This window comes from Musca vetustissima, unplaced genomic scaffold, assembly GCF_032173495.1.
Source record: "Musca vetustissima isolate MV318-11 ecotype Yass unplaced genomic scaffold, APGP_CSIRO_Mvet_v1 utg24502, whole genome shotgun sequence".
Taxonomy (NCBI): Eukaryota; Metazoa; Arthropoda; class Insecta; order Diptera; family Muscidae; genus Musca; species Musca vetustissima.
The window spans coordinates 1-59,670 of record NW_026884898.1 but is presented as its reverse complement, the minus strand read 5'-3'; the positions used below and the strand labels follow the sequence as shown (position 1 = coordinate 59,670).

Here is a 59,670-nt window from a genome sequence, read left to right as displayed (position 1 = left end):
AGATTGTGGGGCCATCGTCGATGGGAGCCAGTTCATGCCCCGCTGGACTGGCTCGATTTAGTTTAACGGTGACTCCTTGGTGGACTGTTGATCCATTCTTCTACCATCTTTCGTTGGAGGTGGTGACAGTGACCTGGATCGTTTGCGCTTAACTCTGCATTCGCGCGCAATATGACCTGCTTTATCGCAGTTGAAGCATCTAATCCTGGGCTTAGTCATCCCTACTAACTTTGTTTCTTCTATTACCTGCCTCATGGCGTCCTTGATCGAGTTAACGAGAGATTTGGGTTCGCAACCTTCGGTCTCCAGTTGGCGAATCTTGTGGGTCTGGGGCTTAACAATTATTCTGGCCGTCTCTTGGGCAAGGGCAAACGACACAGTTTCGGCAAACGACGCTTTTGGTGACGCATATGTTGCACATTTAATCTCAGGGTCACGTATGCCATTCACAAAGGTTTCGATTTTCATACGGTCCAGCAGTGGGTGATTCTCTCCTGGATACGCCATTAGCACCAAACGTTCGACCTCAGCTGCAAAGTCTTGTAACGTCTCGTTTGCCCTCTGTACTTTTCCCCTTAGTTCCATAAGGTAGATGTTTTGTTTATGTTCGCCACCGTACTTACGTTCCAGTGCAGCAATAACATCTTCATAGTTGTTCCTAGAAGCGACAGGAATACTCTGTATAACATCAGCAGCACTGCCCTTCAATGCCAGAAGTAGTGCAACCGCTTTGTCGCTGTCGTTCCACGAATTTCTAGAAGCCACTGTCTCGAACTGTAACTTGAAAACATTGAATGACGTCGAGCCATCGAATACAGGAGGTTTGATTTTTAGTGTGTTATCAGGAACTCGCACCGGACCACCTTTAATTTCCAGTTCCGTCATTTTCTTCTCCAGATTCGTAAACCTGTGGTCGTGGGCCAGAAATTTCTCGTCAACCGACTGCACTTTCTTATCCAACTCTTTAATTTGGACCTCCACGGTTTCCACTCTCCTTCCAATAACTTCTGTAATGTTCTCGAGTTTCTCGTTCATTCTACAGTTCTCTACCTTGAGTTCATCTAACTTTCTGGAATTCTCTTCGAACATTCGTCTCGAGTTTTCTTCTGACTTTCTGGAATTCTCTTCGAACATTCTTCTCGTGTTTTCTGCTAACATTCTGGAATTCTCTTCGAACATTTTAGCCAGCATTTCTCTTAAATCGTCACCCCTGGCAGCTACTGACGAGACTTCCCCACCGTTGGATTCGCCCATTTCCGATAATTCCACTTCATCCTTACTGTCAAACTCATAGGTATCGATGTTCATACCACGGCGCTCGAACTCATCCAACAGACGTTTTTGTAGTTCAGCCTTGTTGCCAGTAGAGGACAATTCCAATTTATTTAGCTCCTTCTTCAAGTCTTCCACTCGTAGATCCTTAAACTTCATCGTAGTATTATCGTAATCTCACTTCCGACACCAATTGTTACGTTCTTGGACTTTACTTATCCCCGTGTAGACGTTGTTTTATTTCCCGATACCGTTCGTACCAAATAAAACGCGGGTTCGTTCTGATTACGATTATTACAATGATTTTATTCACACAACTTTACTTTGCACTTTACTTTACTCGACGGTTTCAATTCGCGATCTGATTCACAACTGACTCACTGCCTTTCCATTCCCTCTATTTATATGAGCCCTGCCTGTCGCTACAGAAGTTTCTAGACGATCTGGTAACACCTAGATCACGAACAATCTACCAATGCAACAAACACATTGAGTAACAATAACAACAACAAACTTACTGAGTGACCATAACAACAACAAACTTGAGTAAACAAACTTACAATAACAACAACACATATACAGGCGAGGGAATAACAAAGAAAGAGGAATAACAACAACACATATACAGGCGAGGGAATAACAAAGAAAGAGGAATAACAACACATATACAGGCGAGGGAATAACAAAGAAAGAGGAATAACGTTTAACAAGAATTGTACGACAATAACAAAATAGAAAATGAAAGAGGAAATGGAAGGATGTAGAAAAATCTATACAGTGGTTGTTGTTGTGAAGTTATTCAAATAGACTGCGTAGTAGAAATTTACGTTACAATTCAAATTCTTAAATTAACGGAATTCATCTAAATTAACTTAAATCACACATTTTATATCGAACCTTTATGGTTTCATCTCTTCGGAGTTATTTTTGGAAATATTTTGGGCGAAAATGGGCAGCAAATATCTTTAAGAAATAGTCAATTATGGAAAATTCTCAAAATATTTTAATTTTCAACAAATAATTGGATTGTCATTGCTTTGAAAACCCTATTGTGTATGAAAATAAATTTATATTTTCATTAGAGTTAAATTTAATAATAAGTAATCGAAAAGAGAGAGTAAGGTTAATTGCTATCATTATTTGCTCACGTTTTCCATAAAATCAAAATTTATTTAGTTTAAAAATATAAGATATGTTATGTGAAGAAATTTGCATGGTATGTATAGATTGTGAACATTTTCTCAAATAAAACACAGTAACACATGGTAAAGTAAAGATATTCGGGAAGAATAAATTTAAATTCGAATCCTAAATTTAGGCAATTCCGCATTACATGCTGTTTGTGTCTAACTTACAGTGAGCAGCAAAAGTCATGGTACCCCATACAAATAAAAAAATATTCAGTAATTACTCAAAAAATAATTTACAAAATTTAAAACTATTTTTTTTATTTTATGTATTCACTCCTATACTACAACAATGGAAAGTAATATTTCATTTATTTGTTCCAACAAACCAGCATAAGTCATGGTACCCCTGGTCAGAGCTGATATTACACATAATTTATGGGATAAAATCGTTTAGTAAAATAGGTGGCAACTATTTAGCGTTTTGTCAAATTCTCTTTTAAAACAATAACGGTACTTTTCACATTTCCAAAAGGATTTGCTTAGTGCAACAAGTGAAAGCAAGTATTTTTTTGAAATGCCTAGAAAAGAATTAACTACTGAAGAGCGAAAAATAATAATTAATAACCATGATAAGGGAAAATCCTATTCCGAAATGATAAACAGAACCAAATCAGCTGTCCAAAAAGTGGTTAATCGATACAAAAAAGAAAATATAATTGAAAATAAGCCGCGACCAGGCCGTCTCAGGAAGATCAAAATCAGAGAAGAACATATTGAACATATTATTAAAAAAGGTCAATTTACCAGCGCTCCTAAAATCGCTGCAGACTTAAAAGAATCATTTGGGAAAGCAGTTTCAGCAGACACGGTACGTAGGTGCATCAAGAAGTGTGGATACAATGCTCGCACTGCCCGCAAAAAACCACTTGTTAACAAAACAAACAGAAAGAAGCTTGTCGATTTTGCAAATTATTATAAAAACAAGACAAATGAGTTCTGGGAAAAAGTTATTTTCTAGGACGAATCGAAATTTAAAATTGTTGGGTCGGATGGATGCTCTTTGGTGTGGCGGAAAAAAGGCGAAGAGCTCAATCCAAAAAATGCTCGGAAAACAGTAAACAGGAATAATGGTAAGGGGAATGTTCGGAAAACAGTAAACAGGAATAATGGTAAGGGGGTGCAGTTTACATGAATATTTTGAAACAAAATTTGAATCAAAGTGCTGAAAAACTCAACATTTGTAATAATTATTACTTCCAATAGAACAATGATCCAAAACACAGTGCTATTAACGTTAAGAATTGGATCGTATACAATACACCACACATGCTGATAACACCTACACAAAACCTATGGGATCATCTAGATAAACGAATCGGAAATCATACAATTTCCAGTAAGGCCCAACTCAAGGAAATACTTCTGACAGAATGGGGTAAAATATCGTCGCACTACATTAAAAAACTTGTATACTCAATGCCCGAACGATTGAATGAAGTTTTAAAACTCAAGGGATATCCTCCCAAATATTAGGTAAGTCAATTTAATTGTAAAAATTAAGTAATATTAAATAACTCATTATTTTTCTTCAGGGTACCAAGACTGTGCAAAAATATGGACTTGGCACTATGTCGATTTTGTTTTATATATTGTTTTAATAACAAAATGAAATATTACATTAATTTGTTGTAGTATAGGATTGAATACATGAAATAAAAATATATATTTGAAATTTTGTAAATTACTTTTTGAGGAATTACTGAATATTTTTTGATTTGCATGGGGTACAATGACTTTTGCTGCTTACTGTATATGTGCCTTTATGGTTCCTCAAATGTATTTTAAAATATGTGAATAATGTTTGCATGGTATATTGACTGTACTGACTGTTGGATATTAAATCTCATTTTCATATTTGTCAAAAAAGTGTGTTATTTTTTGACAATGTTTCTTTTTTGGTCGAAAACCTGAAAATGGATGTGGACCTATGTAACCTTAAAGAACAACTTATTCAAATGTTAAATTAAAATCAAGTTGTTAAAAAATGTGAGGATATAACAAATCCGATTACAACATTTCACGATTTAGAGTTAAGGTATAAAACAGGCATTTACAATTAAATGAAGGCATACGGCGTCAACATTGGCCAAACTCTTCGCCCTACTGTGAAAAACTATTTATTGAATATATAGCAATCATAAACAAATCTCTAACGGCAATCTGAAAACGAATTAACAATTTGTTTAAAAATGAAATATACCTATAACTGAGCGGAAACGACTCAATCTAAAATTTTTCGAGTTATATACTGATTTCAATATAAAAATCAAAAGGACAGTTGGACATGAACAAAATGTTATTGTAATTAACAATCCTTCAAGAAGGGACAAATAAGATAATGTAAAAACGTTGAAGCAATAACAAAACATGATCTTTTATTGAAAAAAAAACATTTAGTGAAATAAGTTCTACCAAATTATAAACCGTTATGTGCTTGGGCTTGCATTGGGGTACCAGTTAATTCTTTTTATTGACAAAAACTTAGTGGCAAATGTTTTTTACCAACCTTATATTGATGCAATATTGATAAGGCAAAACAATGTTTGCCGGGTCAGCTAGTATATATATATTTAATTCGTCCGATTTTAAGTAAATGGTGCACTTAAGATCCATAGCTAGGCCGATTGACAGATAGATAGAACAGACATAGAGATGGAATCGGGTGAAATTAAATGAGCTATCTAGATAGATATTTGAAACAATTAAAAAACTACATACACATACCATTCTGAAATCAATGAAAAATTGCATGTCAAACGGGCAGACTTGGATTTCATACAAATGGTACACCAATGAACCATTTGTATGAAATCGAGTAAAATTATGTATGGGAGCTATATATAAACACAGCCGTTGCATACAACATTTGTTTTTTGTTATCACTCTAAATTCAATTTAATAGCCTCTGCCAAATTTAGTGTAAGGTGCAACATTTACATAAAATCGAACGAAAAAATATATAAGACCTATATCAAAAATGTTGTCCCAATCGGACAACTATTGGGAGTTTGGTGCATCATTTACAAAAAATCGGACGAAACTATATATGGGAGCTATATCTAAATCTGAACCGATTTTATCCAATTTCAATATGGTTCGTCCTTGGGCCAAATAAGTGAACTGTGCCAAATTTTATCCAAATTGGATCACAAATGCGACCTGTACTTTGTTAACAAAAATACATGGACGGACATGCATAAATCGACTCAGAAAGTGATTCTATGCATATTCTCAAAGGGAACCATGGGACTATCTCAATTCATGTATATATTTATAAATTAATTTTTAGGTGGATCCATGTCATGAATACAATGAAAATAATGACTTAATCTACTATATTTTAATTATTTTTCTCATATTTCGCGAAGATGTGCAACTTTTTCGCGATTATTATAATGTATTCATATTCTTATTTCACGATGGGAAATTACAAAAATCTTTTAAATTCCTTAAAACTGAGGTTTGTAAGGTTATAACTCGCGAAATATGAACACATTGCATATAATTTAAATTCATTTCTATAAAATGAAGTGTTCTTTTCAAAATCTTAAAATATTGGCAATAAATAATAAGTTTGGTGGAAGCTGTGATGGTGGTAATAAAAAATGGGTTGAAGCCAACGAGTTTTTTTGTGTTCGTTCCTGATTTGTGGCTAAACTACACAACGCGCGCACATGTGATCAGTGACTAAGTTGCAGAATACCCCATGGACAATATGATTCTAATGTATGATTTTTCGATATAATCACTGCATCCACCCAAAAAGGATGCTGACATTTTGAAGCCGGATTTTCGGTGTTTTTTAAATTTTTCTTATAATTAGGACGCGCATCCTGATAATGGACTAAACTAATTATAGGATTGTAGAACTCGTGATTTTGCTTCGTTTAGTGTATATCTCATGAATGTGCTCATCGTAGCTTCTTTGCAATTCGGTTCCAAAGACGAAAATTTGGTGCGTAAATTTTTATAAAAAAACATATTTTTTGAGTCTAAAATTAAGAAAGTCCATTCAAATTCCGTGGAACCCCGCGTGATTTTAGTTTTTTTTACGTTCCGGATCTAATGAGCCCATCCATGTTCAATTCCGCCCTATAAAACGGCGTATATGGGTACCTTGAATGTGGGAAAAACTGCAAAAACTTATTTTGACAAATTCACGTATATAATCGCGTTTTCTTCGAATTGATTTCACATACATTCATTCTTGTGTTATCATATTCGCGAATCTGTGTGAAAATAGGTCAAAAATATATCGATACGCGAATAATATGCGTATTTTATCCAAAATCGATTGTGGAGGCACATCCGCGGTTCTTAACCGATCCTTTTAAAATAGGTTCCTTTTGTGTATTTTTATAGGAGATTACTGAAATCGGATGCGCATAAAAATCGTATGCACGTTGCGTGATTTTTAGCCGATTTTAGGGTTTTTGCATAGTAAAGTGCATCGAGCGGCACACTTTGACCGCTAAATTAACCATCGAAAAATTCATAATTATTGAATGACATTGATTCGATTTATACGAAAACCGCATGCGCATCAACTGCTTTCAACTAATACGCGAATTGCTTGCTTTTAAATATTGATAATTATATATATATATATATTTAGTCATTTTTACAGTCGAAACTGTTATCAGATGAATATACCGATATTTAACAAATCTAAAAGAATTTGAAGAAAAACGCGTCGCATATTTTAGAAGATTAAGGCAAAACCGTATTCCCTTAACCATACTAAAAAAATCGAAAATTCAAAAAATTTCGATTTAATTAAAAAAATTAATTTATTTTATTTCAGATATCTTCATGTTTCTATTTGTTTTTCGCGACAATATAACCGTAATTCAATGTGATTTGACAAGTATGCAAAGAAAACAAATGTGTTTAACCATTTGTGAGACAATTTGCGAATTACAACAAATAGGAATTAATTTAATTTATATTTGAAATACAAGATTTAAAATCGCTATAACTTTTGTGCGCAGCATCCGAATTTGTGAACGCGAACATATTTCGAATCAGCATATTTTTCTTAACCTATGTACCAAAAATCATGAATGTGCTCGCAAAAAAAAATTTAATTTATTTTAAGGAATTTTAAAATAATTTTGTAATTTCCCATATATACAATTTTTTGAGTCTTGAAAGGCTACATGTAATTTTTATTTATTTATTTTTTTTTTAATTGGCCGATTTCCCCTTTATTTTATCTGTCGGAAATACCGACTGATACTTCCCAACAGTTTATAAGGCTGAACTATGTTTTATTAACAAGAAATAATTTAACTCGCTTCTGGACGCTGTTTTCCCTGTGGAAGGTTAATTTAAACCACTGTGTCATCTATAAATTGTTGTGATTTTAATGATTTCATTAATTTTATTTGTTATTTCAGAATTGCCGAGGCGGTAAATGACGTTTTCAGCGTTTCCATATTGTTGAACTATATGATCTCCATAGTTTTTGTCGTTATGGGTTCAATACAAATTACAAAAGATTATGTCTTTAATTTGGATATGATAAAATTTATTGGATTTTTTACTACATCCTTAACTCAAGTCTTCTATAATTGTATATTTGGACAGTGGTTAATTGACAAGGTATGTACTATATGTACAACGAGCTAGCTGGACGAAAATGTGAATGAAAAGTGAATCACTTATCCTCGTCTCCTTGAAGAACATGTTAAATTTTAATACATATGTATGTACATATATATTATTAACAATCGCACGTTCTTCGCCTTTACAGAGCTCCCGAGTTTGCGAATCATTAATTGGTCAAGAATGGTATTCAACTGATGTTCGTTATCAACGTATGTTGATATTGGCCATTGCCCGTTCTCAGAGGCCAGCATATTTGACATCATTTAAGTTCTTTATCATTTCAATGGAAAGTTTTAGCAATGTGAGTTTTTGATAAAATTTCCTTAAACTGATATTCAAACCAGTGTGTGTTTTCAATATAACAACAATTGTTTTGTTTGCATATTCAAAAATATTAATACAAATATGTTTGTTTGGTTTTATTTTTTACAGCTAATGATAACTGCCTATCAATTTTTTACTCTATTAAAAGCTCAGATGGAAGAGTAAAGCTGCACAATTATTTACCACTTAAGAATACGATACGATGATTAGTTTTGATGTTAAATATATGCAAAATATAGAAACAGCACAATGAAAACAACCTTTTTTGTCATGTTTTTTATTCCTAGTGAAATATATATTAGTAGTGAAAAGTCCACAAAAGGCCTTATTTTGACAGTAGACATGGACAATAGTATGAACAGCAAAAAATCCACCAGGCATAAATCTAAAACTTGACCCAGGTCGAATTTGCCATGCCTAAGCTTGTGTGTGGTTGAGGAGCTGAGGAGTGGGACAATTTTTTTGAAAAAATAACTTGACTCCGACCAAAAAATATATTCAAAAATTTTCCCTCGTATATACCAGAGAAACATTAAAATGTCCTATAATGTTCGTTACCATTATATATATTTCAATGAAGGAAACTAGCGGTTCGAAAAAATAAGGTACACAATAAAAACAAGTAAAAAATCGCCTACGATGAGGTGCGCTCTTAAAAATACCTGTAATCGTACAGAACCCATTCGGTTAAAAACGTGTCCACAATACCCAAAATACCGAAAGTGGGTCAGTATTGAACATTTCTGAAGATTCGCTACCTAATTTGATTGTAAATCGTGCTAAAAGTTCCACCGAAAATTTGTGGTTAGCGTTGTATAAAAAAATACAAAATTATAGCTAAATTTATTGAAAAAACGGGGCCAATCTCCCTCCTGGCTCCCTGGTTTTCTTTATAGTTGTAACTTTGGCTTATCCCGAAAGTAAAATAGAACATCAATAGAATAATCTTAGCCCGCCAAAGAAAAAATCCCAAATTTGCTTTTAATTTCTGAAATTTATTAATGAAAATTTTGCGAAATGTTAAAGTTGATGAAAATGTACATAATATAATATGTAGATAGGTGATATTATTATAGTAATAGTAAATGATTTAAGAAATATTCTCGGTTTGAAATTTTAAGTTTTAAAAGAATTAGATTGAGATTAACTACTTGTTAATATTTACAATAAATTGATTTGATGTCCTATTTGGTAAACATTTTTTTAAATACTTTTTAATAGAATTGCAAATGCTGCCTTTCTTGCTGGACAATACTTAAAATATAAAATACATATTTACATAAAAAGTACAATAGTGTGTGTGTGTATTTATGCAAAGGCAAAAATATTCTGGTTTTTTCGTTTTTAAAAACTAAAGATATGGACAAACAGATATCACACATATCAGAATAAATGATTATGGCTGCACAATACAATTAAATAAAATGTATACAGATAGCTATGTATATATGACACAATAGTAGTAATAATGGCATTTTAAGCAAGAGAAAAAAGTGTAGTGCCGTGTAGAAATGACGTTTCATTGCTTATAGTTATTGACAAATAATATATATTGTTTATATCAAAATTGTGCTTGTAAAAAAATGCGTTTTTGATTTGCATAAAAATTTCTATAAAATAACAACAAATTATTAACAAGTTAGTGTTCAAATCATTTGTGTATACGTTCGTTCATTTTGTAAATCTTTATCTACGGTTATTGCTTAATTAACAAAATTAAAAACAATACATATGTTTTGTATATTGCATACCTTTTGGCGTTTGTTTAAACAAAAATTAAATTGCCTTAATTCAAAGTTAAAAATTAATCATTTACAGGCTAAGTTTTTGGTTTATCTCTTTTCGAATAAATTACTAGATTCCGAGTAGGATTTCAAATGAGTTTCATCTTTTTACGTTTGCTAATTTTAACACATCACTCTTAGGATCTGGAGCCAATGTACTCCAAGATGTATCTCGACATAATGGTAAGATTTCTAATGATGCTGTCGACAATTTTGTGGCATCTTCATTAACTGCACATGTTTCTCGAAAATGATGGAATTTTCCTGTCAAATCATCTATCCATTCGTTTAGTTGTTCTCCGGTACGCAGAGCATTTCTCAACGCCAATTTCTTCAATTGTAACGACTCTTCGTGGCCTGGTAAATATTGAATCCATTCCTCAGGTAGAGAGAAATCTTCAGGCAATGTCAAACCATCACCAGCATTTATAAGACGTGCCCTTTCTGCCGTTATCGTCTGATGATTGTAAAATGCCAAAGGACTAACCAGAAATTTTGTTTGAGCATAAATGGCCGACCGGCCAATTAACTTCACCGTCCATATTCCAGGGCATAAGGGTTGTTTTAAAATGGCCTTTGAATAATTTATATTGTCTGTTTGTGAATCTTCAATATGAAGCTCGTTAAAGTCCTGTAACCGTCCCATGGGATCAATCCACAACAATGTCAAGTTATAGGAATGTGAAGTGTCCTTTGGCGAATTGGATGCAGAGCCCACAAATGTAAACGTCAATACCAACTCCGTATATGGACCTAAAAACTTTTGATAATTCCTCGAGACTTGTTCCTTTTGGTCATAATCACTGGAAATTTCAAAATTCTTTAGACGTTTAGCAAATTTAGAATTTTTAGCAAACTTGGCATATTGAACGGGTCGTATACGAGATTCCAATTCGTACGTTTTATTTGACAAGGAATCAATGCATTCGAATCTAAGCAAATATCCTTTATACTGATCACTGTGCATATAGTGTGTGAGCTCCAAAATTCTATGCTGTTTGGTATTCCATTGCCGGGTCAAACGTCGTACCAAGCTGTGGGCTATCGTCAACGTTAAGTCGTCTTGCTTTGTGGGTTTATCCTCGGCATTGTAAAAACTTTGCCAATAACTGTGTAAATTCACAGCATCTGTTGGATATGGGCCATACAACCACTCCTCCAGTTTCAATATAATTGCCTGATTGATGATTGGTTCAAATTTGCGGGCAAAAAATAGCATTTTACTTTCCGTATTCTGTAGTCGTGTCCAATCATCCGGTTTAAAGTCATTTGGACTACAACCACACCAATCTACCACATGTTTGTATTGACATTTACAACCCAATTTACGTTTCCAATTTGTCACGTGCAAGTTATTATCCACATAGGTACCACAAAATTTGGAATTCCTTAGAACGGTGTGGAAAAATGATTCCGCTGGCAACAGTGTATGTCTAAAGATAATCATTAGACCCTTAAGTAAATCGTTGGTATCTTTGTTGTCGATAACATATTGCACAAAAGGCCTCGATAAACCGATCCAGTCGGAACCACCATCTATTTGTATGCCTGTGGGTAGTTTACGGTCTCCAATGCGCCACATATGAGTATCGCACTCGACAAATGTCTTGTCCAGGCCTTGTTTTTGAATAAATCTTTGCGTCTCACGTCCATGACCCTTGACGAAATTTCGATTACGATTGGCCCATAGGAATTCTTCCAACTTCTCCAGCTTCTTTACAGGAAAATCACTTTCACTTAAGTTTATAACGAAATCCCATTGATGTGATGAGTTAAGGAGATCCTGCATGCATTGCATTAACATGGTGAGTAGTGATGCTCCGCCCCATATTGTGGAAAAACGCGTACGTGCCAAACGTATATTTGTAAAATTCTTCTCCAATTCTAAAAGATTCCGATACAAATAATCTTGGCGCTATAATTACAAAGAAAAGTTCGTTTAATATTGGAAATCACCCACCCTCGCGTATGTTATACTTACCTCATCTATGTGTATGTAATAAACATGTCTGGTAGCATATAATGATTTCAATAAACGATGAACCTGCCGCAGAGCACGTCCATTTAATGTTAATAGAAATGCAATTCGTATATTATCCTCGTTAGTTGCATTACGTTGAACACCAGCTTCGGCTATTTGAGCAGAAAACTCTGAAAAGTAAGAGGAAATTAAATTATAAATATAGCACAAGCATATAAGGCGAGGAACACATGAGTTTTTATTTAATTAGTGATGTGTACATACGTTCATTATTTTAATAGATTCATTACTGCTGTATGCAATGAAATGAGAAACAAGAGTGAAATATGAACGGAATCTTTAATACGGATGCGTCCACAGGATGCGGATAGTGGAATGTCCAATATTTTTTCTAGGTAGCTATGAATATAAATAAACAGTCAAACGGAACCTTTTTGATATCTGGGCGCCTCAACAATTTTTTGTCTGGCTTAGTTGTCTTCCCATTGCAAGAGTCTATATCATGGCTGACCTAGAGTCTTCATTTCAAAAAAAAAAAAAAAAACTCTATGGAATAAAAATGTTATGGAATGCTATGCTTCGACTGATGTTGGTGTGGCTGCCTTGACACCCTAAGTCTCCAACTCTACATGGTCAGTTCCAATCAACCTCCATAAAACATGACGACCAATGGCGGCAATGTACCGCACCACTCTTCTGTTTCTTCAATCCGCATCAAACATGGAGAGGCATACGGACCTTCTCCTTGACATTATTGAGGAAACCGGCTCCTTCCGCCGTAGTCAGAAGAGTGTCCTGTCTCATCTCTGGGATGACTCACCCTTGACAGACAGAGGAATGCGCTATGCATAAGAAAGGATGCAATCCCGGGCGTTGATGAAGATCCCACCTCAATCTCTACGGCGTGTAGCGAAACCTCTAGATTTCTAACACAACTGGTGGTTGAAGTAGGGGCTGGTGCTGATGGCCTCATCACCAGCAAAGGAAACGCGTCAATACCAAAAAGGTCTCTGAACGGGACAGGGACTCTTTTACGGACAAGGAATCCCTTCTGACTCAATTCAGAACTTCTCCCGGAACTATCTGAATGACATTGCGGGTGACTTCTTAATTGAAAGAATCCCCACGTCATGTTTGAAGTCAACACTCCACTCACGTTTGAAGTAGCCACTCCAAATGAGAAGAAGACTGTGGGTACTCTGAGCACAACCAAAAAGATGATGGCTGGGACTCTGAGCAAATAAACAAACCTGCCAATCCGACTACTACTGAATTGCCAAAACCCAAATCCAGGGTTATTACAATTTATCAGTTGTTGATGGATAAACAAAAAGTGGGGAATAGGAAGCAAGTGCTCGCGACAGCCCCAACTCTGGGAACCGAATCTCGAACACAACTAATGGCTGTGTAACATTCCGGCTTACTCGAAGTTTATCATCGTCGACTGATATACAAATCGATCCGTCAAGCTATTAAATTTCATATATTCCATGCATTGTAGTACGTACACAATTTCTGGTAAATATTCTACATCATTGCCAAAATTTTCATGTGACTAAGTAAATAAAATTAAGATCACAATACTTTACTCGAACCAAGATATGACACAAAACTCAATTCAATTCCGAACATCCTGATATCCATATCTATGTCAAAGTTCAACGTAATATCTCTGAGACACAGAAATGTTTATATGTAAAGAATTTAAAAGGGTATCCAGATAAACTAGTTATCCGGATATAACAAAAATTGTTGTAACCAACATAATTAAAAAGCTTTAAGCGTGTCATGAAATGCGACATTGAACTTTTTTGTTATACAATATCCAAACAAAAGTATTAAAATTCTGCTTAGTTTTGTAAACTATAAATCTGAATAAACATAATTGCTGCCCGTATCAACGGCAATTAAAATCAGAGCATTCGGTGAGTATGTATATACACATGTGTTTGTATTGTAATGAAATGTGATATGTAACATTGCAAGTTGTTTTTTTTTTTAATTGGTGGAACTTGTAAAAATCGGCAATTGAATATTTTGCTTAGATTTTCTGACAAGGATGTACTGGAATAGTAAATTTAAAGTGTATTTTTACATTATTTTATTTCTTTCAAATACTTACTTGCAATTCCGGTCTCATATATATTCATGGCAAAATAACCACCACAAATTGCCTGTTGATCACCCGAACATTTCATATTGCATGTAGAATCGGGCAATTTGGACGACTCCGGCGGTACATCGTTGCCACAAAAACATTCCGTGCCATATTGGACCCCAGCATAGGGGAATCCTGATTGTAGACAAAGTTGAAGGCATTTCTCTATGCTATTCGATGTCTTGAAGTTTACAAAATAGCCCGAAAGAAGACGAAACTTCTTTTCATCTCGAAAACAACCTAGCAGAGTGTTGGCGGTGTGATTGCTTGGACAATAGCTGGGTAAGGTTTTCGGATAGAATTTTCCCGATTGTATTGCACAGGCAATGCCAGCGATATGTTGGCGACAGTCTTTGGTTTTTGCCCGTTGCAGGGCTGATATGGCATCTTTTGATATAATATCACATGGCGGTATAAAACCCAGTTGTTGGGGTGAGATTAATGTGGCCGTCGCTATAGAATCACCATTCAAGTCGGCATTATTGGAAGAGAAAGAAGATGAGGCAGATTGTTGCCTTTTATTCGCCAACAATGAGGGATTGGCTGAATCTTCATCATCACCAGTACTATCAGCTCCAGCTGCAGGTTTCGCTTTTATTTCCGCCAATGATGATTGACCCAAGTAGGTTGCTCCATCATCATTGGTCGCACTGTTACCTAGACTCAATGATTTGTAGGCCAGAAATATTTGTATTCCAAAAATAATAAAGCCCACTAGGAAAAACACCTTATACCGACACACAAGACGCCAGACAAGATTTTCGGTCATTGTTCTCCTTAGTCGCGACCGTATCACGCGCACACTTCACAACCGTAACAACAGCGAGATGAGACGTACCAGCTCTTTTTATTATTTGTTAATAAAAATGCACAATTAAGAATTATCATGACCGGAGCGGAGGAGTTGATTAAGAAAAATGAATGCTCACACTTAATATTGCACAAACAGAAACGAGAACGAACAGTAGCACAGTCAACAATAAATGGAAAAATGTAAAAGAACGAAAAAACACAGAGAACAATGTGCGGCCGGATAATTTAATGCGGATCGGATTTAGGGAAGTGTGGTTATCTTCTTCTTATCCAATATTTAATATATTATTATTCATTTTATCGCAAATACTTTATTTATTTTCTAAGAAGATAAGTATGTAGGTAACGAACGAATGTACTAGTTCAATTGAACGATTCACTGGAATGAGCGATTGAAACTGGTCACCATAACGAAAATTGTAAGAGAGAAATCGGTGATAGCACGTCTTGTTACGAATAATTGGAAAGGAAATGGGAGCAAAACACATCATGTTTACGAATGGGGTGAAGTGAAAATAGAATAAGATAATTGTGCAGTGAACAGTGATGGGAAATGTGATTACACTTACAACACTTACACTTCGTTTACATGACACCGGACAGTTAAGTGCATGCATGACATTGTATTGAAATACATACTTGAACTCATGGTACAATTGTTCAAGGTAGGCCATAACAACTTGTAAATTACAATTTGTTTCGTACTGTGGCATGTTATGCTAAAGTCATATACAAAATGTGTGACTGTGTATGCAATGTTTTGAACAATTTAACAAAATATATTCGAAAATCGATTTATTTGAAGATGAATTTTACAACAGCGATATGCAATTACATATGTACTTTTTCCGAATAGAACGCGCTCAATTTTCGTATGTGAAACATAAGGAAATCGGCTGTTTGAATGAAACACATTGTTGGAAGAAAAAATTTCAATTGCAAGTCAAAGAAAATGATGAAAAAGTTGTTGGTGTTTAATAAAAAAATGATGTTGATTTAAGAAAAAATAAAGGTGTTTTTTATTTATAGATTATGTCATAAGTAAAATACATATGCCGATTTGAACACAAAATATAAAATTTTGAGTTAGCCGCTAATTTTGACACACAAAAGGAATTGCATATGGATGAAATAAGTGTCAGCTCATATGTAAAATACATATCGTGTAAAAACACCATAAACCCTGATATTATATTATATGTAAATGCGGTTTTGTGTGCGCCTTTAGACTGCTAAACAGATTGACTCCAAACATAAATTTCATAGGCTTGGGGAGAGGAGGGGATGCACCTACGAACACTTTTTGCTTTGAAGCCTCATAAAATTTTTATTTTAAAATTTTTAGATTTTTATAAATTTGAACTGAAATAGTCTCGGTGAAGAAGATACCCCAGAGCAGTGAAGAACTCATCTATATTAAGAGTAATTATGCCATGAGTGATTATGTTCAAATATATTTATATTTTATTCATACATATCACAAATTCATTTATTTATTTAAAACATAAATGCTCGAAAATTACAAAATTCAGATCAAAATTTATTAAAGCATAAAGAGGGATAAAAACAAAAATTAATGTGGTGAAAATTACAGTTTATTCGTAGTATTTGAAATTTAGAAAAATCAAAACCAAAAGTTAACAAATCCGCTTTTTACTCGAGTTTACTGGGCATAAGTCCCTATACATCACCTTAATCCTGTTCACAAATACAGTGGATTATATTTGACGTATACGCTATGGAATTGACATTTGAGGTCGAGTGGATTTCACAAAGCTAAACGTACCGATTAATTTAGTACTACGAAACACCTTTTGTAAATATTCTATGATATCAGCTGATTATTGATAATCGATAATGTGATATCAATGCTAAGTGAATTAACATTTGATAAAAAGAAGAATTGGATATTGTTTGTCCAAAAGCGACCGAGAAAAAAAGCGACCGAAATTGAAAACGTTTAGTTTTCTTTATATTCTATAAATAAAATAAAAAACACACTATTAATAAATAATTAAATTAATATTAGATTCCAAGTCTATTGCTCACGAAACAACATGGTGGATCCTAACCGTAAAATAAATCGTCTAACCGACAGAGATTTGGAATTCCTGGAAGAATGTGAACGTGAATTTGGTTTGCGCTACTCAGAAGAAGATGCTGAATTTATGGAGCATTGTTCAAAGCCATTACCCGATCCACCGGTTGTAGACAATTGGCAATTTGGTGGTGGTGATGGCGGTGGTAATCGCAATCACAATCAACATCGCGGTGGTGGTGGTAATCGCAGTCATAGAGGTTGGAGAGGTTCTGGAGATCGTGGCGGTGGTCATCATCGTAATTTTAGACACAGAAGAGGTGGACGCGGTGGAGGAGGACGTTATCAGAATGGCTATGAGTCGCGGGATCATTCGCAACCAAGTTATCGTCGAGAAAGAGACCAACCATATCCGCCACAACCACCAATGAACGTTAGAAGAGATTATGGGAATTTTGTGGCTGCTTCAAAAGATTAATACGACGTTGTATATGATAATTTTAGATTAGTGAAATTATGTGAATATTCTTTATGAAAATGATTATTTTTGCTTAAATAAAAAAAGACAAAAGATTTGATGTTTTTATAATATGAAAATTAATGTTTTTCCTTAATAATACTCGGTAGTTTTTGGGATAGAAGATGAAAATATGTGTATGGACATAAGTTGTGGAAACGAAACTCAATCCATTATTCAATTTGCTTCGCATTTGAATAAAATATATACTTAATCGTTTCGGTTTATATCAAAGAATATTAGATGGGAAAAAATGTGTATTTTGAATATGTTTTCTTCTTCCGGTATTGAAATCCTAGTTAACTTCTAAGAAATGTGGTTTCGTTGTTCATTTTTTGGCAATAAAACATTTTCTTATAAAAAAATATATAATTTATTACAATCTATATATCTGACTAAAGTTCTAAATAATTACAACTATAAATTTCAATTGCTGAGTGGATTAAATATTTAAATCTTCATCGGGATCTTCATCATCAAAGTCATCGGCAGCATCCGGAGTATATATAATATTACTTTCAGTAGCTTCCAAAGCCCTGTAAAAAATAAAGAATGATAATTAGAAAAATATTAACTTATTCAGAGAAGACCAACTGGAGCACCTAATGAATACCAAGGAATAATAATTATAAGAATATTAAGTCGTTCCGAGATAACCAGCTGGAACACATTTTGAATAGCTAGAAGCAGAACCGCAAAATACGTTTTCCAAAATGCTGAAATCGGAACTATCGCTTTTCTAGTTTTTGGATATATATTAAATTTCTGCACAATGTTCTTATTGAAATACGACAATATGGATGAAAAAATAAAGAAGATAAGGCCTTCAAATTAAGTGAATTGCTTTAAAACAACAGAAATAATAACCTATATAGGAATTTACTGGTGTTAACAATAACTAACACAAATTCTCTAGATGATCACCATGGACTAAAGTTCTTCGAGTGGAATGTTGCTTATTTGTAACCACAAAACCTAACCAATTTCAAATCTTCATCTTTAATGTTTATCGAACATTAAATGAGATTTGAGAAGATCCCAACTAAATTACTTTTAGAGCTCTATTTCTTGGGTAATTTTGAATTTATGAAAATGACTTCTTGTCACAATATATCCTACTTTTCTCTCTGGTAATTATATTATTTGTAAATTTCGAAAAGAAAGCATATACATACTTTTCATAGGGCATTTTCATTGCATTACGCGCCATCATTTCCTCTTCATCCAATTCAATTTTAAATGTTCCAATTTGCTCCTTCTTTTCGCCATCCGTTTCCGTGCCACAGACGTTCTTTGACACCGCTTCCGGTTTTTTCAATTGGACCATAAATTCATTCTTCGTTTTGGTATATGTATAACGGTTATTTGTAACACCGCCACCCGATTTTCTTGTTAGAATCGTCAGTTCTTTATCTGTGTGTAAATTCAAAACAATATCTGCCATATATTCACAGGCAGCGATTAAAAATAATCCATGCTCATCGTTCAAATGTTGTTTCGATATCCACAGTAACGTTCGCTTTGTATTCTCGTTCTTCTTCAATTTATTAAGGCAGCCGAAAACCTCACAGGGTTTTTGATATGCCAACCAATCGGAAAGGTTTGGTAAAATAATATTCCACTTCTTGCATTCTGATAATTTTCCGTTACAACTTTCGGCTAGAAATTTCTGCAGAGAATTGATGGCGTCCGATTGGCCATTCAAGGGAAATGTTTTTATAAAACCATCTTCTCCTTGTTCTTTGAGCAGTTGTGTAAGAAATTTCTGTGAAATGTTCTCTTGACCTATATCATCTAAAATGGGAAATTCGAGAAGCGTGATATTAACTATTAATGTGAGGACAAATAACTTGTTGAGCTTACCAAGAATAACAACAAGTCGTTGGGTTGTTACAATTAAATTCGACAACATCTTCTCCTCACAATAGAATTGCGAAAATGTTGATTCATTTGAGAGAAAACAGCAAAAGCTATCACGTTGTTGTCGGTTTGTTTACAAAAAAATCATTAGGGAAAGCTAAGTCGATATTTGACTAATCGATTTATTTGGTTTTTATTCGATTTACTTTTTAATAGTAAACCTAGTAATAGGGAAAAGTGTCAAACCGCTCTCAGAGCCCAAAATAATGCGAAAAGTTTTGAGACCAGTGAACCAGATCTATCAATCATTTGTCTGTTCCCGCACTGAAAGAATCTACCAGCTTTTACTATTTTCTTCGATATTATAAAGGAAAATTCGTTATCGTAGTAAAAAGTAGTCGATTCTTACGGTACGGGAACAGACCAAATAGGTTTACGTTTTCATAATGGAAATCAGTTCACAATAAGTCCGCGTTTAGACAACTAAATCCAATCGATTTTAAATGTCGAAAATCTAAACGTACTCTCATGGTACAATTATGAAAGGTAACAACAAATCCCAGCTGATTTGATTCCAACGTAATACTAGTGTCAATATGAATTTGACGAATTATGTTTTTAAAAATCACCCAAGAGGAAAATTGGAATGCACACAATTTGAAATTTTCCAAAAAAAATGTTTCAAATTTCCGATGTCAATAATCCTAGTTCATACGTGAGCCAGACATGTAAGCTGTAGAAGTTCCTCTGTCCCATATAAAGTGTGAGTAAATTTAAAACTTAAAACGCATTTTCTGCAAAATCGATTTTCTTGCAGCAAATGAGCGATATGACTGCATGAGACTACCTTGTATAGTTATGCCATGCTACGATGCTTTGCAGGAAAATTACCCCGAAAAAGGACAATATAAAAAAGGAAATATAAGTTAAGAATGCATTTGATGCGAGGATCTTTTGTAAGGTTGTTGGAATGTTTTGAAAGAGAGAAAGGCCAAATTTGAGACAAAGTTCCAAACCAAAAAGAATCTACTAATTTTACAAGTTTTGCAACTTTTTACTCGAAACTCATGCCTGAACCCACAAAACTGGTAAAACATTGAATCAAATTTAAGAGAGCACAATAAAAAATGGAGTTCTCTTTGTAAACAGTTTTGAAAAATATAAACAAATACATATATTATAAAATCCATTTGTTTAAATATGAATTTTACCACATTGGCAAGGATATATCTATGATATGTGAATACATCAATATGTAAATCATATTCCCAACTCGATTTTGAAAGCAAAACCTGGAATTCCATTCACACTTGATATATATATATATATATATACATTGTCATTATAGCCCACAACGTAGAGGTGTATTTTCTCTTTGTTGACGAAAGAAAACTACATTGTACAGTTGTGCCATGAAGTTTGTATATAGTGTAACTTAGTTCCTTTCTTTCTTTTTGAACATATGCCAGGCTTTGGAAATTTTAAAATTAGTTTCCATCCGATATGATATAAGACCGCTTACCGACAAAGCCAACCTAGGAACAGAATTTAAAACCTTTATACAAACACCGGCTAGTACAATTTGTGATTTACCTTGTATATATTTCCTTCCTTCATTTTATATTATTTAGTTAGTGCTTTTGTTTCGCACATTGCTGTACATACAACCACTTGTCGGATAAAGTAAGATGACATCCAGTTTATACCCTCAAAAAAGAAAAACACCCCTCAACAATTCCAATGTGCAGAAAATAGGGGAGACGACAATCAATATATCAAAAATTATGAATGTGGGTGGTGAGCTTGAAAACTTGTTGCTTCCTATATAAGAATGAAAGAGAGTAAAATGAAATGAAATAAAAGAGAATATATAGGAGAGACATCAGTGTTGTCAATACTTCTTCTTGAAATGTCCACCGCGTTTGGTCTGTATTTATAAAAACAAACATATTTTATGAGTTAATTTTTTCGAAATATTTAATTTCCCTCCTAAGAATCTACTACTTTTACATTGTTTTTTTTTTCTCGAAACCCGTTCCTATGCTCACAAATCTAGTAAATCTATTAAACAAATTTGAGATAACTCAAAAAATGACGCTTTCTTTATAAAGTTTTTAAACGAAAAAAAGGTGACAAGCAATGCCAACATCAGATTGTCTTTAGGCTTTTGATTTTGAAGGATTGCCGTTTAATTTTTAACCTTTTTTAACCACCATTTTTAACCTTTTAATAGCTTTAATCAAGGGCATGGTATAATAATAGAAGGTAACAGCAAGTGTGGTTGTACAACAAACGATACAACAACCACATGGAAGTGGCAGAAAAATGAAAACAAACAAATAAATTATCAACAAATTATATTTATTGTGAAAATTTAATATTTTCGAATCCTCAAAATAAAATTGAAAAACATGGATGAAAATCTATCAATTTTTTTTTCCAATTAACTCCTCTCCTCCTTGGCTCACGTCCTATTTGGTATTAGAATGTTCAGAGCCATGTCTCCATATGTAGCTTAAGCTAGGAATTTGACTTTATCCATAGATGGTGGTTTATGTTTTTCAGGTTGACTTCGATCTTCTTTAAGATGTTCTAACAATGTTCAGACTTTCTAAGCCTTGTGTATCAGTGAACTCTTCTACTGTGAAGGAGTCACATAGTTGCGAAAAGCATCTTCTTTTGTTATTAAATTTACGAAAATTAAAAATTTCATGCGCAGCTGTTTGGATTCTGTTGAACGACTCGTACTTTATAGGTTATCCGTATTTGAAAACACACGTGTTAGTTAAGCGAACGCTTAACAACCGCCATTTTGTAAAAATCTATTTTTAAGCCCGTGGGCGTGTAATACTCATTTAAAATTTTTAAGGTCACGTCTTTCTTGTGAGCCGTCCGAGGACGAACTGAATCTATCAAATTTATATTTGTATTTCTTCCACATCTTTCCTATAATGGAGCCCTTGCCACTTATATGTGTAACACATATGAAAATGCTAGGAATTGTGAGTTATTCCATGAAGAAAGATTTGCTTCCTCAAACTTTCCCACCAAGCAGATTGATTAAATTGAATACGGGAGGATATTTAATAAAGAACAATTTCGAATTGTATGCGTTTCCAATTTTCCTGTTGGGTGATTTTTTAAAAACGTAATTTGTCACATTCATATTGACACTAGTATTACGTTGGAATCAAATCAGCTGGGTTTTACTGTTACCTTTTATAATTGTACCATGTCGACATACATACAATTTTATGGAATTCATTTTTCAAACTATTTAAAATTTACAGATGAGTTCCAAAAAGGTTTGCCATCATCAAATTCTCAAATGACAGCCTGTTTTTGTAAAATTCGAAACGAAACAATTCGAACGAATTACTACCTTTATTTATGTAAAAAAATATTTCTTGATTCAAAACAAAAATAAATGACATATTTTTCAAAACCAAGGAGTTTTGGTCGTAAGTCACTCGAATTCGTTCGTTTAGAATTTTACAAAAATAGGCTGTGAGAATAACTTTTGTAATTATGTCGTGCACAGGTACAAAGGTTTACATGGCGTAATTACAGAAGTTAGTCTCATTTGAGAAAATAATAATGGCAACCTTTTTAATTTGGAACTCATCTATACATTTCAATAGCTGTGTTCCCAAACCTGCAATATAGTACTATATTGTACTAGTTTTGCAATTGTTGCTAGAAAAGCGTTTCCTTACGCCGAAAAGTAGGCAAAATTGAAGTTAAATTTAAGAGAGTTAAAACCAAAATGGCGTTCTCTTCTCCTATTTTCTGCAAGACCAATTTGGCCTAGCACGAAATAGTAAATGTAGTAAATTATGAATTTGACATTTGATTGCCAGAGATATACAGCCCGAAATAAAGCATATGAACGTTAGGGCTTCAACAAAAGGGACACACGCACAGACGCACATACATTTGCTTAAAAAAAAAAAAAAACAAATAAGAAATTTAAAAATGGACAAGCAGTTTTTTATTCTCTTTTGAATGAAGATGAATAGCTGGCAGAAGATTCAGATGAAGATACTATAGAATGAAGACTTGGGTTGGTCAATCGTACCAAAATATCCAAAATATCTTGGGCTTAAGACTAGTTTAGGGCCTCCACTTGGATCGCTTTGACATTTTTACAGTAAGTAGTCCTCGGTGAACTGATTACAGTGATATGGGGAGAAATGCGTACTTCCCGAGATATGGGCCTTGAAAGTTCGAAGAGTATGTTGTTTTAATTAGCCGTATCATTTTAAAGGTTATGGTTTGTGTTATATAACTAGATGAAGAATATATTGCGTAGCCATGTATGAGACTGTCCATATGTGAAAGTCTTATTCTTAAGTTCTCTTAAAAAATACCCGGTATAACCTTTTAATTATACCCATATTGCCTTGGTGGTAATAGAAAAACAAAATATGTTCCGAAATTTCAAGGCCAAAATCTCGGGAAGTATGCATTTTCCCACATGAAGTGTATATCACTGTAATCCGCACAAGGAGGGCTACTTACGGTAATCATTTCAAAATGATCCGAACGGAGCCCCTAAACTTGACTTGTTCCATATCTTGTTGTTCTAGTTCGCAAAATATCTACCAATTTCAATAGCATTAACATTATGGGAGCGTCCAGCCATGTAAGCCTTTCCGGGCTCGGAGTCGTCGGAAACTCCACTTCCAAATATTCGATTAGGTTTATACAAATAAAAAACTAAACAATAAATATTTATAATATCAAAATCCCGCAATGGACGCCGTTTAACTTTTTGTTTTTTTTTTTTGGAGGACCCTCCTTGCTTCAGAGTAGACACCATGGTTGCTACTGTGTTTATCACCGTAGTTTCCATGATGTCATCCTCGTCCGACAAGGGCGAGTCATCCCAGAGCTGATTTGGGATGCTCTCCTGACTGAGGCGGAAGGAGCCAGTTTCCTCTAGAAGTTCGAGGAGAAGATCCGACTGCCTCTCCAGGCTTGCATTTGCGTCGTCGAGAGAAGGACAATTGGCTAAAGGAGGTCCAGGGGGATTGCTTGGGTCGTCAAGACTTGGTTGGGGTGGTTCATTGATAGCTGACCTTTTAGAATTCTAGACTGAGGGAGCCAAGGCAAGGGGGGGTATTAAAAGTCGGCTCCATGAAAAGTGCTGTGAGTGAGGATTTGAGATCGACCATGGCATAGTCTCTTACCATGGTAGGGATATAAGAGAGGGGGCGCCATTCTCGCCTCGTCGGCTCAGGGATCAAAGGCACTCGGTCATTTCCTCCGAGACTCTCCCCCTGAGCCCGCTGATTGTCCGCGACAGTTTATTGGTTATTCACAGTTACCCAACGAATGGTGTTGGGCTTCCCACTATCCGCAACCTGTGGACGCGTCCGTTAGCATTCAGCTCACTCCCCGTAGGCGGAGCAATGTAAGAAATATTTAAATTTTTTTTCCACATTGTTCTTAAGCTATACATACAGATGCTACAACTTATATTTATAGATTGTAGAGACAGGAGACTGTGCGCACATTTCAAAGCAGGAAATTTCATTTACACTTTGAAAGCTGAATGTTGCCCAAAGTAAAATTATGAAAAGTTTGAATCAAGGCCTATATATGGTCGGCCAGTAAGCGAATTCACAGAGAAAACTTAAGTTTAACGTAATTTTTTGCCCAGGCGAAAACTAATTGTTTTAAAAAGACGATATAAATTAAACTTTAATTGAATATTGACAAAATTTGAATATTTACGTTTTGATGTCTAATATAATTTTAGATGTATGTATAGGTTTCAAAATATGATTTGACGGCAAAATTTATACTCAGCTGTGCTTACTTTCCGAATTTGAACCTACACTAATTCAAGAATGTCCCCATAAATTTTCAAGTGAACATCTCAACAATTTTTGAAGATATAGCCGATTTATTGTGTTAGCATCAGGTGGCAGCAAGAGGGCTTCACAAACTTTAAACGCTAACTATCGTTTGAACTAGGATAAAGCCAATCGGTGATCTTCCTTATTTTTTAACTTAGTTTGTGGTCAAAAATAGTCGATTTTTCAAAAAAAAAAAAAAAAAAATCAAAGTTCCGCCATTTTGTTAATTGTTGTGCGAAGTCAATAATCCGAGTTCATACGAGAGCCAGACATGTACTCTTTTTAACACCGTTAGAATTTTCGGATTCCGATGTTGCAGTGAGTTATTATGCCCGCCATCGATTTTAGTCGCACAACGGTAACCTTGTCGTACATCACTAGTTTCGATATATAGGTAACGAATATCAAAATAAATAACTTTCACAAAGTTTGAAATTTCTGGATAATAAACATATTTAGATGCACGATTTCTTGTATTTTTACATATGTTTTTGTGATATTTCCATTCCATTTCCAAACTTTTAAAATTTTAAGACAATAATATTTAAAAGTGGTTAATTACGATGTGTATTATTATAAAAATATTTAAAAATATAATGTTTTTAAAATACTGATGGAAAAAAAATGAAAAAAAAACTGTAAAAAGTACATTCGGGGTAGGCTTTTTAAAGTGGGGCCCATTCGGCCATATACATATAGTGCAATATTATTTCCTTAACAGTACGTTTACATTTAACTGCATTTCGTTAACCCAGTGGGTTTCAATTGTCATTTCCTTTGCATATATGTCAAATAAATCCTCAAAAAGTAGGTTAAAAGTTCGGTAAAAAGTTCTAATGTACAAGGAGTTTAAAATGTTTTGGAGTTTGCCTTTAAAAATAATCCTTTAATATGGTTCGAAGACTAAATGTGTTTATACTGGCTAAATGCGATAGAAAAAACCTATTTCTGATAGTGTGTGCGACCTTGAGATTTCAAAGTCCGCCGTTAGAAAATATAGCCATAAAATTCAAACATAATACCAAGCTATGACTATGGTTCCGAATGTGCCCCATCAAATGCCTAAGCTACCCCGTTGGGGCACATTCGGTGAATTTGACTTTTTTACAAAACTGTAAAAATTTTTAACATGTACTAATTTTTTTATATCTATATCTAGTTTTTCTATCTATATCTAGTTTTTATAATTAAGTGTCAGAGGACAATAGACAGCCAAAAAGTTTTTATATATGTTGAATAAAAAGTACCGAAGGTGCGTGCCCCAGCCTCCCCTACATGTGTAAAACTTTTCTTCTGTTATATTGTTTCAAAGCATTGACAACACTAACAAGGATTTTTTAAGAGAAGAGAGAGAGAGAGAGAGGATACAATAACCTCTATTTTGTTTGATGCGGCCAACTTCCATCTGTGACGTTTACAAATCTATGAATGAATATTTTCTGGACATCTATTTCCAGTTAAGTGTAGATATCGTGCCGATAAGTATCGTCATCAAGTTAATAAATCTATCTTATAGGATAATCCATCGAAAAAAAAGAACATTGAAGAGAAATAAAAGTATTAACTAAAAAACATTTGCAAAATGTTGCCAATTTTCAGTAAGTACATACACATTTTGTTAAATTTTTTGGATTTACTTGTTATTGTTTGGATACATACGTAGCACATACATATGGATAACTAAAGCCATGGCTATGTTTATTGTGTGTTTTCGTATGCCAAAAAGGCAAAACTTTTCAAAATAATAATACATAAAATAGTAAACAATTTTGATTACTGTGGATTTTAAAAGCGACCCGTAAATGAAAAATTAAATTAATGACTAATACGGCGTTTACATTTAACCGGATTTCGTTAACCCAGTGGGTTTAAGTTATCAATTCCATTGTATTTATGTCAAATAAATCTTTATAGAGTAGGTTAACCCGGTAAAAATTTATAATGTAAACGCCGTATTAGCAATTATAATTGTGATGGAAATCGATGTTTAAAAATGGTAGGAAGGGTTTTGTTTTTTCGTGATTGCAAAATAGGCAGCCTGGACTACTTATTAAATTCTCAAAAAATATGAAGTATGTCAAGAATTAGTTTAGACATGGATAATTTCACTGTGCTAACGCGGTTTCATAGATTTTCAATTTGAAACTCGAAAAATTTCCTTTATTTCTTATATAAGACAAAATGTATTTTTCTTCGGACTGTACGATGAAATTATGATATCAAGCCGTATAATTTTAATTATGTTACAGGGAAGAAAATTAAATAAGTTTTCAAAATGAGAAAAATCAAAAAAATCGGTTAAAATTGATGACTTATACACATTTTTGTATTGATTCTATGCATATTCTCTAAAGGAACTATGGGTCTATCTCGTTTCCATGTCCCTGTTACAAACATAATATATTTGTAACTGAAAGAGGTGGACTCATAGTTTCTTTAGAGAATATGCACACATCGTCTTTTGTGCACGGGACACATTATGCTGAGATCCCAATCATTGGACATGTATTCCTCTAGCCAAATAGTACAAATCAGTTGGTGCTTGCATCTAGCCGACGGTCTTGAATAGTTCGGATGATAATCCATCGGCACATGCTCCTTTATTATTCTTCAGACGATTAATTGCTATTCTGACATCATCTTGTTAATGTGACTATGCAGGATAACTTTAACTGGCACAAGGTCAGCAGTTACAGTCGGAAAGGACCTCTAGGAGCTCTTTAATACCGAAAGAGGATTCATCCTGTTGGAAAAGGTTATACGGGAGCCAAAGGTGAACATAAGTGACACTCTGTACACCAAACTACACATTTTATTTGCCTACGTCGATGACATCGAAATAATGGGTCAAACATTGCGAGTGGTAATAGCCACCTTTGAACAAATTGAGAAGAGGTCTGCCAAAGCGGTTCTGGCAGTAAATGGCGAGAAGACCAAGCTGATGGTATCAACGTGCAAGACGTCCAGTAGACTAGGACCAACTGTGGAACTTGAGAACTACAGCTTCGAGGTAGTCAAAGATTTTATATACCTTGTTACCGCCATAAATAAAACTAATGACATCAGTTTTAAAATTCGGAGGAGATATTGTTGGCTAATAGAGTAGAGTTGGCTAATAAGAGTAGTCTGAGTAAGCAGTTTAGAAACAAGGTCACATCTCGCCAGACTAAACTCACACTCTACAAGACGCTGATACAACCGGATCTGAAGCATTGGTACAAGCAGATGAGGCAGCTCTTGGAGTGTTTGGAGTAAAAATTATCCGAAAGATCTTTCTGCCGATCTATCGCCGTCGAATGAACCATGAGTTGTACCATCTATTCTCGGACATCGACATAGACGTATTGAGTTGCAGCGACTACGTTTGCTGGGCAATGTTGTGAGAATGGATGAGGGTGCCCCAAATCAAAAGCCATAAAAAATCGAGCCAACTTTCGCGTAGAAGAGGAAGGCCACGAATTCGATGGAAAGATCAAGTGGAAGACACCATTTCGAAACATGGCCTTTCACATTGGAAGAGTTGCGCACAAGACCGACGCGGCTGGAAATCTTTGTTAAGCTCAGCCTATGGAACAACCGTTCTGTTACGAGCCAGCTAATTATTTATTGTTGAGAACAGCTTTATCATAATATATGTCTCAAATTCAGTGCAACTTTTATCAAAAAGTTTGGGAAACTCGAAATGGGTTGAAAATCAAGAGAACTTTCAGACAAGACGCAAATTATTTATATTTGTTTGAAAAATCATGGTAAATTCAGCTTGATTAAGAATATAAATCCTGATTGACCTGTTAGTTTAGTTACCAAATCCTCAAAAAACGTATCCCCCAGTTCGCTTTGATTTTGTGTTTCAAAATTTCTGTGTGCATTCACACAAAAATGTTGTACAACTCTGACACATGATACACTTACTTGGCGCTTTGTTACTGATATTTATAAAAAAAAAAATAAGAAAACAAGCTGAACTGAATGAGTAATACTGATACCTAAATATAAAGCCAACGAACAGTCTTAGAACATAATAAATGAAACTTCATTTTTGTGAGAGCAATTGTAGACCACAATTAGCGATCATTTATCATTTGCAAAACCAGCGGAGATTTAAGCATTTTCATTGCTATCTCTTCGGACATTGTTATAATCTGCAGAGGTTTTCTTTGCTTTTGCCAAAATTATGGGTAAGCATCTTGAAGAAAAATAAATAGCGCTATCAAAAATACAACAACAGCAACAAATGTAATAGCAACACACTCGCCTCCACTACTCTCTCTTTACTCTCACCGCATTCGTGTGTCGTTGGTTGGTGTTTTCGGTTCATATGCTAGGGGGGTTATTTTTTGTTTTCATTCCCGAAAACAATTCAAAACAATAAACGCGCTCCGCAGAACCAGAACAAAACAGTTTGGGACAAAGGCACTTCAGCTGACGTTGCTTCAGCGGGTTGTTTGTTGACTTCAGTAGCGTACAGAAAAAAATATTATCTTTTTTTTCGTATAAATAAATAAATTCCGGTTCTATAGCTCATTTTTAAATCTCTGGAGATTACTAAAAAATAAAAATAAAATAATATTTCATATTTTAATTCTCTTTTCAAGCAGCCATATTTCAAGGTAAGTTAAAAATTATTTTTAATTTGATTTTCTTAACGGCGAAACAAATTGTATTTTACAGATGTGTTTTGTATACAAATCTATTGAATATCCACATGTGTTTCTGTGTGTGCGTGTGTTTTTGTATCATCCATATGTTTTAATATTTACATTTAACGTGTTGAATTTATAACAACACATTTTTGTTGTAGAAAAAGTAGCTAGAATTGCTGGCTAACATTCACTTTTTTTATTCTTCAGTTATTATTTTTTGGATATTTCATTATTTGCACACACAGCCACACAAACATTAACAGAACGTGTGGAGATAGGGAGAAGAGTTTTTATTTGCCATTGAGCGAATGTTGATGTTTATATTATTTGGAGATAACACGAACCACTGTTTACTCAAAAGTTTGACTCTTTGTTAAAGAGAAACGTGTTTTTTACTCTCAATTATTTTGTTCTCTTATCCGCTGTACTGATAAGAGTTGCCGCTTTATGTTTATAAAAACAAAATGTTGGCAACGTAAGGCGATTTACGGCTTGTACAATCTTAAAGCGGATTTACATATAACTTTTAATCACGATTAAAGGCCGAATTAGGGTTTATTTTCTTAATCAGGCTTAATTCACCACAATTTATCATACAATTTTAAATCATTGTGCGGCAGGATTTATTTTAAGTCATCATCGAAATCACATGTTTTCATACCCTCCACCATAGTATGGAGGGTATATTAATTTTGTGCTTCCGTTTGTAACTCATCGAAATATTCATTTCCGACCCAATAAAGTATATATATATATATATATTTGATCAGGGTAAAATTCTAAGACGATCTAGCCATGTCCGTCCGTCTGTTGTAATCTCGCTATATTCTGAAGGAATTGAGATAGGGTGCTGAAATTTTGCATAGGGTTGTCTTTTGTCTGCAGGCAGGTCAAGTTCGAAGATGGGATATATCGGTCCACGTTTAGGCATAGCTCCCATATAAGGGTACCCGCCAAATTTCGGTATTTTGGAGTTCTTGAGCACGTTTTTCAACCGAATTCGCTGAAATTTGGTACATTGGGGTCTTATTGGATACTAAATGTCTCCACAAAAAATTATAAGTATAGGTTCATATTTTCTGGTAGCCCCCATATAACGGTACCTCCTAATGTTCAGTATTTTGGGCGTTTTGGTCGTATTTTTCCGCCGAATTGGCTGTAATTTATTATTTTGAGTTCTTAATAGGTACCAAATCTCTCTACAAAAAATTATGTATATAGGTCCATTTTTTCGGGTAACTCCCATATAAGGGTACCCCCCCATTTTCGGTATTTTGAGGTTCTTGAGCACGTTTTTCAGACGAATTCGCTGAAATTTGCTACATTGGGTTCTTATTGGGTCCTAAATGTCTCCACAAAAATTATAAATATATGTCCACTTTTTCTGGTAGCCCCCATATAACGGTACCTCCTACTTTTCGGTATTTTGGTCGTATTTTTCCACCGAATTGGCTCTAATTTATTATTTTGGGTTCTTAATAGGTACCAAATCTCTCTACAAAAAATTATGTATATAGGTCCATTTTTTCGGGTAACCCCCATATAAGGGTACCCCCCAATTTCCGGTATTTTGGGGTTCTTTAGCGCGTTTTTCAGCCGAATTTGCTGCAATTTGATATTTTGTAGTCGTATATGGTAACAAATCTCTCTCTGATTTGTTCCGCGTTTTGAGTTTGGTTCTAAGACTCTATTGTAATCATTTCACCTGCGGAGGATAGCGAGATAAAAAATTAGAACGTAAGGTTCGATAATGAACTATAGCCGTATTTAGACCTAGCCCATGTGTGGAGGTTTCAGAAGGAGTGGACCGATATTCCCCATCTTCGAATTTGAATTATCAATTAAAAATTTCTGAAATTTGTATTAATGTTTACATAATCCGTCTTTAGACATGTCGGTATAGGTCCACTTTTTGGTATGTTCCCTATATTTTCATTTCTAGTACCAGTGGTGGAGGGTATCCAAAGTTCGGCCCGGTCGAACTTAAAGCTTTTTCACTTGTTTGTTTTTAAATTTAACGGTTGCCAAATAAAAAAAATTAAAGGAAAATAAAAATTATTTTTAATTTTTTTGTGCTTTTTTTTAACTTCACAGCTTTGCGAAAACATTTTCATTGTTGTAATATTTCAAATTGCAAACATTTTGGTTTTAATTAATAATTTTGTACGTATACTAACAAACATCAGATGATCGGCATTTAGATCATGATTACAGGTATGTGTAAACAATTAGGGTGTATTTCTGGATCTAGTTAATCGAGTCGATTTTAAATCGTATATGTAAATATACTTTAAGGGTCGTACCTAAATTCATGCGTATGCGTACTAATTTATTCACCTCAAAGGTTAAATACATGTATTTCAATGAGTGTTACCCAAATACGCTTTGCGTATCAAAATATAAAGTTCAACATTTTCAGTATTGACAATGCGTATTTTGGTGTGAGTATTTTTGTACGGAGCGCAATAAATTAGGTACAACTCTAATATTAGGCAAGCGAACATAAAATGGTAAAATTTGAAACAATTTAAAAAATGTTAAATTTTTCGTGATTTTGCTCCGTTTAGTGTATATCTCATGAGTGTGCTCACCGTAGCTTATTTGCAATTGGGTCCCAAATTTTGGTGTGTAAATTTTTATAAAAAATGAGTCTAAATTTATGAAAGTCCATTCAAATGTCGATTTTGCCAAAAATTGATTGTGACCAGGGTTCGAAGAATGATTAAAATACGCTCTTTCTTACGAATGCTCACGGACGAAAATTCGAATGTTTTCAATTTATCGCGAATGATAAAGTTACAATGAATACACAAGGATTTGCATTCTCTCGCGAATGTTCGCATTGTACGAAAAATTCACGAACGATAAAATTTCGCTGCAAGCGTCGTCGATTCATTCGTTCGCAAGCATTTGTTGCTGAAGAATATACTGTAAAATTGTTCAATTATAAAAGGTAACAGCAAATCCCAGCTGATTTGATTCTAACGTTCGACAAATTATGTTTTTAAAAATCACCCAACAGGAAAATAGGGATCGCATACAATTTGAATTTGTTCTTTATTAAATATGCTCCGGTATTCAATTTACTCAATCTGCCTGCTGGGAAAGTTCGAGGAATCAAATCTATGTTCATAGAATAACTCCCTGCATTTTCATATGTGTTCCAAATATAAGTGGCAATGGCACAATTATTGGAAAGATGTGGAAGCGATACAAATATAAATTTGATAGATTTCATTTTCGAAAATATTTCATTTTCAAAATAAATATAATTTTTTTTGTTTCTTTACATTTTCCTGTCAAATTGCGTTGACACTAGTATAACTTACAAAAACAAATTTCCATGTGGTTGTTGTATCGTTTGTTGTACAACAACACTTGCTGTTACCTTCTATTATTATACCATGATACTGTAACTGCAATATAGTTGGTAATTTTTAAAGCCAAAACTCTTAACAGAGGAATCCAAGGTATATTAATAAGGTAACCGTATCCAGGCAGCTGATGGTAATATTATATGTCAAATAGAATTTTGTTTTTTTAATTGGCCGTAGATAAAAAGAAACTAAATTTAAATTTCAAATGAAAAACAATAAAAAATTTTGTTAAATAAATGTTATGAAATAGTTAAAAAAGCAGTATAGTCGAACGAGTAGACAATATGATACTTCAGTGGGTCGATTCACTATCAAAATTAAACAATTCTCAAATCGATAAAATATTATAACGACAAAATAAACAATATTTTAATTCTATACTAGTTTTTAACAACAATTGTTAAAAATGTTGTTAATAAACAGCACCAAAAATTCGAAATTAACTTATCGACAAATATTTTTCAATATTGAACATGCCTTGTTTTGTTCAAAATTTGTATGTATGTTGTTTTCAAAATGTTCCAAATTAAAAGCTTTTTGAAAGTTTATCGACAATTTGTCTACATTTTTACAGAATAACATGTTCGTTACTGCAAACGATTTTGTGTGTAGACAAAATTGTCGATAGTCGGATCGTTATAAGTTACTGAATCGACCTACAGCTCCTTCTAAATATAAAAATTTTGTGAAGTTCGGTACATAATGGTGACTTTCAAAGCCACTAGAAAATTGTACAGACTGACGGGAAAATATAGCTAAATAGATTCAGCAACTGAATCTTTTCTAAAATGTGGACCAATGTGTCCCATTCTACTAGAAGTTATGTCCTTTGTAGAAAGAAAGATGTTATGGGCAAAGTAACGTTTTTTATGAGTCAGGCTCAATTTGGTTCGTCTCAGTCAGACAAACATTAGGAGTTTGGTGCAATATTGATAAAATGGGAAGAAACTATATATAGGGGCTATTCCTAAATCTAAACCTCCATTCAACCATTTCAACAAGGCCCGTCCTTGGACCAAATATATGAACTGTACCAAATGTCTTCCAATTCGGATCATAAATGTCCTGTATAATGGTCATTCCAGTTGCAGAAACTTAAGTGCCTCTAATTCTTGGAGATCTCAGTTGGTAGAAAGTCCTTATAAAATTTCGCACTTAGGGATGTCGATACCTCTTAACAAATATCTTTGCCAGCGTCTTAAAGTGTTTGATTACTTTTCTACATTTTCACACTGATTGACCAAATGTCGTCACTCGTTTTGTTGTATCTTCTACAAAACTGCACTCATCAAGACCTTAGTTTGAAATGACCATTTTGTTTTCTAAAGAATAATCGTTTGGTATATCCCATCATATCTATATATCCGAGGGCACCAACTTTATTGCATTTAAGGCACTGTTTTGGTATTTTTTAATTAACAAATCAGATATTTACAGACAGTTTTACAATTTTAATAAAAATATTCAAAAAGTAAACAAATATTTTTGATGTTTCAAAATGCCTAATTCTGATTGGTGGATGTAATTTGCTTCGAGTTTTGTATGTCACGGCGAAAATATTACTATTCGCCTTGTAAACAAATTTGACACAAGACCTATATAAGGTCGGCCAGCACATCTGAGTATAAAGTTTGCTGTCAAATCATATTTTGAAACCTATACATACATACAAAATTATGTTAGACGTCAAAACGAAAATATTAATATTTTGTGAACATTCAATTCAATTTTAATTTATATCGTCTTTGTGAAACACATTTGGACTATTTCAAGTTTTTAAAGGCCAATTATCTTACAAAATTATAAATTGAGTTGTGTTTTGGTTGTATTTTTTATTTAAAGGCGAAACAATTTGTTGTCGCCTCGGCAAAAATATTTGACGTTAAACTAAAGTTTTCTCAATGAATTCGCTTACTGGCCGACCTTATATAGGCCTTGATTTGACATATCATGTTCCCAATTCGCCGATGCGGCTACCATATATATCTACCTTGGAGGAATCTACCGATATTTCATCTAAAAGAATTTGTAGAAGAAATCGTCACATGTGTTAGAAGATCTAGACAAAACCTTCCCTTAACCATACTAAAAATCAAAAATTGAAATAAAAACTTTTCAAAAAAAACTTTTCAAAAACCTTTATTTTCAGATATTTTAATGCTTTTATTTTTTTCGCGACTATTTAACCGTATTTCAATGTGATTTGACTAGTACCCAAAGAAAACAAATGTGTTTAACCATTTGTGAAGAAATTCGCGAATTACAACAAATAGGAATTAATTTAATTTATATTTTGAATTTGTTAACGCGATCAAATTTCGAATCAGCATATTTTCCAAAAATCGTGAATGTGCTCGCAAAAAAAAAAAAAATCAAATTTTTTTGTATGGAATTTTAAAAGAATTTTGTAATTTCCCATATATTTCTACACTCTCCTAGCTTCATGCTGAAAAATATTCATTTATTAATAAAATATTTAGGTTTTAAAATTAAATTTTAAATGTCGAAAAAAGTATCTGGCGTTATCAGGGTTAATATTGACTCCAATTCGGTATTTTGAGAATTGTGAATACGTTTTTCAACCGAATTGACTGTTATTTGATATTTTATATTCATATTGGCTGTCAAATGCCACTACCAAAAAAATCGTTTTATTATAGCCCCATATAACTGTAGTTCCCGTTATATGGAAGACTACCGTTATATAGGGTATGTAACGTAATTTTCGGTATGATCAAGGTCCTATCATAACATGCTGATGTTTACTTGTTTTGCTTTCACTTATCCATACAGAGTAAGGGGGCAAGCGAAATCGTATTTTTTCGCTTATGAATATCCACAATAAGGCTGAATATATTTTAAAATAAACCAATAAATGTTTTTGATTTTTCGAATGTGGCAAATGTTATCAAACCCTTAAAGACTCCACTAACTGCAACGTCATTAGTCGTATTTAATTACATATCATATTTTGTATGCATTTGTTATATACATACTTCTCCAAGTCGTATCAAAACATAAGCAATTTAATTGCAATTACTTTAATGAAATTAAAATGTATTCTTATCTGTTGATGATAAGATTTTGTTCAGAGTGTACTTGCATCTTTTTAATTAGACTAATTATGATTATCAAATTAAATTTCACTTTATGAAAGCAAGGTATATAAGTAATAAAATCAGTAGGGAAAGAGTAAAGGTCCTGATACCTTACGCCACTTTGAGTAGGGGAGAGGCGGCATCTTTTCCGACCCGCAACCAATATTTTGTATATGATAAACTAGTTCTCTATCTGCGTAAACCACTTTGGCTAGCTTTTTCAGTTGTCGACAAAATGTACATGAGTGAACATGTTTTTGCAGATATGTATACTACCTTGTGGGGTCTCCGGCGAACATTTCGAGGTATTGCAAACGAAATGACAAATTAAATATTCACTGCACCTTATGGTGAAGGGTATTTTGAATATGCAACTCCTAATACCATCTAAAATATGTAGTGTAGTTAAATTGCATTTCAAAAATTATACTTTACTACAAATGTGCCACAATTCACTAAACTCATCTATCACCGTATAGCCTTTTATGAAACTGCTGTATAGTAATTTATGTTCAGTCGCCTTTTTTCCTTTCAACAACTTGTCGCTCAGCTGCCCGCCTCTATTTTCTTTTATTATTATAATTATAATTGTCAGTGTGTAGAAAAGGACCCTCGGTAACAGTGATTATATGACACTAACAAATACAAATCAACAACAGTAATAATAAATAGTTTCTACTGTCATTTGCCGGGTGATTTTCCAAAGGCATTGAAATGTCATTCAGGCATTTGCGGCGTAAAAGCAACAAATCGTGATTTCATATTTTGACCAATGCACTACAGGTCAAACAGACCATTTTAGTGGCCAAAAGTCGATTTTCACACATTGTCTTATCACTTCTTTTGAGTTACAATCGAGTAAGGAACACTTCAAAACAAATAAAAATTAATTTTGTTTTGGCATAATCACTTATACGGTTACATGGCAAGCTGTCAAACATGAATTATTTAAAAATCATAAAAAATGTCTTAATTTGGTATGTTACTTGTAAAGATTATAAGTGGAAATAAAATAAAAGTATAACTATAAGTAATGAATTAATAACAAAGTATTCGATATTTTCTATCATAAAATGTATCTATGCATATGTGTATGTGTAAAAATAGTATTAAAATAAGCATAACTTTAGATTGATCGCAGAAATTTTTAAACTTTGAGGTTATGAAAGCATTAAATCCGTGGGCAACGGTTGGCAATTGAAATAAAAATTGATATTTGTTTATTAAACCGTCCTTAATCTAAATAACTTAATGTGGTTTTGCGGTTTTGTGCGGTTTTTTAATTATTACCATTACCATTATTACAAATTAATTTGAATCTGAAATAACTGGGGTAGAGGTAAATTTTATATTTCGCCTCAAAATTATTTTAATTTCATTATTATGTCAGTTTTCGTTACTTTTAAACATATTTCGAACTTATTGTTTTGAAACAGCTAATTTAATAATATTGACGAAATATTCTTGGCTGTCCATGACGGCTACTGTCCATAAGGTACAAATTCATTCGACGCACATAATGGAAAATTGTGTACTTCCTTTAGGGGTTCATGGAGAAGATGCTATTGAAGCTAGGCACACTCGTAAGACCAGCCGAATGAATAACATCATAGATATATTTACTACATTAGATTAGATCCTTTAATATCATCAATTAGCTTAATCAAACACATGTAGCAGCGAAAGTGTTAAAGCTTGAAATGTTAAAATTCTATTGATGAATTGGTATCTCTAAAACTAAATTCTACTGTTTTAGAGATTTCAATTCATCAATAGAATCAAACTATTAAAGGTGAAGATAGATCATATGATGACATCGATGACGTATATAAATATATAGTATAAATAGAAAATGAAACGGACTTCATTTAAATAATATATGTAATCACAGACGTAGCAAAGTGGAGGGGTGTCCTTGGTGCTAGACACCGCCCGAATTGTTTTTGTTTACATTAACTTTTGTTATGCAACAGAAAAAATTTAATTTTTTCACAAACACCAAACATATCACATAACACCCTCCCCCCTTTTCGAAACACTGCATACGACCCTGCATGTGATGATATTCCCTAATGTTATTTATTTTATATATATATATATATATATATAATAAAAATAAATAAAATATATATAAATAAAATTTTATGAAATATATGAATTAAATTATTTTTGTCCCCAAAGGGTTAATACATTAATGATGTAAAGGGTTTATTTCTAAAAAAGCATTGTTCCATTATTCTTTCAGAAGGTTAAGAATGCTATTCTGGTTGAAATACAGTTATTTTTTAAATTTTATGACTTTTGGCCACAAAAATTGCCACTTTGACCTATAGTGGCATGGTTCATAACATACATACAAAGTCGTCGTACATTTGAAACTGAAGGTATTCTGTGATGTTGCTGTCGACCAAATATCGGACACAGCGGAACGACCACAATATGACACACACAAAGAATTGATGTGTATTTATAGATGAAGAAAATTCTTTTAGGTGAGCAGAATAAGTGTTTAAAGTCAAGCTAAAGGGAGTCTTTATAGACGAGATGGAAAGGAATCTTTTAGACGAGCTGAGAATGTCAGACTTCAGCATCTTTTGAATAGATTGGTAGCACAAAGCGACCTGTATATTAATAAACATTAAAGAAGTTAAAACGATGTTATACCCTACACCAAGTGCTCCTAGGAGGTAGGACCTTGAATGTTCCGAAAAAGACGTGAAAAAAGATGATTACCTAATAGCGGGACTAGCGTTTTATGGGGCTATAACAGAACGAGGCTATACTGAACGGGGATCAATGTTGATGAGAATACAAACTACAGCCAATTCGGTGGAAAAACGTGTCCAAAATTCCTAAAATTCCGACTTGGGTCAATATTAATCATTTTTAGTACAAGGATGTGCTATACAATGATAACCCAAAATAAAAAATTACAGTCAATTTGGTTTTACCTGACCAAACTCTACAAAATAACGTAATTTGGAATGTAGCGTTATATGGGGTGATCAAATATCAAATTAGAACCAGCCTATTATTTCGTTTTTAACCTATATTCTCATCGAAGTGGCTATAATTTGGCATGTCGGATTCCTGATGAATAAACAATTTTTTCGAGCAATTATCACCTACATTGATAATGTTCAAAATAGCCGTCCCGTATGCTACTCAGTTTTCCAAGCTGAGTGTCTGTAATTTGAAAGATTTTTTCAGAGCATGTATAACCTAATACCATATAATGCAATAACATAGTCCCAATAAAAAGTTCTCGATGATTTAAGGAATTTTAAATGCACATCAGTTCGGCGGGCACATCATCTGGTCGACTAATAAGCATGGATGTTTTCATTATGATCAGTCAATATATAGCGGGTTAAATGGATCCAGACTTTTGTGTGAAAAAAATTTAACCCAGAAGGATATAGCCGGGAAGCCGATAATATATTCAACAGGAGTGGTTGGCCTTTAAATTCACACCAAATATATTGTTAAATGTATTCGGATATGGGTGTTGAACTAACATATTTATTTTGAAATTTTACATGAAGTTCCGATGGACAAGTACGATGACTTTCCACAATTATAAACCAAAATTCACAAGCTTTTCAAGGGGAAGGCCCACTATTTAGAAAGGCTGTATTCATAAAGATCGGTCAATATTTAGGTCAAATGAGCCAAAATGCTAACGTTTAAATCTTATGGCGTAAATGTCCATTCCGGTAGAATCAGCCAAGAGAGAGAAAATATCGTCCAGACTTGGAATATAGATCCGAAGAAAGTTAACTACTCCGCTCACCACCATAAGGTGGAGTGTATATTAAATTTGTCATTACATTTGCAACACCTCGAAATATTCACACCCCGATAGAGATTGCAATATTTAAGATAGAGCTTTGAAATTGCACACACATTGCTAGTAATCTCTCCTTACAACAAATTATTACTTTTGACCCAATTTTCAGGGTACACCCTAATATTCGGTGTTTTGGATATTTTGGACACGTTTTCAAACCGAATTGGCTGTAATTTGCCATTTTGGGTTCTCATTGATTAACACGCAACCGTACCAAAAATTATTAATATTCACCCTAGTTTCATGGTAGCCCCTATTTCGGTATTTTGGAAACTTTAGACAGGTTTTCTAAATCTCACTACCCAAAAATATCAACATTGATCTCTTTTTATTATAGCCACATATGTCCCACTTCTAGATATTTTGAGAATTCCAATCATCGTTTTCTCACGTCTTTTTCGATATATTTAAGGTCGTATCATAACATGAGTTCTCTCCTAGGAGCTCCCATTAATTTTAAATATTTTGATTGTCATCCATAATCTTATCTTGTTATTTAAATATTTACATATCTGCCATGTTATTAGTTAACATATCTATTTTTCTTTTCCTTAATTTCAGATAAAATGGATACCGATCCAGCAATGGCCAACTTCAAAGTGTTGTACGTTTTAACACAACTATGCGGTCTGACAATGATCGTATTGATGGGTAGTTGGGTTGGTGTGCATATGGGTGGTGTAGGTGGCACCGATAATCCCGCATTGGAATTCAATTGGCATCCACTGTTAATGACAATCGGTTTGATCTTCTTGTACGGTAATGGTAAGTATAAAAAAATATCAATGAAATTCATAAGATTTAAATTTCTGTGTAGCATCGCAAATTTAGTTCAATGGATGATTCAGTGTAGATAATCTAGGTAATTTTATACGTTTGGTATTGGATCAAAAAATCGACATTTTGAGGGGGAGGTACAAGAAGGAGTGGACCGCGATGAGTCCCATCTTCGAACATGATTTAAGTATGAAAGAAATATTACGATGTGCACAATTTTTATGAAATTTCAAAATATTGGCCCTGTGTGGGGAAGTTAAAAATATGATGATTTACAGAGTTTTGATGCAATTGAATATTGCATCGTTTAATATTGGATTTATAAATATTGCCAGTTTTGATAATTTCTGGCTGAGGTACTAAAAGGAACGGTCCCAGATTGAACTCCATATTCAGATCAGATCTAGGATTGATAAAAAATATTAGGATATACAAAATTTGCATGCAATTTGATATTGTATTTCCTTCAAATAAGATTTACAACGTTTTTTTAATATTGATCTTTTCTGGGGAGGTACTAGAAGGAGAGAGCCTTTAAGTCCCAACTTTCAACATTATACATGCTTAGTTAAAATATTAGATTGGGTAAAGTTTGGATCAAATATTATACAATTAAATTTAAGCAAAATGTTGACCATTTTGAGGATACGGTACCAGAGGGGGTGGACCAATATTCCTCATCTTCGAATTTGATTTGAGTGTGAAAGAAATTTTAGGTTGGGGAAAAAGAAATCCATTGGGAAAAAAGAAATCCATTATTTTTTCGACAGATGGATGTACTGATAGATTTCTCGTAATGTATCGATCAAACAAGGATGACATTTCGTAGTAAAAACAATTTGTTTGCTTTCTTTTGTTTGGTGCATTCAGTTGTGAGTTACACGGTTTTTAAAATGGAAGGGAACAAAGAGAAAATTCGAAAAAATGTATTCTGCCCAACCTAATATTTAAAAGCCAGACGGACGTACATTAGTAAATCGATCCACAACCGTACTAAAAATTACACTGTGCTACAAAATAACAAAAAAAAAAAAAAAATTTCAGGGGTTCTAATGTACCAATTCTGTTTAGTTGAAGTCTCTGGACCACGAAAATACCTTTGGTTTTTTGGGGCACTTCGAAAATTAATTTTATAACGGTAAATATAGAGAAAAACGTGGTTGCATGGATTTTCTATTTGAAACTTGAATAACTTATTTACTTTATAACGGATTTATATTATTTTTTTTCGAAGAGTACAATTTTTCCTCTCAAACAAGATATATAATTGGTAAATCGGTTGAGAATTGGCTGAGTTACAGCGGTTGAAATGTGAAAAAATACGCATAAAATGACAAAATTTATTTTTCTTCAGACTGTACGACGAAATTATGATATCAAGCCATATAAGTTTTATTATATTACAGGGAAGAAAATTAAATTAGCTTTCGAAAATGATAAAAATCAAAAAAAAAAAAAAAAAAAACGGTTAAAAAATGGATGACTTATACACATTTTTGTATTGATTCTATGAATATTCTCTAAAGGAACTATGGGTCTATCTGGTTTCCTTCTGCCTGTTGCAAACATAACGGTTTGTAACAGGAAACGATACAGACCCATATTTCCTTTAGAGAATGTGCATAGAAAAAAATTGACCCCGATAATGGGGGGGGGGGGGGTCACCTTAAAATAGACACAGCTTCCACCCAAATAAAGTTTGGAGGTCAATACCATGAAAAGTGTGCAATCCAAAGATATGCAGGCACTTCGGTCCACCATTTACCTTAAATCGAACGAAATTATATATGGGAGCTATATCTAAATCTGAACCGATTTTTCCCAATTTCAATAGGGTTCGTCCTTGGACTAAATAAATGAGATGTGCCAAATTAAATGTGACCTGTACTTTGCTTACAATTTAACATGGACAGACGGACGGACGGGCATGTATAATGATTTATGCATATGTTCAAAAGGAACAATGTTTCTATATCGTTTCCTTTGGCTTGTTACAAACATATGCCCAAAAACATAATATACTGTACCACAGTTTGCTGAAGGGTATACAAATGTTTAATATTGACCCACGTTTTACGGTAGCCCTCATTATATGAAATTTGGTATAACGGCACCACCACATCTCCGCACTTAAAATTATTAATATAGACCCAAGTCGGTATTTTGAACGCGTTTTCATCCGAATTGGCTGTAATTTGGTATTTTTATTCCCATTGGCTGTCAAAGCTCCTAGGAGCCCTCATTAATTTTATATATTTTGATTATTGTCATCCTCATGGCGGAGGTTAAAAAGTTTGGCCGGGCCGAATTTAACATAGTTTTTACTTGTTCAATTTCGAATTCCGACCATATGGTATAAGCTATTTTACTCGTTTTATTTAGTTAACAATGTGTAAACACATAATTATGGAAAATATATACGATATAAGATATAAATTTGTACCCGTTCTTATCCCGTACATGTTCCTATTATTTTATTCACCACTTTTCTTCCCAAAAACAATAGTTTAAGGCAAACTAAAAAGCATATAAATTATAATTTCTATAAGCCTAAAAGTATGCTTAGCAAAGACATATTTTAAGGCGGTATAGGCTTTTCATATAGATTTTTTTTTTTAATATATGCATATTTTTTAATCATGGATAATGAAAATTTTTATTTCTTTTAAATTTTTCTTTTTTATTTTCAGCCATTTTGGTTTATCGCGGCTTCCGTACACTGCGCAAAAAGACATTAAAGGTAACCCATGCTGCGCTACATATGGGTGCCTTTGTACTAACTGTGATCGCTTTAAAAACTGTTTTCGATTCGCATAATTTGGCCAAGACGCCAATACCAAATATGTATTCGTTACACTCTTGGCTGGGCCTGTCGGCTGTATTGATTTTCTCATTGCAATATGTTATCGGGTTTATGGCCTACTTGGCTCCCGGTGCCAAGGAATCATTCCGTGCTGCATTGATGCCCTTGCATGTGTATTTTGGTCTATTTGGTTTTGTACTCTCAATAGCATCGGCCTGTATGGGCTTAACGGAAAAGGCCATATTTTCATTGTAAGTCCACTGGTGTGATTATTCAAGTGATTTGATTAAACAAATTACATTTTTATTCTTACAGAGGCAGCAGTTATTCCCAGTTACCAAGCTCAGCTGTTATGGTCAATCTTTGTGGTGTCCTGTTTGTGGTCTTCGGTGGTTTGGTGGTATATCTGGCAACTAATCCAGCGTATAAGCGAAAACCCATACCTGAGGATACTGTACTCTTGACTGGTGCTGCGGAATAGATCATAGGAGCTTAAAGTGTTTGCAAGCGTCTTTAACATCTGTATTCCGATTTACGCAAAGAAACGTTGTCACAAAATTGTAAAGCTCAAATGTTTTTATTATTGTTTCTTTATTTGTTTAATATGTTGTAAAGTCTTTTTTAATGTTGTAAATTTCTAAAATTGTATTTGTATTCCTTTATTATATAAATATTTAATGTTCTACTACAAAAAGAAATAACTGCATAAAAGCTCGAAACGTCAGTGCAAAATTAATTGTGGTGCTACACAATAGGAAATAACACATTATTTTTTTTAATTTTTTTGTTTAATTTAAATAAGCGTATGTGTTTTACACCAAATACCAGCATATTCATATATCCAAAAGTAAAAAAATATAGAAATATAATTCAAATTGTTATTATTCCCCGCAAAAATGAAAAATCTATACTAAATTGTAATTTTATGATTAATCAAATAAACGATATATGCCCATGTATACAATATCATTCTGTATGTATGTTTATGCTACTATACAATTATTAAATAAATATTATTAAATTATATTATAATGATCTATACAAATAACAACGAATAAATTATTTTTTTTTACACACAGTAAGTTTCATTTACACATAATCTAATATTTTTATACCCTCCACCACATCGGTCCACGTTTTTCAACCGAATTCGCTAAAAGATTTTATATTGGTTTTTTTTTGGATACCAAATTACTACACCAAAAATTGTAAATATATGTTCACTTTTTTCTAGTAGCCCCCCTATAACGGTATCAATTTGCAGTATTTTGGAGTTGTGAGTGCATTTTTCAACGAATTGGCTGTAATTTAGTACTTTGAGTTCTTATTGGGTAGAACATATCACCACTAAATATTATAAATATAGGTCAGTTTTATTGTGTAGCCCCCACATATTGGCACAGGGTTTTGAATTGTGTCTGGAATGAGTAAATAAATATAGCAAAAGCAAATAGTTATTGAATGAAATCATGTTAAGTACAGGCTATTTTTTATCCGACGATGAAGCGACTATACCCCCAATGAATTAAACACGAGACGAAAACAATTGCGACAAGAGTCAAACATATTTTGCATGACTGATTCTCAGTATGTAACGACTATAATCAAATTTGTGAAACCTTATTCATCTGCTTTTAGATTTATTAGTTACTTCAGGCTTAGTAAGGAAGCTTTCGAATATGTTTTGGGGCAAATCTCTCCAGACCTCCATGACCGAAAAATGTCATCAAGTATGCCAAATATTCTGAAACTCGCAGCAACAATGCGGATACTTGCTGAAGGCAGTTACCAAAAGGGTGCCGGTAACGATTTCAATGTCAGCCTCTCCCAGTCGTCTATAAGCAATTGTTTCCGCGAATGCATAGAAGTAATACATAAGAATCTCTGTTCAAAATGGATTTCATTTCCTACTACAAAATCAGACAAATATGAAATTAAGGAGTCTTTTTACAACAAAGCAGAATTTCCTGGAGTAATTGGATGTATAGTTGGAACACACATTAATATTATTGCCCCAAAAATGGAAGAGCGTTTTAAATATCTGAATAGGAAAGGTTTATATAGCCTTAGCATTTTTGATAAAATATATTCTGCTGTGTGCCAGAAACTTTTACTCGTCAACATATGCGTTGATCTCTGTTCGTTTTGTTGTGACTGATATATTTTTTGATAAAAAATAAAGTACAGAATACTACTCGAAAATACAGAATACTACTCGAAAATACAGAATACTACTCGCACAATCGATTTGATATAATAAATGCCAATATCAATCGATATTTTCTCACATTCTGAATGTTAGGTGTACTGTACAAAATTTTGGCAATTTTATAGATTTTACAGATTTTTTCAAACTTTTTTTTCTATAAAGGATTTTATCGGTGCTTAATTTGCATAACTTACCTAAATTTAAGTGATTTTTTAAAAATATTTTCAAAATCATGCAGTAAAGTAAAAAAATCACACAATGTTTTAATTATGTGGCCACTTCAAAGTCGATTATGGAATTTATGGAAAAACTGCATGCAATCATTTTCTGTTTTCACACTAAATCTCTTAAGTGCAGTATATCGAAGTGTTCTGAATTAAACAATTTTCAAAAATACTTCAAACGAATCGAGGACTGATCAAAAAATGTTTACCACAATAAATGTTTTAATTGCGTGACCACCACTGTATATATATATAAATGGAGCAAAAAATGTATACTAACTCATCAATTGAGAACGGCTGGACCGATTTGACTCAAATTTCTTTCAATTGTCTTTCAGGGGGAAGGTTTTTATGAAAGAGTAGCCTGTAATTGAAGTGAAAGGTTTTTATGAAAGAACATTTTGAGAAAAATCCGCGAAAATGTTGCAATATATATTTTGGAAGATATTATCATTTCCGCACATTTCATATCGAACCTTTATGGTTTCATTTCTTCGTATTTCTATTTGGACACATTTTGGGCAAAAATGGGCAGCGTATATATTTAAGTAATTGTCAATTATGGAAAATTCTCAAAATATGTTTATTTTCTACAATTAATTGGATTGTCATTGCCTGAAAAAACTATTGTATATGAAAATAAATTTATATTTTCATTAGAGTTAAATTTAATAATAAGAAATCGAAAAGAGAGTAAGATTAATCGCTATCATTATTTGCTCACGTTTTCCATAAAATCAAGATTTATTTAGTTTGAAAATATAAGTTATGTTGGGTGAAGAAATCTGCATGATATGTATAGGTTGTGAAATTTTTCTCCAATAAAACGCAGTAAGACATGCTAAAGTAAAGTTTAAGCGGTTACAGTGGTTCCCAGGGATGGAAAATTCAGTACAATAGTACTTTTTTCAGTACCTTTTTACCCAAAAAAGTACCGTAGTACCCCCGTGACTATTTCAGTACCATTCCAATACTTCATTAAGCAATGACATATATATATATATATTTTTTTTTTGGATTAGAATTTGTTATGGATTTACCGACAAAAGTATGCAGATAAAGATATTGATGTGATTGCAATAATTCTCTTGAAAAATGAACAGGTTTTCGACTGATAACTGTTCAGTTATGATTAAGATTACAAATGGATATGTTTGTCAGATACTCAATTTGGCATACTCTGCTATCTCCTAAGGTAGGCAAATTGATGATATTCCTAGTCGTCGTGTTTACTTCAATAATTTTAAGAGCACTTTGGAACTGAAATTCATGTTAGTTTGGGGTATATGTATTGGCTTTCGAGAAAGAGGTAATGAATTTGAAATTAGTCAGTAGCATACATATTCAAATGCAATCGAAAGAAGCAAGAATTCGCATATTATTACCATCAGAAAGATACACTAAGTGATATCTTGAAAATCGATCTTTATGAAACTGAATAAAATATTTTTTTTTGTATTTTCTTGAAAAAAGTACCCTTTTATTAAAAAATGTACTCTTTTGGTACCTTTTCACATTTTTTATTTTCCATCCCTGGTGGTTCCTCATGTTAAAATTAAATTAAATTTTTGCAAAATAGTCAGGCTGAATCCCAGCTTGTTGTTTTTATAAAAAAACAACTATTTATTAGTGGGGAATGTATGGCATTGTTTGCCGAGGGGTAAGGTAGGGAAGACTATAGTTTCGGATCATGCCACTGATCCTCATCACTCCCCTTAGTTTTTTTTTGGGATATTCTCCCCAGAAGCTATTGCTTCTATACAAAAAACCTTTCATACCCAAATGTCTCTTGTAACAAAGCGAAGCACTTAGCTGACCAACGACATAAACTGTATGAGAATTTCGCTGGAGCCTCACTTCGAGGTTAACAAGGCATTTACAAACAATTCCATACCTTTCCCACTGTTGTATGGAATTGTTTGTAAATGCCTTATATGGAATTGTTTGTAAATGCCTTCTTAACCTCGAAGTGAGGCTCCAGCGAAATTCTCATACAGTTTATGTCGTTGGTCAGCTAAGTGCTTCGCTTTGTTACAAGAGACATTTGGGTATGAAAGGTTTTTTGTATAGAAGCAATAGCTTCTGGGGAGAATATCCCAACAAAAAACTAAGGGAACTGATGAGGATCAGTGGCGTGATCCGAAACTATAGTCTTCCCTGCCTTACCCCTCGGCAAACAATGCCATACATTCCCCACTAATAAATAGTTGTTTTTTATAAAAACAACAAAAATTTCATCCTGCTGACGTCTCTCTCCCATCTGTCCCTGATATGGTGTCGAGGTGTAGCATGACAACATTTTCCGAGGTGTTACATGGATATTCATTGCAAACTGTCGATACCATTAATTGTTATTACGATGATCATGAGATGGGCCTATTGAATATATCTCATACCCAGCAAAATCTTAATGTGGAAACGTCTATAATTCAAAGTTTTGAAGAAATACTGGGCAATGTCGATTGCAGCTTTCCCCCAATTTGCACATATCCCAAAAAAAAAAACGCATCGTTTTTCTAAACTTTTTCCCCAACTTAAGACCTTACATTTGGAACAAGCATATCTTACGATCAATGAGTTTCTACGACTGCCACGCCTACAAAACCTTAAAATATCTATGTTCCAAGATATAACATGGCCATATATGTTGAAGCTTTTACAATTCATCAATCTACGGCAATTCATCATCGAACTACCTACAAATATTTGTACAGCTTTTTGTCCCATACTCCTAACGAACGCCAGCAAAAAATATAAAATATTTGGAAATTCCATTTACACTTTTTCGCACACCCATGGCTTGATTTGCATTCGAAGTGTTCGCCGATGAATTTTTTTAACATTATTTTTATTTGCAATCTATTAACAATAAACATTCAGCAAATTTAATAAATTCTTAGATATGGATGGAGTAGTTAAATGGATTTAACAATATTATATAATTACAATTTTTAATTAATATTAAATATTATGTAAGAAATGGGAGATCTGAAAACATGCCTTCTTTTCAGTCTTCTGATTTCGTCTGAGTCATCCAATAAGCTGATTGCAAGGATGTTTGAGTGATGGCTTAATCTGTCTAAATATAGAGTACTATAGTTTTTGATTTCATCTTTAATTTTATGAATTTTTAAATCTCGGTGGATGATGTTGTTATTAACAAACCAAGGAGCATTGATTGGTATCGCTGCAGAATCTCAATATTTGAATTACTTGTTGTTCCCCAGAGTTGAATACCATATGTCCAGATAGGTTTAAGTATGGTTTTATACAAAATTACTTTGTTCTCCAAGCTCAGTTTTGATTTTGGACGTAGAAGCCACATCATCCTTTTAGTTTTCAAATCCAATTGATGTCTCTTAGATGTTATATGTTTCTTCCAGTTAAGTTTTCTATCAAGGTGAAGTCCAAGATATTTAACACAATCCGCAGAAGGAATGTCAGTTCCATTTAGTGTTGGAGAAGGACAGTCTACTCTTCTTAAGGTGAAAGTAACATGCACGGATTTTTCGGTATTAACTCCAATATTCCAGTTTTTTAACCATTTTTCCATCATGTTAAGATGTGTTTGGAGTATATTTGTAGCTATAAAAGGGTCGTCATGTGTAGCTAGAATGGCCGTGTCGTCTGCATAAGTGGCAGTCGTAGTTGCGTCACATATAGGCATATCTGCTGTGAAAATCGTATACAGTACTGGACCTAATACACTGCCTTGTGGAACACCAGCTTTTATGCCACAAATATTGGATACTTCACCGTTGACATGTACATAAAATGTTCTACCATTTAAATACGAATTTAACAGCAAGTCAAATGGAGCAGGTAATAATGTTTTCAGTTTATATAATAAGCCCTGATGCCACACTCCATCAAACGCCTGTTTAACATCCAGAAATACACCAGAACAAAATTGTTTGTTTTCCAAACAATCTCTTATAACTTTCACCAACCGATGACACTGTTCAGGTGTTCCATGTTTTTCTCTGAATCCAAACTGGTGATCAGGCATAACATTTAAATGATGAAGAATTGGAAACAGGAAACAGGCGTTTTCTATACAATTTCTCGAACAGTTTAGAGAAAATGGACAGTAAACTTATAGGCCTATATAATGCTAATATATTTTCAGGTTTACCAGGTTTAGGTATCATTATGATTTTAGCACATTTCCATTGTACTGGAAAATTTGATAGTTAATCCGGATTAAGGGCCACTTAATCCGGATTAAGGGTCCTTGACCTAGGTTTAAGGCTTAATCCGGATTAAGGCTTAATCCGGAACTTGATTATGTGCAAACGGATAGGCTGGACTCCAGACTTAAGGAATTAAAATTACTGTTGGATTGAGGTATTTTAGGAAATTCGTAATTTTGGGTACATAAAGTACTAAATTGTACCAAATAGTCATGGTCCGTTTTGAAAATAAGCATAGAATCACTTTCTCCGAATATAGAATGATATATAGGTTCTTTCGATTTAAAGTAAATGGTGGACCAAAGTCGTTATATATTAAATCCGATAGATTAAGGGTCCTTGACCCAGGATTAAGGCTTAATCCGGATTAAGGGTCCTTGACCCAGGTTTAAGGCTTAATCCGGATTAAGGCATAATCCGGATTAAGGGCCACTTAATCCGGATTAAGGAACACTTAATCCGGATTAAGGGACACTTAATCCGGATTAAGTGGCCCTTAATCCGGATTAAGCCTTAAACCTAGGTCAAGGACCCTTAATCCGGATTAAGTGTCCCTTAATCCGGATTAAGTGTCCCTTAATCCGGATTAAGCCGGGGTTGATGACCCTTAATACGGATTAAGTGTTCCTTAATCCGGATTAAGTGGCCCTTAATCCGGATTATGCCTTAATCCGGATTAAGCCTTAAAACTGGGTCAAGGACCCTTAATCCGGATTAAGCCTTAATCCTGGGTCAAGGACCCTTAATCTATCGGATTTAATATATAACGACTTTGGTCCACCATTTACTTTAAATCGAAAGAACCTATATATCATTCTATATTCGGAGAAAGTGATTCTATGCTTATTTTCAAAACGGACCATGACTATTTGGTACAATTTAGTACTTTATGTTCCCAAAATTACGAATTTCCTAAAATACCTCAATCCAACAGTAATTTTAATTCCTTAAGTCTGGAGTCCAGCCTATCCGTTTGCACATAATCATATTCCGGATTAAGCCTTAATCCGGATTAAGCCTTAAACCTAGGTCAAGGACCCTTAATCCGGATTAAGTGGCCCTTAATCCGGATTAACTATCAAATTTTCCAGTACAATGGAAATGTGCTAAAATCATAATGATACCTAAACCTGGTAAACCTGAAAATATATTAGCATTATATAGGCCTATAAGTTTACTGTCCATTTTCTCTAAACTGTTCGAGAAATTGTATAGAAAACGCCTGTTTCCTGTTTCCAATTCTTCATCATTTAAATGTTATGCCTGATCACCAGTTTGGATTCAGAGAAAAACATGGAACACCTGAACAGTGTCATCGGTTGATGAAAGTTATAAGAGATTGTTTGGAAAACAAACAATTTTGTTCTGGTGTATTTCTGGATGTTAAACAGGCGTTTGATGGAGTGTGGCATCAGGGCTTATTATATAAACTGAAAACATTATTACCTGCTCCATTTGACTTGCTGTTAAATTCGTATTTAAATGGTAGAACATTTTATGTACATGTCAACGGTGAAGTATCCAATATTTGTGGCATAAAAGCTGGTGTTCCACAAGGCAGTGTATTAGGTCCAGTACTGTATACGATTTTCACAGCAGATATGCCTATATGTGACGCAACTACGACTGCCACTTATGCAGACGACACGGCCATTCTAGCTACACATGACGACCCTTTTATAGCTACAAATATACTCCAAACACATCTTAACATGATGGAAAAATGGTTAAAAAACTGGAATATTGGAGTTAATACCGAAAAATCCGTGCATGTTACTTTCACCTTAAGAAGAGTAGACTGTCCTTCTCCAACACTAAATGGAACTGACATTCCTTCTGCGGATTGTGTTAAATATCTTGGACTTCACCTTGATAGAAAACTTAACTGGAAGAAACATATAACATCTAAGAGACATCAATTGGATTTGAAAACTAAAAGGATGATGTGGCTTCTACGTCCAAAATCAAAACTGAGCTTGGAGAACAAAGTAATTTTGTATAAAACCATACTTAAACCTATCTGGACATATGGTATTCAACTCTGGGGAACAACAAGTAATTCAAATATTGAGATTCTGCAGCGGATTAAGGGACACTTAATCCGGATTAAGGGTCCTTGACCTAGGTTTAAGGCTTAATCCGGATTTAGTGGCCCTTAATCCGGGGTCAAGGACCCTTAATCCGGATTAAGAGCCCCTTAATCCGGATTAAGTGTTCCTTAATCCGGATTAAGTGGCCCTTGATCCGGATTATGCCTTAATCCGGATTAAGCCTTAAACCTGGGTCAAGGGCCCTTAATCCGGATTAAGCCTTAATCCTGGGTCAAGGACCCTTAATCTATCGGATTTAATATATAACGACTTTGGTGCACCATTTACTTTAAATCGAAAGAACCTATATATCATGCTATATTCGGAGAAAGTGATTCTATGCTTATTTTCAAAACGGACCATGACTATTTGGTACAATTTAGTACTTTATGTTCCCAAAATTACGAATTTCCTAAAATACCTCAATCCAACAGTAATTTTAATTCCTTAAGTCTGGAGTCCAGCCTATCCGTTTGCACATAATCAAGTTCCGGATTAAGCTTTAAACCTAGGTCAAGGAACTTTAATCCGGATTAAGAGGCCCTTAATCCGGATTAAGTGGCCCTTAATCCGGATTAAGAGACACATAAGCCGGATTAAGGGACACTTAATCCAGATTAAGGGACACTTAATCCGGATTAAGGGACACTTAATCCGGATTAAGGGACACTTAATCCGGATTAAGGGTCCTTGACCTAGGTTTAAGGCTTAATCCGGATTTAGTGGCCCTTAATCCGGGGTCAAGGACCCTTAATCCGGATTAAGAGCCCCTTAATCCGGATTAAGTGTTCCTTAATCCGGATTAAGTGGCCCTTGATCCGGATTATGCCTTAATCCGGATTAAGCCTTAAACCTGGGTCAAGGACCCTTAATCCGGATTAAGCCTTAATCCTGGGTCAAGGACCCTTAATCTATCGGATTTAATATATAACGACTTTGGTGCACCATTTACTTTAAATCGAAAGAACCTATATATCATGCTATATTCGGAGAAAGTGATTCTATGCTTATTTTCAAAACGGACCATGACTATTTGGTACAATTTAGTACTTTATGTTCCCAAAATTACGAATTTCCTAAAATACCTCAATCCAACAGTAATTTTAATTCCTTAAGTCTGGAGTCCAGCCTATCCGTTTGCACATAATCAAGTTCCGGATTAAGCTTTAAACCTAGGTCAAGGAACTTTAATCCGGATTAAGAGGCCCTTAATCCGGATTAAGTGGCCTTTAATCCGGATTAAGGGACACATAAGCCGGATTAAGGGACACTTAATCCAGATTAAGGGACACTTAATCCGGATTAAGGGTCCTTGACCCAGGTTTAAGGCTTAATCCGGATTAAGGCATAATCCGGATTAAGGGCCACTTAATCCGGATTAAGGGCCACTTAATCCGGATTAAGGGCCTCTTAATCCGGATTATGCCTTAATCCGGATTAATTAATTACTGTTGGATTGAGGTAGTTTAGGAAATGCGTAATTTTGGGAACATAAAGTACTAAATTGTACTAAATAGTCATGGTCCGTTTTGAGAATATGCATAGAATTACTTTCTCCGAATTGGGAGAAGTTTGGCCCAAGGACGAACCGTATTGAAATTGGGGAACTCGGTTCATATTTAGATAATCCTCAAAGTCCTTATATATCTTTTGATTAGAACGAAATTTGGCATGGTGTACTGAATTAAGTCTAGAATGTTGTGTGCCACGTTTCTTGAAAATAGGTTCAGATTTAGATATATTTTCACCCGATTTTAAGTAAATTGTGTACTAACGACTCAAAGTTTGTAAGACTAAAACACAATTAATCTCATATATATGATCCGAATTGGGAGAAGTTTGGCCCGGGATTAATATTTAATCCGGATTAAGGGTTATAGACCAAGGATTAGGCTTAATCGGGATTAAGGGTCACTGATCCCGGATTAAGGCTTAATCCGGATTAAGTGTCCTTGACCCAGGATTAAGGCTTAATCCGGATTAAGGGTCCTTGACCCAGGTTTAAGGCTTAATCCGGATTAAGGAATAATCCGGATTAAGGAATAATAATTAAGCCTTAATCCGGGTCAAGGACCCTTAATCCGGATTAAGTGTCCCTTAATCTGGATTAAGTGTCCCTTAATCCGGCTTATGGACCCTTAATCCGGCTTATGGACCCTTAATCCGGATTAAGGGACCCTTAATCTATAAGATATATAAGGACTTTGGTGCGCCATTTACTTTAAATCGAACGAAACTATATATCGAGCTATATTCGGAGAAAGTTATTCTATGCTTATTCTCAAAACGGACCATGACTATTTGGTACAATTTAGTACTTTATGTTCCCAAAATTACGAATTTCCTAAAATACCTCAATCCAACAGTAATTTTAATTCCTTAAGTCTGGAGTCCAGCCTATCCGTTTGCACATAATCAAGTTCCGGATCATAGACATAAGTACGAACTTCCCTTAATCCAGATTAAGTGTCCCTTAATCCGGTTTATGCCTTAATCCGGATTAAGACTTAAACCTAGGTCAGGGACCCTTAATCCGAATTAAGAGGCCCTTTATCCGGATTAAGTTGCCCTTAATCCGGATTAAGCCTTAAACCTAGGTCAAGGACCATTAATCCAGATTAAGTGTCCCTTAATCCGGATTAAGTGGCCCTTAATCCGGATTAAGCCTTAAACCTAGGTCAAAGACCCTTAATCCGGATTAAGTGTCCATTAATCCGGATTAAGTGGCCCTGAAACCGGATTAAGCCTTAAACCTAGGTCAAGGACCCTTAATGCAGATTAAGTGTCCCTTAATCCGGATTAAGGCATAATCCGGATTAAGGGACATTAATCCGGATTAAGGGACATTTAATCCGGTTTAAGGATCCTTGTCCCCGGATTAAGGCTTAATACGGATTAAGGGTCATTGACCCCGGATTAAAGGCCATCATTTAACCCGAATTAAAGGTCATTGACTCCGAATCGAGGGTAGACAAAGGGGAAGAGCTAGAATTCTGAAATTTTGGATGTGGTTCACTGATGGAAAGTTAGAAGCATGTAGATGCTCCGTTTTAGACATTCGTACTTATGTCTATGATCCGGAACTTGATTATGTGCAAACGGATAGGCTGGACTCCAGACTTAAGGAATTAAAATTACTGTTGGATTGAGGTAGTTTAGGAAATGCGTAATTTTGGGAACATAAAGTACTAAATTGTACCAAATAGTCATGGTCCGTTTTGAGAATAAGCATAGAATCACTTTCTCCGAATATAGCACGATACATAGTTTCGTTCGATTTAAAGTAAATGGTGCACCAAAGTCTTTATATATCTTATAGATTAAGGGTCCTGTTTCGCACTTACGCCTTTTTACCTTTCTTGCCTTTTTTACTTTACAAGATTTAGTTTAGTTTAATTTTTAGAATTCAGTTTAGGCTTTTATTCAGATTTTGTTAGGTTTAGGCTAGGTTTTGTACACATTCAATTTTTGTAGGTTTAGCGCTATTTTATATATGTATTTTTTGGTTTAGGGTTTAGATATGTAGGTATATATATATATATGTACTGAGTATTTTGTAGGTTTTTTTCTCGTTTACTTTTAATTCAGTTAGATTTTAGTTATTTTTTAATTCAATTAGACTTTAGTTATTTTTAATTCAAATATGTTTTAGTTATTTTTAATTCAGGTAGATTTTAGTTATTTAGTAAATAAGTATTTTAACATATTTTTAAATTCACTAGGTTTAAGTTTTTTTAATTTTAAGTTTTTAATTTAGTTTCTGCCCAAATTTCACTGGCTCACGGTTTCTTCGTTGGCACCCACTTTTGTTGATTGTTGTTGAGTCTTCCGTATTGTTTGTTTGCGAATCTATAAAAAAACTTTATTTGTTAATGTCACTTTGTTTCTGTTTTTGTTGCACTTTGTCACGGGGGGAACACTGTTTCGCGGTTTGACGATCAAAAAAAGACTAGACCAAACTGAAATTTGCAATGTCATAGCAAACCAGTTTGAGCAGTGCGAATTTTCCATATTTTGGAATTCAGCACTGGAATTTACCGGTGGCTACATGAACATATGTGTGGGTGTATGTAATTTTATTTGCACTATTTACATGTAAATGTGCCCAGTGCCGCTTATGTTTATGTAGCCGCCGGCAAAATATCAACCGACAGCTTTGGGCTGTTTGTACCGTATTACAATGCCGCATACGACCTTTTTGCCGCCGGCTAAAGTTTTAATGACAGCTGTGTGCTGTTTTAATTTTTATGTTTCTCTAAACATTTCTGGCCCCGCCGTGACAAGTGTATATCTAAACGGTTATTATAATACTTATGAGTTCCATGAGAGGTTCCTTATGGGTCCGGCGAAAACGTATCCTAGGCGGGTGTTGTATGCCAGCACGTCTCCAATACCCGCAGCCGAGCACCCCTCCCTCCTAATGGCCGAATAAGTATCGGCACCCAGTTCCACATCAATCGGCGTATTACCCCGTGGGTCAGGGTCTGCCAGAGCGTCACTGGTGAAGCTGGTCGTGGGGTTTTCGAGAATCGAGTCAGAGTAAATTCTCCTTGGCAAGTCGTCAATGATGATGGCATTCACTCGAAGTGTCCAATTGCTGCTTTGCCGGCGGGGTGCAATTGTAAACGATGTGAATCTTTCTCCCCGGTAGTGGCGCGAGGGCAACCCAATCCTCCGGAAGGCTGCGTACGAAATCTTAGACATCGTTGCTGATTGGCTAAGTATTGCCCTTAGCATTGTGAAGCCCTCGACGCCGTCCACCGATACCCGCACCATGACCGTCGGCACAAAGACAATATCCCAGGCGAACGCTGGGGCAGAAACGGCCTCAATATTTAAGGGCATCTCCTCTAGCTGCGAGGCCCCATCAGAAGGGTATGATGCCGGTCGTTGCATCGCCGGCAGCCATCCAAAGATGCGCAGTCGGGGGCCAAATGGCTTCTCGCCAAACAGTTACGAAAGTACCCCCGACGCTCGACCGTCTCGTATCGCTGGAACGGAGTCTGTTGCTGGAATCGGGGGCAGGAGCTCAGCGCATGGTCCTCCTGGCATAGACCACACGAATACTGCCAAAAACTGGGTCTTTCGCGGCGTTGCTGGGGTCGGGCGTTGGACCGGCTTCGTCGGCGATCCGTGGAACTGGGTCTTCTAGCGCGGGTGGGGCTGCGGGCTATACGTTCGGGATTTCTGTTTCCTCTGCTAGGGTGGCGGGCTGCTCTGTCGGGACTGGAGCTGCGTTCGGCTAATCTCCAGTCTTGATTGGGCAAATAGGCGGCCATGTCTGAAAAGATTAAGCGAATGCGAGTACAAAATTCTTCTTTTAGTTGGGGTCCGACTAGTCAGTCGGAGAACAATTTGACAATTTTTGTGATTGGTCTGCTTATTTCGCCACCAACCGTTCGAATGTCTACAACCCTTGTATTTTGGTCAGTTCCTAGGCAAGTTTTTTGAATCCGACCTAATTTCCATTCATGAGGAGCTAATCTGTCGTCTTTTACCACCACTAAGTCCCCTTCTTTAATGTTATCCTTCTCATATTTCCATTTAGTGCGTCTGTGAAGCTCATGTAGATACTCCAGCTTCCATCGATTACAAAAATACTGAGAAATCACCTTGAGTCGTTTCCAACGATTAACTAAACTAATGTCAGTATCTGAAATGTCAGGTTCGGGTGGAGTAAGGATTGAGGTACCTATTAGAAAGTGACCAGGGGTCAGTGGGGAAAAATCGTTGGGGTCGTCACTAGAAGGACTTTGGGGTCTAGAATTCAAGCAGGCCTCGATTCGGGTCAAAATAGTTGCAAACTCTTCGAATGTGAAGTTCATTTTCGGCATACATTTTCGCAAGTGAATTTTGAAGGATTTAACTCCAGCCTCCCACAAACCGCCCATATGAGGAGCACCAGGAGGAATAAACTTCCAGTTGAGATTTTGGTGGCAATTGTTTGCAATCGTGTTGGTTTGTAGATTTTTCATAAAAGCCAGTCGATCCCTCTTGAGCAGATCAACTGCTCCCACAAAATTTGTTCCATTGTCGGAGTAGATTGTCGACGGGCATCCACGTCTACTAAAAAATCTGGAGAAAGCGGCAAGAAACGCGTAGGAGGATAAGTCGCTTGCTGGTTCCAGATGTATGGCCTTCGTCGTGAAACACACAAAAAGGCACACATAACCTTTTGTTAAAAAACAAGTTCGACCAGTAAAATTCTTAATGTTGAAGGGTCCCGCAAAGTCTACTCCAGTATTGGTAAAGGGTCTAGATAGCAGTGTGCGTTCGGGCGGAAGGGAAGCCATTATTTGCTCCTGGGTTCGTTTTTTATGAATTATGCACGTCTTGCAATTGCGTATAGTCTTTTTGACCAATGACTGAAGACCGAATATCCAGAATTCGGCCCTTAAAACTCGGGTCATTAGTTGATTACCTCCATGTAGGGTGACTTTGTGAGTAAAGTCTACTAATAATTTGGTAAGTGTCGCTCCGTGAGGTAATAATATATGAGCTGGATGGGGAGATTCGGGTCTTGTTTTCCAGTGAAGCATATTCCTCGGGATAAAAAAACTTCTGTGTGCGAATTATACTGGCCCGTTTTCCATCCTGAATTTCTGGTGCCGAAAGTTCTGTTGACGACGTTCGGAAATGTTGCCTGTTTTCCCCAGTATTTTTCCACAATCTTAAGGCATATGCGTGTGATCGATATACTTTAGATAGAGACGAAAAATTGACGAGTGGGTCATCTCTTTCTCGGAATAGGGTCAAGGTCTTTACTGTTTGGCTTCTAAAACCGTATCATCTTGAACTTCAGAGTATGGCCAACTACTCTTGGGTAATTTGAGCCATTGGGGTCCTTGCCACCAGAGCTCCAGGGTCTCGAGATCGCTCGGTGAACACCCTCGACTAGCAATGTCGGCAGGGTTGCTTTCCGAGTCAACATGTCTCCAACTCTCTTGTCCAACATTTTCGGAAATTTCTGAAATCCTATTTCCAACAAAGGTATT

General features: G+C 34.6%; 4 protein-coding genes across 4 annotated transcripts; 2 read left to right on the top strand and 2 right to left on the bottom strand.

Annotated features, from left to right (window-relative positions):
* Window positions 1–10,280: 10,280 nt before the first annotated feature.
* Window positions 10,281–15,144, bottom strand: LOC133331987 (xylosyltransferase oxt). Its single transcript, XM_061540372.1, has 3 exons — window positions 14,284–15,144; window positions 12,162–12,331; window positions 10,281–12,095 (listed from the first exon to the last, which is right to left on the bottom strand). The coding sequence occupies exons 1-3, from the start codon at window positions 15,086–15,088 to the stop codon at window positions 10,281–10,283; spliced, it is 2,790 nt and encodes a 929-aa protein (XP_061396356.1). The 5' UTR covers window positions 15,089–15,144.
* Window positions 15,145–17,189: 2,045 nt separating this feature from the next.
* Window positions 17,190–17,648, top strand: LOC133331988 (RNA guanine-N7 methyltransferase activating subunit). The gene has a single exon (XM_061540373.1). The coding sequence runs from the start codon at window positions 17,190–17,192 to the stop codon at window positions 17,646–17,648; it is 459 nt and encodes a 152-aa protein (XP_061396357.1).
* Window positions 17,649–18,120: 472 nt separating this feature from the next.
* Window positions 18,121–19,599, bottom strand: LOC133331989 (elongator complex protein 5). Its single transcript, XM_061540374.1, has 3 exons — window positions 19,551–19,599; window positions 18,863–19,481; window positions 18,121–18,223 (listed from the first exon to the last, which is right to left on the bottom strand). Exons 1-3 carry the CDS (start codon window positions 19,597–19,599, stop codon window positions 18,130–18,132), a joined length of 762 nt encoding a protein of 253 aa, XP_061396358.1. The 3' UTR covers window positions 18,121–18,129.
* A 10,361-nt stretch (window positions 19,600–29,960) lies between these two features.
* Window positions 29,961–44,440, top strand: LOC133331986 (plasma membrane ascorbate-dependent reductase CYBRD1). Its single transcript, XM_061540370.1, has 4 exons — window positions 29,961–30,021; window positions 40,941–41,144; window positions 43,847–44,210; window positions 44,275–44,440. The coding sequence occupies exons 2-4, from the start codon at window positions 40,946–40,948 to the stop codon at window positions 44,438–44,440; spliced, it is 729 nt and encodes a 242-aa protein (XP_061396354.1). The 5' UTR covers window positions 29,961–30,021; window positions 40,941–40,945.
* Window positions 44,441–59,670: the final 15,230 nt, after the last annotated feature.

Bases quoted from the DNA above. Each gene is read 5' to 3' on its own strand.
- LOC133331987 (XM_061540372.1), bottom strand. From the start codon at position 15,088: ATGACCGAAAATCTTGTCTGGCGTCTTGTGTGTCGGTATAAGGTGTTT. The intron at 12,332-14,283 runs GTAAGTATTTGA...CTTACTTTTCAG, and splicing joins ATATGAGACCGGAATTGCAA to AGTTTTCTGCTCAAATAGCC. The intron at 12,096-12,161 runs GTAAGTATAACA...TTGTAATTATAG, and splicing joins ATTACATACACATAGATGAG to CGCCAAGATTATTTGTATCG.
- LOC133331988 (XM_061540373.1), top strand. From the start codon at position 17,190: ATGGTGGATCCTAACCGTAAAATAAATCGTCTAACCGACAGAGATTTG.
- LOC133331989 (XM_061540374.1), bottom strand. From the start codon at position 19,599: ATGTTGTCGAATTTAATTGTAACAACCCAACGACTTGTTGTTATTCTT. The intron at 19,482-19,550 runs GTAAGCTCAACA...TTCCCATTTTAG, and splicing joins ACGACTTGTTGTTATTCTTG to ATGATATAGGTCAAGAGAAC. The intron at 18,224-18,862 runs GTATGTATATGC...TATTTTTTACAG, and splicing joins ATGAAAATGCCCTATGAAAA to GGCTTTGGAAGCTACTGAAA.
- LOC133331986 (XM_061540370.1), top strand. From the start codon at position 40,946: ATGGATACCGATCCAGCAATGGCCAACTTCAAAGTGTTGTACGTTTTA. The intron at 41,145-43,846 runs GTAAGTATAAAA...TTTTATTTTCAG, and splicing joins GATCTTCTTGTACGGTAATG to CCATTTTGGTTTATCGCGGC. The intron at 44,211-44,274 runs GTAAGTCCACTG...TTATTCTTACAG, and splicing joins GAAAAGGCCATATTTTCATT to AGGCAGCAGTTATTCCCAGT.